This window comes from Mirounga angustirostris, unplaced genomic scaffold, assembly GCF_029215605.1.
Source record: "Mirounga angustirostris isolate CCGP_5_RB_7025 unplaced genomic scaffold, mMirAng1.0.hap1 SCAF_15, whole genome shotgun sequence".
NCBI classification, from domain to species: domain Eukaryota; kingdom Metazoa; phylum Chordata; class Mammalia; order Carnivora; family Phocidae; genus Mirounga; species Mirounga angustirostris.
In genome coordinates, this window is record NW_026991723.1 from 55,606,200 (window position 1) to 55,678,288 (window position 72,089).

The 72,089-nt window shown below is 37.5% G+C and overlaps 1 pseudogene; it reads left to right on the forward strand.

The window, feature by feature from the left end:
* The first annotated feature begins 49,292 nt into the window (after nt 1–49,292).
* On the forward strand, nt 49,293–49,980 carry LOC123850284 (GTP-binding nuclear protein Ran-like; annotated as a pseudogene).
* The last annotated feature ends 22,109 nt before the right edge of the window (nt 49,981–72,089 follow it).

The window sequence follows — 72,089 nt, forward strand, 5'->3', positions numbered from 1 at the left end:
AGCTACACCTAGGTCTTGGCAATTCCATAAGCACCACTTTGATGTGAAGAGGTGTTTCCTGGAAGAAAAGTGTATTTGTTTCTCTCAGGGAACAAAGACCTATTGACGATGTGTTATGTAGTCCTGCTTGTTCTTTCTTATGATAAAACACTTCAGCAAGCACATAAATCAGACATTCATAGATTGAATTTGTACCAAGAAAATGACTTTTTATTCCATTCAAAAAAATACAGCAACGAGTTAGAGTCCAAGAAACAATTTCCTGCAGTGATGGACTACCTTCCATCCAACTTTTTATACTACTGGCCCCCATGATCCTAAGGTCTACCCAACTGCTTGCATATGATTGAGCAAATTAATGAGAACGCTTGTGTTTTTACTGAAGTGAAAACACAAGCATTATTACCTTAGGATTCTCAACTGAAATTTCTTTCAGTTTTTTGTTTTCTATCTAAAACCCAGATTCAGGTCCATGTAAAGAATGTCAACAACCGCTTTAAATAAAGAGAGGGGAAATGAAGTTTCTTTCGTAAGATGACACTTAAATTAACACCTTTAAATTGTCTTTTGGTATTCACTGGTGCCCCTAATTTTTTATTTAATTATGTTCATGACCCCTTATTAAGAAGTCATTAATGATTCCTGGTTAATGAAAACTTAATAAGTTATCAAGAATGTGGATATGGGAGGGAAAATTGTATGTAATTGCAATAAATGAAAATATTGTTTCCCCTTTTCTCTCTGCATTTCTCTATCATATATGGTCTGCAGTAACTAAAAGTACAGATTCCTTAGATATTGGCTGGTTTTCCAGAGACTCTTGGGCACTGATACTTTTTCTTCTGATTAATTTGAGAAATAATATCTGATACTAAAACTACTCAGAATGTTTTGGTTTGGGGTTTGTTTTTGTTTTTGTTTTTTGTTTTTTAGAAAAGAAACATGGGGGGCACCTGGGTGGCTCAGCCGTTTAGCGTCTGCCTTCGGCTGAGGTCATGATCCCAGGGTCCTGGGATTGAGTCCCGCATCGGGTTCCTTGCTCGGCGGGGAAGCCTGCTTCTCCCTCTCCCACTCCCCCTGCTTGTGTTCCCTCTCTCGCTGTCTCTCTCTCTCTCTGTCAAAAAATAAATAAAAATCTTTAAAAAAATTAAAAAAAAATAGAAAAGAAACATGGGACAAGAAAAAGCGTGATATACCCACCATCCTGAATCCAAATCTGGTGAAGAAATATAGTGAAGAAGCATGACTCAGATACCAAATATGAGTATTCCTGGCAACGCAAATTTTCATGTGCTCATTTTCATGTGTTGTGTTCACTGAACTAGAATTTATTTAACTCTACAACTGTGACAGATATATTGGGAGACACAAAGATAAATCAGACATAGATTCCATCCTCATGAAGCTTACACTGAAATAGGAAATTTAAAAAGTGTTAATAAATACCCTAATAAATTGTGGTGAGTGAATTTGTACAAATAAAGTGTGATGAGACTTAACAATGGAGAAGTAGTTGCTTCTGCCTTAGGGAAACTGGTGAACAACATAAATAAAAAATTATATTAGAAGTGAAATTTGAACGAAATAAAAGATTTCAATCATGTGGTTGTTCTGGCACCATGGTTCTCAATTGTTTTGTTTGTTGTTCTCAGAAACCCTTCACACTCTTAAAAAATACTGAGGACCTCAAAGAGCAGTTTTTATGTAAGCTATATCTATTGGTGTTTTCTGTATTAGAAATTAAAACAGAATTTTTAGAAATATTTATTTACTCATTCATTTGAAAAATAGACCTACTACATGCTAACATAAATAATAAATTTTTATTAAAAATATATCTTCTGAAACAAAAAATTTCAAGTAGAATGACATTATTTCACATTTTTTGCAAGTCCCTTTAATGTCTGAATTGAGAGAAGATAGCTGAATTGTCATATCCGCTCTACATTAAATCTGTCATGATGTATTGTTTATGTTAAAATAGATGATAAAAAATCTAGCTTCAAAAAACACACAAAAAGGGAGGAATATTTTAACAGCCTTTTCAGATAATTTTGTACATTCTTAAAACTACATAAAACCTCAATAAGTGACTATGGATAAGTAAATCATATAAACATCACTTATCCCCCAAAGATAATATTAGAGATCTTTAAAATGAAAGAGAATTCAGAATGTTACTCAATGGTACTCTCCACAAGAAACCAAAAAGGAAGAGGAACACTGGCCATAAATGGCTAGAGATGATCACAGGGGAATCTGTCTGAGTTGAGTGTCCAGTCAACTTTAGCCCAGCGATATTTCAGTATCATCCTCCTTTTTGCCTATTACATTATGTAACATAAATAAATATGATCATGTATTATTTCTGCTGAAAACTCTCAAAGGGCTACCCATGGCTTCAATAGAGTTCACTTAAAATAAAAAGGACACATTTCCCAACATAACATGCAAGTCCAACTGTTACCTAAATTCTTCCTCCTTCTCCGTATGTGTCCCCTAATACCCCAGGCCTTGCAACATATGCAATAGCAAACTCCTTCTGGCTGCCTCTTCTCCCCATCCCAACACCATGTTATTTCTCACCTATGAATTTGCTCATACCATCTCTCCTTTATGTAGAGGTAATTCTTGATCAACCTTTAACATTAAAGGACACCATCTGCCATCGTTCTTCAAGTCTCTGTTAAGATTTACTCTCCTCCATCATATCTAAACAGTTATCTGCCATTAAACTTACTATTTACCCTACTGCCTTCCAATCACTCATTTATTTGGTTTTCTATGCCACTAAAACATGAATGTCTTGATGACAGGAAATGTGTGATATGAATATTTATACTTTAATGCCTAGAACCAAGTTTGGTACATACTAGGCACAAAAAAATGTTTGTGAAAATAATGCACATTTTTCCTATTTTAAAATTTGTTTTCAGCACTCACATTTGACTGAACTTGTACACTGCCCTTCTAATATGATAAGTGTTTTTCACAAACAGGAACTAAATGATTCCAGAAACAAATCACCTAATGTAGACAGCTGCAAATTTAAAGTACTTGTCAGTAAACACCATAGCACTGTCCTGGTTGTTTTTCTTTCAGAAATGACTTTCTGACATAAAATGATCAACACTTCAGCCTGCAGCTTCTTGCAGTCCAGAAGCAAATGATTCATACTTCTTGTTATTATATTAATGCATAGGGAGAGCAATAAAAATTCTGAGGAGCCATAATATAGTCACAACATCATAACTTTCTCTCATTACCCAGAAGTCAATGGATCATTACTCCTGATACGTATTGATTCAGGCTGACAGCATAGGGAGTTTACATTCACTGTCACTCATATTCTTTAGGTCAAATAACTGTCATAACCACCTTAATGCATTCACCAATGGAAGTACACTAGACTGAGGGCGGAAAGAAATAAGGTGCTTGTCTAGGGCCCCAGTTTTCCATATACTGTGCTAAGTACTTTATACTTAAACACTATGTCATTTAATCTTCACAAAAAAATGTGAAAGAGTTGGTATTATTATCCTTATTTTATAGATAAGAAAACTGAGGCTCTGCGTGGTTGATCCTGAACATCACTGATAGGCTGGGGACACAAATATCCCTAAGCACCTGCCTGGTTCTCAACCCTTATCTGCCCCTGCTGTTGCAGGCTGCTCCTGATCATCTCCACCTGCTAACATCTCTGCAGAACTCACCATACTTAATGCTGTACTGACAGAGATGCAGTACACAGGACTTACCTGATTCTCTGCTCTCATATGTGAGCTGTCCATCAAGAGCTCACCACAATGAAAATCACATGATCATTTCAACAGATGCAGAAAAAGCATTTGAAAAAGTACAACATCCATTCATGATAAAAACCCTCAACAAAATAGCCTAGACAGAACACACCTCAATATTATAAAGGCCTTATATGAAAAATGCACAGCAAACATCATACTCAATGGGGGAAAAACTAAGAGCTTTTCCCCTAAGGTCAGGAACAAGACAAGGATGTTCACTCTCACCACTTTTATTCAACATAGTACTGGAAGTCTTAGCCACACAAATCAGACAGCAAAAAGAAATAAAAGGCATCTAAATTGGTGAGGAAAAGTAAAATTTTCACTATTTGCAAATGACATGATACTATATGTAGAAAACCATAAAGATTCCACCAAAAAAAACTACTAGAACTGATAAGTAATTCAGTAAAGCAGAATACAAAATCAAATGTACAGAAATCCATTGCATATTCTATACACTAATAATGAAGCAGCAGAGAGAGAAATTAAGAAAACAATCCCATTTACAATGGCACCAAGAATAATAAAATACCTAGGAATAAACTTAACCAAAGAAGTGAAAGACTTGTACTCTGAAAACTATAAAACACTGATGAAAGAAATTGAAGACAACACAAAGAAATGGAAAGACATTCCATGCTTGTGGATTGGAAGAACAAATATTGTGAAAATGTCTATACTACCCAAAGCAATCTACACATTTGATGTAATCCCTATCAAAATACCAACAGTATTTTTCACAGAACTAGAACAAAAAAAAAATTCCCAAAATTTTTATGGGATCACAAAAGACTCCAAATAATCAAAGCAACCTTGAAAAAGAAAAAATAAAACTGGATGTATCACATTTCCAGATTTCAAGTTATATTATAAAGCTGTGGTAATCAAAACAGTATGGTACTGGCACAAAAACAGACATATAGATTAATAGAATAGAATAGAAAATCCACAATTATATGGTCAAGTAATCTTCAACAAAGGAGGAAAGAATATAAAATGGGAAAGAAACAGTCTCTTCAACAAATGGTATTGGGAAAACTGGACAGCTACAGGCAAAAGAATGAAACTGGACCACTTTCTTACACCATACATAAAAATAAACTCAAAATGGATTAAAGACCTAAATGTGAGACATGAAACCAAAAAATTTCTAGAAGAAAATATAGGCCATAATTTCTCTGACATCAGCTATAGAAACATTTTTCTAGATATGTCTCCCAAGGCAAGAGAATTAAAGTAAAAATAAACTACTGGTACTACATCAAAATAAAAACTTCTGCACAGCAAAGGAAACAACCAACAAAACGGGAGAAGATACTTGCAAATGACATGTCCAGTAAAGGGTTAGTATCCAAAATATATAAAGAACTGATAAAACTCAACACCAATTTATAATTTGTAATAGTTCAATTTAAAAATGAGAAGACATGAACAGACATTTCTCCAAAGAAGACATCCAGATGGCCAACAGACACATGAAAAGATGCTCAACATCACTCATCATCAGGGAAATGCAAATCAAAGCTACAATGAGATATCATTTCACACCTGTCTGTATGGCTAAAATCAAAAACACAAGAACCAAGAGGTGCTGGCGAGGATGTGGAGAAAAAGGAACCCTCTTGCACTGTTGGTGGGAATACAAACTGGTGCAACCACTGTGGAAAACAGTATGGAGGTTCCTCAAAAAGTTAAAAATAGAACTATTTTACAATCCAGTAATCACACCACTGAGTATTTACCCAAAAGATACAAAAACACTAATTCAAAGGGATACATGCACTCCTATATTTATAGCAGCATTATTTACAATAGCCAAATTATGGAAGCAACCCACGCATCCATCAATAGATGAATAGATAAAGAAGAGGTGGTACATACATACAATGGAATATTATTTAGTCATAAAAAAACAAAATCTTGCCATTGGCAATGACATGGGTGGATCTAAAGAGTATAATGCTAAGTGAAATAGAAAAAGACAAATACTGTATGCTTTCACTCATATGTGGAATTTAAAAAAAACAAAACAAAGGAAACAAACAAGCAAAGAAAATGAAAGAAAAACCAAGAAACAGACTCTTCAATCAGAGAAAGACAAGTATCATATGATCTCATTGATATGGAAAATTCTTAATCTCAGGAAACAAACTGAGGATTGCTGCAGTGGTGGGGGGTGGGAGGGATGGGGTGGCTGGGTGATGGATATTGGGGAGGTTTTGTGCTATGGTGAGCACTGTGAATTGTGTAAGACTGATGAATCACAGACCTGTACCTCTGAAACAAATAATACATTATATGTTTAAAAAAAAAAAAAAAAGAAGAAGATAGTAGGAAGGGAAAAATGAAGGGGGGGAAATCGGAGGGGGAGATGAACCATGGGAGACTATGGACTCTGAGAAACAAACTGAGGGTTTTAGAGGGGAGGGGGGTGGGGGGATGGGTTAGCCTGGTGATGGGTATTAAGGAGGGCATGTATTGAACGGAGCACTGGGTGTTATATGCAAACAATGAATCATGGAACACTACATCAAAAACTGATGTAATGTATGGTGACTAACATAACATAATAAAATTAAATTAAAAGACAAAAAAAAAAAAAAAGAAACAGACTCTTAACTACAGAGAACAAACTGATGTTTACCAGAGGGGATCAGGGTGGGAGGATGGGTGAGATAGGTGAAGGGGATCAAGAGTACCCTTATCATGATGAGCAATGAGTAATGTATAGAATTGTTGAATCACTATATTGTATACCTGAAACTAATATAACACTGTATGTGAACTACAACGAAATTAAAATTTAAATTAAAAATAAATAAATAAGCTCACCACAACCATCATCACTGCTTCTATACTGGTATTGTAGGTATGCTTGCTTCCCTTTACTCAATTCATTTATGGATACGTGCCAGACACTACAGGGCACAAAGCACCCGCAAAGCACCTGCCCCCATGGAGCTTTCATTCCAGTAGATGCAGCTCTGCCCTGGGTCTTCAGCTGATTGGCCTGGAGCTTCCAGAGCTAAATGGGCCCTAGAAGATAGAATGGACCCACCCTCTCCCTTGCTGGGCATGCAGAGCAGGCCCCTCATAGCATTGTCTTAGAGGAGTTTTCCAGAGGCCTGGCCCTAGGAGTCTTTGTCAATAATTCTCTATTGTGGTCTAGAGTTGGCCACAGGTACTTTGAGCACAGTGGGACTCAAGGCAGACAGTTTGCTTTGACTTCAATTAAGAACACGCACTGCTGTACCTCTAAGTCAGGGTTGATTCTAGAGCTCTCCAAATACCCTTTAGTTTGGTTGTCTCCAGGAGGTGAAGGGCCTGCATGCAAATGATACGCAAGAGTGTGCAGGATATCCAGCTATCTATAAGAGCCCTGGACTATATTATATATGCATGAATATAACAATACCTACTTAGTAATATGAAGTCCTTAATAGGACTTAAGATGTTCATGCTGAGAAAGAGGTCATAGGACATGAATTAACAACTTAGCCTTTCCTCCCTCTCTTCTTCCTAATGCTGATTCTCTTGTACTTGTGACCTTCATGTCAGCCACCTTACACCATCAGCCCTTGCTAACTTGCTGTAGCATCAACTTCTCTCTCACTGCTCTTCTTCATTTCCATGTAGCATACAAGACCCTGTCATCTATAAAACAAAACAGATCCCTCTCCCGACACTTAGAGACTCATATTCCTCATTTCCTTCCCAGTCATGCCTCTTTTAACATTTGTCTGCACCCAATGTCTCTACTTCAACCCTCGTTCAGCTTGCAAATCATGGAAGTCTGCTCCTGCCCAGCCCCCCTGCCCTGACTCTACTCTTCTTAACCCCAATCACCATGCGATTGCCAAATAAAAAGATTCTCCTAGGTCCTTATTTTTCTTGGATTTTATGCAGCCTTGACACTACTGAGCACTTTGTTACTGAGACACTTACCTCGCTTGGTTCCTTATCCCATTCTCATGCTGCTGCCAACATGCTCCTTTAGTCTTGCTATTTGCATCTGCTCTGCTGCTTACTGCTCTGAACACTACATATATTATATCCTGCCCCCTCCTCCAACCTCTTCTCCCATGTCTTTGCTAGGTTGACTCTCTTCCTACTTTTCATGCTCTTGATAATTCATTTCCCCTAGAACATTTACTTAGTTGGTCCTTCCCAGTCTCCCACTGCCATCTCTGAATGTTCTCAGCCTGTCATTTCCCTTCTTTTTTTGCACATTCACTAGCAATTTCTCTTCTCCAAAGAGTCTCTTTATAGTAACTGGAGAGAGATGGGTTCCTCACAATGCCTCCCAGATCTGCCATGTTTAAACCTTCTCTACTCAACATTCCCCAGTCTATATTCAGTCTTTGTTTTATACCACATTATTATGTTAAAATTATTTTATGGATGTGCCTCTATTATATGCTGTCTGGGTTGGACCATATATTTATTATGAACAACTGAGTGTGTTACTAAGTGACCAGAAGGCTGTTTATATATAATTCTCAGGTGAGTATGGACCTAATTTTTCAGTCACAGTCATGTTCAAAATAGAAGAGTCCTCTAAAGAGGAAAGGGATATTGATAAATTTTGACATGTTCTCTTCTCAATTCAGTACTAGGAGTCCCATGATGCAAATAGCAAAGTGGCCATAGTTGCTTGCCTTAAAACATTCATGAGCCTACCAACTAAAAACAAACCATGGAGAAAATTTATGTTTATTTCCTCTTAATATTTGATCTCTCTCTTCTGTTCCCTCCCCACCCCTTCCCTCTGGAGGAAGAGTTCTTTCTGAGTTTGTTTGTTTGGGTTCTTTACTTTATTCTCTCTTAAAATGTTAAGTGATACTACTTTCCCTTGTTTATTTATATAGCTCAGAATTTTTTTAAAAAATTCATAAGAGAATACAGTGAAAAGTCTTCCTCCTGCCCAGAGCCACTGTCACACAATCCACCACCACAGAAACAACAAATCCTAATAGTTTCTAGGTCTCTTCCTAGATATTTTAAGCACATGCAAATGATCAAACTCCCAAAGATCTTTCCAGAGACCAGAATCTCTTTGGAAGCCACTGATCATTTTTCCCTTCACACACTTGAGTATTCTGTGCTCTTCCTAGTCTCTCCCTCCCAGCCCCAACAGAGCACACATGAAGCTATTTAGGAACTCCCTCCAGGTTCTGCCTCTTAAAATTCTCTTCTGCACCTACATGCTTAGCCTTATTGATTTCAGTGTTGTTGTTGTTGTTTCCTCTGAGCATGGCCTCATTGGATAATGGTTTTTTTGGATTTGGGGTTGGCTCTTGGTTTTGGCTTTGTTCCCTGGCTGCTGCCTTTTCTATCTCTCTTGGCTCCAGGCTCTGTAGTTCACAGGCAGTTCTGACCCTCCTCTTACACTCCTGAAACCCTCCTCCAAATCTAGTATCCTCTACATTCACAAGCAATAGCGTTTGGACCTTATAGGCAAACTCCAGCTAACTGTGACAATACCACCACATGCCCCACCTTTTTTCCATTTCAGAAAACACAGAACTTTCTCCTCCTCCCACCCCATGCCTTTGTTCCATCTTGTTTCCTCTTATTTTCTTGCTTATTTATACCCAGCCATTATCAGAAATCTCCGACCATCTGGGCTAATTAATTCATGTTCCTTTTTCACGCAGAGAGCTAATAAAGCAGAGGCTACAGTCTTCATGTTATATAGCTCCTTCCCTCTGTGAAAAGAAAACTCTATCTCTTTATCCAGTAATTGGCTAGCACACCCCTATGACCTATAGCAGAAATCGAAGCTTCTCCAGCTACATAAACAGTCTGCCAAGTCAGGAGTACACAACTATATCTGGGATTCTTTTTCTGCCAGTGTTAGGAGAAAAGACACCCCAAAGACCATGTTACTCAAAGTACCTGATGAAATGTGCAATGCCACACTGGCAGAAATCTGCTTCCATGAAGAGTAAACTCTGGTTGTATCCTTTCAGATTGAACTCTTGTATGTGAACCAAAAATGTATGTGGGCATATCAGGGCTTTCATAAGATGATAGAGTCACAAGCTCATGTATTTGGGAACCTTTGAAATATAAAAAAATTGACAACTGTAAAGAGTATTCTCCAGGCAGATAATGAAATTCAACTAACTGGAAAGTAAAACTGATCGTGTCCTCCTTGTGAAGTGAATTAAACTGATGACTATTAAAATACCCTTGTACTGGGACGCCTGGGTGGCTCAGTCGGTTAAGCATCTGCCTTCGGCTCAGGTCATGATCCCAGGGTCCTAGGATTGAGTCCCTCATCGGGCCCCCTGCTCCGCGGGGAGCCTGCTTCTCCCTCTGCCTCTGTCTCTCTGTCTCTCATGAATAAATAAATAAAATCTTAAAAAAAAAATACCCTTGTACTATAGTCAGACACTATTGCCCATCTATTTCTCTCTGACAAAAATATAATTCACTTTCCTAAGTCAGCCATTAAAATACCTTTCTTTTGATTGGTTTTTTTGAGGGTTTTTTTTTTTTAAGATTTTGTTTATTTATTTGATTGAGAGTGAGCAAGATGGAAAGAGAATCTGAAGCAGACTCCACACTGAGCACAGAGCCCGATGCAGGGCTCAATCCCACAATCAAGGGATCATGACCTGAGCTAAAACCGAGAATCAGATGCTTAACTGACTGGGCCACCCAGGTACCCCTGTTTGGTAGGATGGATGCATGGGTGCTTTGAATTTTCCTGTTCTTTTTGCCATAGAGGGTGGAGATGCCTGAGAAGTACAACACCCAACCAGTAAACTATGTGATGTCAAAAAAAAAAAACAAACAACTATGTGATGTCCTTGGAAAATGGCTCCATTTTGATTTGCAGGACTATGGAATCAGTACCTTGTGTTTATGAGTTAAATATGAAGGCTTACTGTAAAGCTAAACATGGACCAATTAACTACTGTATGCACATACCTAGACTGAATGACTTTACAAGAAGCTTGCGTATTTTGCAGTATACATTCTACAGTACAAATTTTGTCTGTAAGTGACTTGAGTTGCCAAGATAATTGCAAATGATAACTCATCAAAATATATGGGTTGGTTCAAAGCAACATGTTTACTATACTGCACATACTTATCATTTCTGCTGAAGCCATCCTAGAGTCCTGTGACATTAATGCTTCCAAGTAAATAGAACTTGGCATATAAAATTAATCTCTTATAAGCTGCTATGTGTAAATATGTGACTAGAGCTACATCTAGGTGGATTGGGACTGGTGACTGAAATACCTAATCCTGTCTGTCATGATTCGGTCACTATCTTAAGGATAAAAGTGTTTGGCCATGAGTCAAACAAGGTAATATCAAATAAAACAGGAGGTCAGCTAGGCTGGGTACTTTACTTGCATTCTACTTCCTTCCTACCCACTCTTGTGTTTGTCTTATCTCATATTCAACCAATCTTCCAGATCAAATAAAAACCTGCAGATGGAAGCAATATAAAATGTAAACTCAGGTGCTCATATTGATAGAACAAGTCCTTGTGAATGGGACCACTAGAATAATAATGGTACTTGGAGCATGCCAGAAGAAGCATGCCAAACTTAGAAAAGACTTCTAAGTCTTTTCCTTAGAGTAATTCATTTATGCTTTGCAACAGCCCTATAACATAGATATTTATTAATATATATACTACATATACATATGTTACATAAGTATATATATTATATTATTATTTTGTGACCATTTTAAAAATGAGGACACTGAAGCAAAGAGAAGATAAGTGGCCCATCCAAGGTCATACATTGGGCAAATGACAGATGTAGTCCAGTCTTCAAGTTCAAGGAAGTTTGGCCTTCAAAATCTGAGCACATAAACATTATACTACATGCCTCTTACATAAGAAGCAGTTTCTGTCCACAAATAATTCCCCTTTAGTTTAGATAATCTAATAGGAGAGAGGAGAAGAACTCAAAGAAGAGCCAAATTAAGAGTTTAAATAACCAATATTTTAAAAGCCATTTTATCTTCTTCAAAGGGCTTTCAAATATATAACCTTACTTACTTTTTTTAAACATCTGTTCTACACGTTCCTAAAGGACTTAAGATTTATTCCCTGCCACAAAATAGTTTACTTCTGCAACACTAAATAACATAATCAGCATCTTCATCTTAACATCATGTTGCCTGGGAAGATGAGAACAACGCTGAAAATGACACAAAAGAATTTTACAATAGCTTGCATTTCAGTTCTCAGAACTCTGAGCACTCCATCTACATATTGCCATCTACTTCACTTTGTGACCCATAGTCTGGAAGTGCAGATGACTAGCAAATGTGTGGAGGGTGAGGTATGGTAAGCTTAAGAAGAGTCAAGTAAATAGAATCACTGAGAGGAGAACCAAAGTAGAAAGAAAGTATTCCCAGGAGGTTAAAAAGTGGGAGATTTCACAATGTACAAGCTAAGCTTTCATGGCACATGGCTTAGCAGAGAGAAAAAGAGCTGAACAGAGTCCATGGAGAACTAGACAAACATCTGGAAGGTCACGACACTGTGGAAAGAGAATTCTTCAGACTTCTACTTGTTCAAATACCAGTCCAGATGTGGCTGTAAAGGTATTCGTTTTTAACGATTTTATTTATTTATTTATTTGAGAGAGAGAGAGAGAGAGAGAAACAGCATGAGAGGGGAGAGGGACAGAGGGAGAAGCAGGCTCCCCGCTGAGCCGGGAGCCCGATGCGGGACTCAATCCCAGGACTCCTGGATCATGACCTGAGCCGAAGGCAGTCGCTTAACCAACTGAGCCTCCCAGGCGCCCCTGTAAAGGTATTTTTTAGACGTGAATAAAATTTAGACCAGTAGATTTTGAGTAAAGCAAATTACCCTCTATGGTGTGGGGTGGGCCTCATTTGATCAGTTGAAGACCTCAAGAGCAAAGATGGGAGATTTACAGAAGGAATTCGCCTTAAGACTGCCACACAGAAACCCTCCCTGAGTTTCCAGCCTCCTACCTTGTAGAATTCAGATTCAAGACTTCAACATCACCTCTTATCCTGAATTTCCAGCCTGTCAGCTTGCCTACAGATTTCACACTCTCCCCCATAATCACATGAGCCGATTCCTTAAATCAGTCTCTTTCTTTCTCTGTTTCAATAGATAAATAAATAGGGAGAGAGATCCTATTGGTTCTGTTTCTCTAGAGAACACTGACTAATACACTGACTAAATTTCATGATCTCACAGACGTTATTTAACTTTTCTGAGCCTCAGTTTCCTTATTTTATAAGATAGACATAATTATACATGGTTTACATAGGGTTGTGAAGCGTACCTATGGTAGTGCCTGGCACAAGTAACAATAAATGATAGCTGTTACTGTTTTGATGTAACTAAATCAGTGCTTTGGTGATTTATTCAGGTGAGTTTTTTATCCATGCAGTATAGGCCAGAAGGATATTTTCAATATTTTAAAACTCTACCTATTTTTCCATATGAAATCGATTATTTTAGTTCACTTTAATTCAGCAAGCAATTCAACTGGTCATCTCTTACATGTCTGCCTTATGGTACCAGATGGTACAAATGTGCATAAAATAACTGAGTAGCAGATAGGACAGATGTGGATATAAACTAATACCTCTCTATCCTGCCATTCTATGAGAAGGAACAGAGGGACAGTTCAATTCTGTGAGAGCTCAGAGTTCAGAGGGTGGTTGAGGGGAAGAAGTGTTAGGAAAAGCTACAAAAAAGCGTTTGAACTGGATTCTAAAAGAAGAGTGAAAGGCTGCGCATGCAGGGCAGGGTGTGGTTACGGTGGTGGTAAGCAAGGGCAGTAGGGTTTTCTTGGGATGAAAAAACTATTCTCCACTCACTGTTAACAGAAAGCAGACCTCAACAGGCCCTAGGACGTGGCAGCTCCATTCCCTCCAACTTGCTAATTAAAAGCCCATCTTGTGCTCATACTGCAGATACATGGACAGGATGGAAACAGGCAGGCAAAGGCTTAAACCCCCAGGGAATTCATCAGTAGAGAGGAACTAAGATTTTACCTTTTATTTGGTTTAAGTTGTCAGGCTAAGGTACCTGGAATGTTAGACTTGTGGGGATATTTAAACAAACAAGAGCCTGGGGCTTCAGCAATCACTGAAATGCCCTTTGGTGGGCTTACGGAGTGACAGCAGGTTTCCCGGTTGAAAAGGACCCACAGCAAAGCTGGAGGTGTTATTAAGCTTCCCCAGAAGGCAGTTTGAAACAGTCCACTGCATTTCAAAGCCTCTAAAACAGAATAGAAATAAAGAGCGCTGCAATTTAAATGTTAATATCTCATCAAGTTTTATCTGCGGAGAAAAGGGGGAGTAGCAGTTCTGTAGTCTTTTTCGGAAGCAGATAATGTAGCAATAAACAGCTGGCTGCCCTCAACTCAGGCCTTTTGTTCCACCTTTGTGATCCGTCTTCCCTGCCACGTGGTGACATGAAATCAGAAGAGGCAGGCTTGGGGGCGCTTTCGTCTGAGGCCAGACCGCAACGTGTAAGGAAACATGGCTCTTTCAAAGAAGAGCAGTGCTTCTCCGGCGCCCGGGGCAGCTGGTCTGGTGAGGCTGGATGAGGACATCCAGGCATTTCCCGGCAACAGGTGACGTAATGCAGCTGTTACCACGGTCAGCAGGTGTTCGTGAAATCCTCAGGGGCCCACTAAAGCAACTTCAGAGGCACATGCTTCTCAAAGAGCATGTTAGGGAGGCTCAATGAGGGTGGAGCAATTGGGATGCTGCTGTGTGGGTGAAAAGCACTAAAGCTTCATCAGAGTTTGACCGCGTCGTCTCAAACCACTTCCAGGATGTCAGGCAGGGAGACAGAGAAGGTGCAAGGAGTGGGGATTCCTGCCGCTATTAGGGCTACATGTGTACAGCAATGTTGTATTAGCATTACTGGTGCTACCACTGGGACTACTATGATTTAGTTCTTTGTAAGGGTTTATAGTAGGCCAGGTTCTAAGCATTTCATATGGATTACCTCATTGAAGGTAATCATATGACTGAAATACAAACGGTAATGCAGTACTACTATTTACATTTTCCAGATGAGGAAACTAAGACCTAAAGATGTTAAGAATGCCCAAGTTCATATAGCTAATGAACAATGGAATCAGAATTTGAACCGAGGCCATATGGCCTCGGAGACCGAGCTGTTGTTATTACTACTAATCCCTGCCTCCTCGCTCCCAGGCAGGAGCGCAAGAGGTCCGTGTGCATTAGGATAGAAATGTCTATCCTTAGACCCCCTCTAAATACTTCCAAAAATGTATCTCCTATCTAATTTCTGACGTTAATGCTGCTTTGCTAAGGGACAAAATCTTTCATTTCCTAGGTACAGCTAAACCTCAGGGGGCATTTATATAGTGACCAAATTTAAACTAACATGTCAACAACCAGTGGAGAATTGGATGTCTGAGAAGCTTCCTCTGGGTGCTAAATGGCTGGTATTGACAAAGTAACAAATAACAGGACTGGAGTTAGCAAAGACATACTTATTGCTTAATTTACAATATCATCAGTGTTTACCAGAGCACCCTCTTAAAATGTTCTGCTCTATTTTTTTTTTTTTTTTGCATTATCTGTGTTATGCTACAAGCCTTCAGGTATGTATTCACAGCAATGCCTTATGGGCATAAAGTGCTGTACCTTTCCCCAACTGCGGATTATGAGGGTAGGCAATATGGATCTTTTTTACTCTTACAGAGAAATGTCAAATGGTGCGGTCCAAATCACCTTTAGATCTATATCAATCTCCTCTGAGTTCCTATTTTATGTATGCTCTATAGGAATCATATTGGTGTCTAGACATTTATTGTTTTGAACCATAATGTCATTTTTTTTGTTTGATGTCCCTGTCTTCCCATCTGGGAGGCCTGAGTGTTCATTTCATTTTTTTTTTTATACTCTCTTCCCTGTTTAGCAAAATTCTGCATCAAATCTATCACTCAACAAATATTTGCTAAGATACTATAAAATTTCTTATTTTATCGATTGAGATATCCCACAGTATCAGATTTCTTTGTGTTGGACTCTCCTGGCATTCTCAGAATCATATTTTTTGCAAAGCTTAAGAGAAATTACCAGTAAATCTACATGTTTTAGGTATTTTGGGGCAAGGGCATTAGACTTTATAGAATATTTTTATTTTTCTTCCAAATGATAAATCTACCGAGATTTTCTACTTATTTTTTTTAAAGATTTTATTTATTTATTTGAGAGAGAGAATGAGATAGAGAGAGAGAGCATGAGAAGGGGGAGGGTCAGAGGGAGAAGCAGACGAGCCCGATGTGGGACTCGATCCCGGGACTCCAGGATCATGACCTGAGCCGAAGGCAGTGGCTTAACCAACTGAGCCACCCAGGCGCCCCTACTTCTTGAATCAATGTGATAGTTTATATTTTTTGTGTTATTTAGACTTTCAAATTTATGAAACTAAACCTGAAATTGGGAAAGATATACTGCCTTTTTAACTGACTTTTCATATATTAATTTTTTATTCTTAATATATTTGTGCTTTTCCCTCCATGTATTTAACGATTTTTTTAGTTGCTCTTTGCTTCACGTACATTCATGATAACTTAATGCTCAGGAATACACCAGGCTGTTTGGCACTAGCTAAATGCACCCAATGCACAGACAGACATCTATTAAGGATCTCTGGAATGGTTAGTAGTAAATATGGGTAACCTCTCAGAATGGCAAAAGCAAGCTTCCCACATCTGGTGGAATCCTCATTTGTGCAGGTCATGGAGCAGCCACCATGAGGGGGTGGAGAACAATTATGGGCCCTGAGAATCCTGGAAGTACATTGTCTCCTACTTTATGGAACTCTTTCTCAGTTTCCACGTCCTATGTTTTTATAGAAACTTTACACTTCTTAACCATATCTACTGGCATCTTTCTGTCAATCAAATCACAGTTCTACACGCCTGCCTACTCAGTGTCCCATGCACTTATTCTTGCTCTCTCTACCTCTCCCCCTCTCTCCCTACACACACCCACCCACCCACCCACCCACCCACACACACACACACACACACACAGTGTATTAGCTCAGGCTAATGTAACAACACAGACTGGGTGACTTAAACAACAGAAATTAGTCTTCTCAAAGTTTCTCATAGTTTTCTGAAGTCTAGAATTCCAAGATCAAGGTGCCAACAACATTGGTTTTTGCTGAGACCTCTATTTCAGCTTATAGATGGTGCCTTCTTACTGTCCTCACATGGCCTTTTCTCTATGTGCACCTGGGTCTCTTCCTCTTCTTTTAAGTCCTATCGGATTAGGGTCTCCCCTTTATGATCTAATTAAACTTAGTTACCTCCTTAAAAATCTCTATGCGTGCAGTAACAATGGGGAGGAGGGCATGGTTAGGGCTTGAACATATGAATGTTGAGGGACAAAATTCAGTCCATAACACACACTCACGTATACACATAAATTGCCTTGCTGTGCTATGGTGTAAAATCACCACTGTGACCAGCCATAGCAGAGAAGTCAATAAAGGCCCAGTGTTCAACAAGTACATTTCAACTTCATCTCTTGTGTTAATTACCAAAGATTCCTTTTTGGAACTAGAAAGAGATATACCTTAAAATGCCTAGATAACACAATTTTGATGAACCATCTACTTACTTTTAAAGAGGATCTCTGTATGTTGCATTGACTTATGATTATAAGGAAGTATTCTTAAGATGATTTGTGGGTTTACAGGTATAATTTGTTAAACCACAAATAGCCAGTGGTGATCTTAACTTACATCACCTAATCCTTAAGGACTACTTTCATAACAGTAACTATAATATCTACATATAACCAATTCAAAAATAAATTGTTTTGACTTTCTTTCAGGGGTTTTGGGTCAAGAACAATGTAATTTTATCATGCTATTGACTAATTAAAAAGAGAGGATCAGACGGTTAATGTTTCTCAAGAATTTAACTTAATAATTTTCTAATGTGGAACCATGAGAATATGTGCCCAGACATAGCATGAGATAAAGAATTTAAGAAAGAAGGAAATAAGTTTTATCAGTCTAATATTGCAAGCTTTCTGGATGAAAATGCCCTTTTGACATAACATCTCCCCAGATGAAAATTTCTTTACAGACAGAAAAATGAATGGAATTTCATTAAAAGTGGCATGTCTGACTCTGAGATTTATGTTAACTGCAATGGAAATGAGATAGACACATATTTTTAAGATACATTAATTATGACAAATACAAAGCAGTTGTTTATGGCTTTTAACCAGCTAAAAGGAAAGAAAGGAAAGCTGTTTGTGGAATATTTGCAAATAACTTCAAAAGTACTTGTGAAATAAGTCATTTTAATATCTGGCTTATCAGCGAAAGTCCTGAAGCTGATGGCATTTGGCTCACTAAATGTGGTAAGCAAAGACATTTTAGCATGTTGCTGGAAGTATATTTTTTCTCTGACTCAGTTAATCATTTTGAGTTAATTCGACTTATTATAAAGATGTAAATATCTCTACAGGTAAATCATTTTATAAACTATGTATGCATAAACACAATTCCACAGCCCCACTGCCAATGATCCGTCTATCCATTTATTTACCCCTTATACAACTTTGAGTATTTGGATGCCCAGATAAATAATTTTCACCCATCATCAGATCATTATACTTACAGCATAGATGCACTGGATGATTGGCAAGGAGGAAAAATGAAAAGGTAAGCAAAAGTAAGATTAGTAATATATTCCAAGCTGGTTACACTTTATCCTGATGGCAGTGGGAGGCCATTAAAAAAATACTGAGCAAGGGGCACCTGAGTGGCTCAGTCTTGGGTAAGCATCTGATTTGATTTGGGCTCAGGTCATGATCTCAGGATCCTGGGATGGAGCCCCACGTTGGGCTCCCTGCTCAGTAGGGAGTCTGCTTCTCCCTCTCCCCTGCTCATGCACTCTCATGCTCCCTCTCTCTCAAATAAATAAAATCTTAAAAAAAAAAAAAAAAGGAATAAGTTATGTGGGAAGAAAGGCACTTCCTCCATCGGTGCAGGAATAAATAGGAAAAATCACCATGGAGGCAGCTATTTTGTTTTTTTGTTTTGTTTTTAAGTAGGCTCCACACCCAGTGTGGGGCCCAACAGGGGGCTTGAACTCATGACTGAGATCAAGCATCAGCTGCTTAGCCAAATGAGCCACCCAGGTAGAGGCAGTTATTTTGAAGTTTTGTACAAGAACATGAGGGGTTTCTTGGTTACAGTCATGTTTGGGTGATGGAGGTGAGGTCTTCCCTGAGGGGAGATAGGAGAAAGAGGGGCCAGAGGCTTGGAATTCATGTAAACACATATATACATGAATCATATATTTTTTTAGAGTGTTTGCACAATCAGAATCAAAGAGATTCTAATCACAGAAAACCAAAAAGACTAGCCCCAAGGACCTAACTGAGGTTAAAGACAAGACTAAAAGACTCAATCAAAATAAAATAGTTTGTAGAGGTAAAAAGGAAGTAGAGCAAAGATATGCAATGTGATTGCAAAGAACAAAGAAGCAAGGAAGAGTGTATTAATATCAGATGAAGCAGAATTACATTAAAAATTCAAACATAAGAGAGGAGGCTCTTTTAAATTTTCAAATAAAAGTTAGCATTCATAATCTAAAAATATAAAACGCTTTGATATGTTTCCCCAACATGCTGCTAGGTGTAGGCTTTCATGTTTTCATTCCAGGCAGCAAAATCACTAGCATTCATTAATCTTATAAATTTCATTCTTGCTAATTTATACATGTTGGCTGTAAGAGATAGGTCATATTTACATGAATCATGTATTTTTTAGACTGCTTGTACAATGAGAGCATAAAGATTTTAAAAAGTATAAATTGCCAAACCATATATGAGAACTCTGAGACACCATAGAAAAAAAATGTTAAAACGTTGGAGTTCACAGCAATTAGCAAGAGAGACTATAATACTGGAATGAAACTCTACCATAATGAATATCAACTGAGAACACTGAAGAGAAAAATTTGGAAAAAAAAAAAAATAGATCATACTACCTGTCCATATGATATGGGAAAGCCTTGTAAGAGTTTACATGTTTAACCCACTGAATCTTTAGAAAGTTTGTATAGGAGTTACTTCTGTCAATCACTACTGACCAGCTAAGTTTAACGAAGCTCAAACCAGTTACATAACTCACCGAGGAAACAGCTAAGATAGCTGAGCTGAAATTTGGACCCAGGCAATGTGTCTTCAGAGACAAGGCCCTAAACTTCTATAAGGTACTGGATTCACTCACAGTGAGTGTCAGAGACCCAATTAAATATCAATGCAGATATTTGCATTGAATCAAATGAGAGTATTATTGGCCTCAAAAATGAGTGGGAAGTATTCCTTTCTCTTCTGTTTCTCTTGTTATCTCTTCCTTTTTTTTTTTTTTTGAACAAAACAAATCTACACCTTTATTTATTTATTTTTCAGTAAGTTTAAATCCTTGACAGTTGTAGCATCACACAGATTCTGTGGTCAGTGGCTTTAGCAGGAAGGTTGCTTTGGAATTAGCATGAACCATGCCACTGTTTCCAAGAGCACGTGTTACTTTTCCCCAGATTCCTCTGGTTTTGTTTGGTTTGCCACCAGAAGTCGCTGTGTTGTTCTTTGTTTTGTACACCAGAAGCACATCTCTTGCCTAGATAGAATTCAATTTCATCTCATCACAGCGTAAGAAGAGCTGTGTGTTCCCTTCCTGACATATTTGTGGTTTGGGGAGTCCTATCCCAGCAGGCCTCCACAGGCTCCAAGATGGCGGAAAGAGGGCTCCATTGTTAACTCTTCTTTAAAAATTTGTTAAGATTCTCCAGTGAAGGGCGCCTGGGTGGCTCAGTTGTTAAGCGTCTGCCTTCGGCTCAGGTCATGATCCCAGGGTCCTGGGATCAAGCCCCGTATCGGGCTCCCTGCTCAGCAGAAGTCTGCTTCTCCCTCTCCCACTCCCCCTGCTTGTGTTCTCTCTCTCGCTGTGTCTCTCTCTATCAAATAAATAAATAAAATTTAAAAAAAAAAGATTCTCCAGTGAAATCATGTGGGCATGAAGATTTTTTTTCAGGAGTTTTTAAATTACAAATTCAGTTTCATTAATGGTTAGAGGATTATTCCAGTTATTGATTTCATCTTTTTGACTTGCAGTAGTTTGTAGATTTTAAGGAACTGGTGATTTAATTTAAGTCGTTGAATTTATGAATATAAATTTTTTTGGTACTTTTTCCTCATTATCCCTTTAATGGCTACAAGATTTGTACTAACATCTTTTGTTTCACTCCTAATATTGGCTATCATCTTCTAGCTCTGTCACTTTTTTTTAGAAGGGGTAGGGGCAGAAGGAGAAAGAAAATCTTAAGCAGGCTCCAGGCCCAACACGGAGCCTGACTCAGGTCTCAATCTCACAACCCTGAGATCATGACATGAGCCAAAACCAAGAGTCGGATGCTTAACTGACTGAGCCACCCATGCGCCCCTAGCTCTGTCACTCTTGCTAGACATATATCAAATTTATCAGATTTTTTTTTAAAGAATCAGTTTTTAGTTTGTTATTTTCTCTGTTGTCTTATTTCAATTTTATTGATTTCTACTATTATTTTTATTTTTCTTCCTACTACTTGCTTTAGGTTTTTTTTTTTTTTTCTAGTTTCTTAAAGTAGAAATTTAATTATTGATTTGAGGCTTTTCTCTTTTCTAATGCAAATGTTTAGTGCTATAATTTTACCTCTCAGCACAGCTTCAGCTGCATCCCATAAATTTTGATAGGTTTTATTTTATTTTCATTTATTTCTATGTATTTCTTAATTCCTTTGATTCATGGATTGTTTAAAGTGTGTTAATCTATGTTTGTGTTTGTAGATATTCCTGTTGTCTTTCTGTTATTGATTTCTAGTTTTATTCCATTTTGATCAGAAAACATATTCTACATGGTAAAAGCTTCACCTGTCATCACTTAGGATAAAGATAATGCATTCAGTGAATTTGCAGCTCCAGAAAAAAAAGGACAGGAAAACAGAATAATAGTAGGATATGTTGGTTAATATTGGCTGCATTTCACAAAGACATTTAAAAGAGAGATAAGCCTTAGAAAAGAATTTGTGGTTTTACAAGCAAAAATGAAGAGACGGGAAAGGTCAGAAGCTTTCCCATCTGGAAGAGCTAAAAAAGATAAAACTGAGTAGGCATATGGGTAACAAAGACAGATTACTATTCAGCCCAAGAATCAAATGAACAATATGGGCAGCATATCTGTTGTTAAAATCTCTAAATGGATTAAGCTGTCAAAGAGGGAGGAAGCAACTAAGGTTTTGGCTCAGTAAATACTTTCAAATGGACAAAACAGCCACAGAGCCTTGACAGATATATCAATCTGTCAAATAAGCCATAATATACCTTACCCCATAAACACAGATACAGTTGAATTTTTTTTTTTTTTTTTTTAAGCATAGCACCAAAGGCAGCCACTATCTATTGAAGGCACTTAGCCCTGCCATCTAAAGTACACCTGTTTGCCATTCTGGGTAGTTTGTTTATGTAGTCTGTACAGGTGACTTGGCAACTCTTTAATTTTTTCTCTGCTTCTTATATTTTTTTAATGGATGCCAAATCTTTCAGTCTCCTAGCTTCTCTCCACATTCAGTGCCCTAGAGGGAGCTCCAGGGAAACCAAAAGAACATAAAATAAAGAACAGTGAGTGGAAAAGTGAGGAGCAAAGTATAAATGCAAGAGTTGCTGTTTCAGATACAGGGAGGAGACAGCACATGACCCTACCTGGAAATAGCTTTTATCTCCCCAAGAGAGGAGAAAACCAACTGATGAGAAAGCAGATCTCTGCGTAAAGAAACTTTAAACTTTTCCAGAGATGTTTTGGCTGAGCCTGGGAGAAGATGGGCCGGGAGAAGAGAAGGAAAGTTATAGAGCGACCAATGGAAGTGGAAAGGTGATGAAGGAGGCAGACGAGAAGCAAGGGAAGGGACCCAGGATGATGCTGTCCTCACAGATGAGTTTTCTCCACTCCACAGCCCATCACCTGTGGACAGCCCAGCATTCAATATTCCTGCACATTTTAAATCCTTGAGCAGAGTCCATACCTCATAGTAGAGCACTATGTGTAACTAAAACATAGAGAATTAATGTTATCTGACAGAAACTGGCGGGAGGAAGGATGGAGGAAACACAGAAGGAAGAATAGATGGGTTAATATTTCTCTTCTCACATAATGGGGAGTCAAGAGATGTTGTCTCAAGTTAGTGAAACAAAGAGTAGTATTGAAAGTAACAAAAATATCCAATTAAATAGAAATAACAATATACAACCAAAACTGAGGAAGATGAAGGGGAGAAAGAAATTGTAGGATGTGTCTATTAAGTTAAATTCTTGCTTTTAGAGCAGGAATTGAATAGAAAATACCAAAGAAAGAAATAGTATAGTTGCATTATTTCATAAATGGAGACAAATGTAAATGTAAAAACTAAACTCATTAAAAGATATTTCTAAGGAGACCAGGAGTAGAGAAGATGTATGTGTAGGAGTTCCTTTTTATTATAACCTTACATATTCCTTTTTCTTATAACCCTTTTAAAATGTTTTTATTGTGTATTTATTTTACTTTGCTAAAAATAAGAACAAAAATATAAACTTATAAACATCTGAGGACTTATAGCTCAGTTTCCAAACTTTGTTTCCTAGGAACTAGGAGAAAGTCATCAATTTTGCTCAAGAAGATTAAGATCACTTATTAACATACTGAGAAAACAGAAAATTATGAACATAATATGAATTCTAGCATTAGTAACCTCTCAGGATCTCATGTTTTGAAAAGCCTCTAAGACACTTTTCTGTTTTCTTCTCAGACTTATGGACTTAACTTACAGCAGAGTTAAAACAAGAAGATAAATGGGTGTCGGTATTGAGAAGCATCAATGCTTAGAGACTGCCAAGAAAAAACCCAATTGCTAATGTAGAGGCAAAAGAAATATTAAGAAGAGAAAAATTTGCTGTACAAATGACTATGAAAAATGACACTAAAAATGATTGCTATTAGGAAAAAACATTGTAGTGTTTTCACTACTCTTTCCTTCTTCTTACAGATATATGGTGGGGTTTTTTGTTGTTTGGATCTGTTGTGTTTTTTTTTTCTTTTGCAAATATATGGTTTAATAACAAGATTCAAATCCACTTATGGTCATTGATAGCCCCATATTTACATGTATCAGTTTCCTGGGGAGCAGTAACAAATGACTATAAACTAGGCAGCTTAAAACAACAAAAATTGCTTAAAACAACAAAAATGTATTCTCTCCCAGTTCCGTAGGCTTAAGATCTGAAATCAAGGTGTCAGCAGGGTCATGCTCTGTCCAGAGGTCCCAGGGGAAAATCTGTTGGTACTTGCCTCTTCCAGCTTCTGGTGGTCCGAGTGTTCATTCCTTGGTTTGTGTTTGCGTCCCTCCAACCTCTGTCTCTGTGATCACATTGCCTCCTCTTCTGGGCCTGTGCCAAATCTCTCCCTGCCTCCCTCTTGTGAAAATTTATGCACCAGGCATCCAGGACCCACATGGACAATACAGGACGACATCCCCCTCTCAAGATCCTTAATTTAGTCACATTCTCAAGAAAAACTTTTTCCAAATAAGGTTTACAGGTTCCAGAATTAGGACTTGACATCTTTGGGACCACCATTCGGCCCACTACAAATAGTAATTAAATGAATTGATTTAGGATGATACATTTGCTGGGACATATTACAAATACATAATAAAAATCCAACTTCACCCCAATGACAAGGATCTATGAGTAGCTGTTTCTTCAGAATTTCATTTTCTAGTGCACACATTAAAAAATTGAGCTTTATTTATTTTGTTAGCAGAAATAAAGGAGGTATTTGCTGTAACAACTCAAAGTCAGATTTTATATTATGCTACCATTTCCTTCACATCAAATATCGACTAAGAGACTTGTGCCTTGATTTTAATTTCCATATCACTTGTTGCTCTGGCTACTTTCTAAACTGCTAAACAACTTCAAGAAATGCAGAAAAGGCCCATCTTATCTGGGGATACGTATGAAGCTACTCCTGTTGCACAAGAAGCTCCTTATATTTTAGGAAGTTGTGAGCATCTTGAATCACAAAATATTTCACCAAAATGTTGATCCTGCTCAATACATAGGAGTTTATAAATGAGGTGGAATTTACATAAAAATAAGTTTGGGAGAGAATTAAAAAGTGTTCTCCTGGGGGTGACTGGATGGCTCAGTAGGTTGGGTGTTGGACTCTTGGTTTCAGCTCAGGTCATGATCTCAAGGTCATGGGATCGAGCCCCACATACTCCTCTGAGTTCAGCTTGGAGTCTGCTTCAGATTCCCTCTCCCTCTCCCTCACACTCAGTCTCTCTCTCTAATAAATAAATAAAATCTTAAAAAAAAAAAAAGTGTTCTCCTGATGCAAAGAAATCAGGAATTATATACACAATCTAGAACCAAGGCTCAAAGAAAACATTTGCAAGCACTAAACTTTGAGAAAGCAGAGGTGTGGTATTAGAGATACTGTTCTGATATAGATTTTCCTAAATATTTTTAATAATTTTTCATGTCAATAAAATCAACACATAGTATTGTAAAAAATCTGGAAAATACAGGAAATAATAAGGAGGAGAATATATCATCTAATTGCCTGATATATCACCACTTAGCAAACCATGCTTTATATATTTTACCATTTCTACGCATGTATATAATATTTAAATAGCATTGGGATCCTGTTATACATACATTTTTCTCTAACTAGTTTATGTCATGAACAATCCATAGTGAGAATTTCTCCATAACACTGAATTATAAATTGTGGTTCATAGTGTGGATATGCAAAAAAATTTTAAGTCTCTCCCAGTTAGTATACATTTTTAAAGTTTTGTTTGTTTTTGCTATTCAAAAATGCACTTCAATAATCATCTCTGTAGGTCAATCTCTGTGCTTGCTTATTATTTCCTAGATTAAAAAGTCAAATTACTAGGCACAAAGCTAAGGATGCTTTTGTATTAACTGCCAAATAACACTCTAGAAAGGTTGTACCCATTAATGTTCTCATATGCAGTCTGTGCAATACACATTTTACAGGGATAAAAAGAGATAAGATAAAACTTGATATTATTTTTATTTCAAATCTTTACTAATTTTAGAGGTGAAATAATAGCTCATCTTAATTTATATTTAATTACTAGTGAGGTTAAGAATTTGTTCATATATTGTTTCTTGGCCATTGATACTTCATTTTTTTATTAATTTTATTTGTATAATTTGACATAATTCTCTTTTAAGTTGTTCAACTATTTCTTATATGGTTTATATGAACTGGATAGGAGATAATGAGTATCTTCAACTTTACTCAATAAAACCAACTTTTTGTTTTCCAAAAAGTTTCATATCCTCATCCAAATATTGTATTGTCAGACTTTTAAATTTGGTGGGTGTTGTGGTGTCTCATTATAATTTTGATTTGCATTTTTGTAATTGTTAACGAAGTTGACTTTGTGATATATTTATCATCTAGCTGGATTTTGTGAATCTCTTTCCATCAGATTGGCCTTTTCTCATTGTGTGTGTGTGCGTGTGTGTGTAAAAATACATATGTATATGTTTTATATGCTATTTATTCTATAGATAATTATGTCTTTTTAAAAGATACCTGCTTATTACTGGTATACAGAAATACAACTGATTTTTTATACTTAGTTTGTATCAATTTTGTCAAAGTTCCTTACTAAGTCAGATAAAGCATTTGATATTATTTTGTATTTTCTACATACACAGTGATAATTTAAATTCTTCTTTCCAATCTTTAAATCTGTAATGTATTTATCTATTCTTCTTTCCTTCCTTCCTTCCTTTCTTTTCAGTGTACAGCACTGGTTAGAATATCCAGTTCACTGAAGAGAAGTAACATTGTGGGCACTCTTGACTATTCTCACTCTCTACAGGAAAGTTTTAATTGTTTCATCATTAACAGTGATGTTTTCTCTAAGTTTCTTTGGGCTGCATCTTGAGTACATTTTTCATATTTAAATTTTAATTCACTAATTCCCTCTTCCACTTTGCTATGATTCTTAGCCCCTGCTTTGAGTTTCTAAACTCAGATATTATTTTTTTTTATTTTTAAAAGCCTCATGGACTTGTGTTCACCAAAATCTTCTTGGTTACTTTTAATGGTCTCTTGTTCCTTACATATATTCTTCTTTCCTTACATATATTCTTCTTTCTGTTTTTTATTTCTTTAAATGTGTTAGACATACTAATTTTATATCCTGCATGTGATAAACCTAGTAACTATAGACTCTGTGGATGAACTGGTTGTTGTTTCTAATGACTCTTATTCATAGTGTCTTATTTTCTCTCTCTCTCTCTCTCTCTTTTTTTATTTGAGATGTTTGATTGTGAGCTCATTTTCCTCTGGAAAACCTGTATCCATGGAAATTCTCTGAAGCTTACATTTAAGGCTTTCCTCTCCAGAGATCAGAAGTCTCCAGTATTAACAATTAGATTTTAATTTAAACTAAATTTTCAGACTTTCTTCAGGTCTTTGATCTAACATAATCATCTGAATTTTGTTCCCTCTTAGGTGACAGCTGGCTTGAGATTATGAAGAATAAAAAGAATTTTTTTCCCCTTCTTCCAGAAACAAAGTTGAGGAGGACACGTTGTTTTATGTTTCTTTGTGGGATTTCTTCCCCCTTGGGATTTCATCCGTTAGAGTCCTGACTCTATATGTATGTTATTTTATCATAATCACCACCATATGACTATTAGAGTTCTCATTAATCAAAATAGGGGGTTGCCCTGCTACTGGGTATTTACCCCAAAGATACAAATGTAGGGATCCGAAGGGGTATGTGCACCCCGATGTTTATAGCAGCAATGTCCACAATAGCCAAACTCTGGAAAGAGCCAAGATGTCCATCAACAGATGAATGGATAAAGAAGATGTGGTGTATATATATACAATGGACTATTATGCAGCCATCAAAAGGAATGAAATCTTGCCATTTGCAACGACGTGGATGGAACTGGAGGGTGTTATGCTGAATGAAATAAGTCAATCAGAGAAAAACATGATTCATATGACCTCACTGATATGAGAAAATCTTAATCTCAGGAAACAAACTGAGGGTTGCTGGAGTGGGGGGCGGGTGGGAGGGATGGGGTGGCTGGGTGATAGACATTGGGGAGGGTATGTGCTATGGTGAGTGCTGTGAAGTGTGCAAGACTGTTGAATCACAGATCTGTACCTGTGAAACAAATAATGCAATATATGTTAAGAAAAAAAAAGAAGAAGAAGAAGATAGCAGGAGGGGAAGAATGAAGTGGGGGAAATTGGAGGGGTAGACGAACCATGAGAGACGATGGACTCTGAAAAACAAACTGAGAGTTCTAGAGGGGAGAGGGGTGGGAGGATGGGTTAGCCTGGTGATGGGTATTAAAGAGGGCACGTTCTGGGCGCCCGGGTGGCTCAGTTGGTTAAGCGACTGCCTTCGGCTCAGGTCATGATCCTGGAGTCCCAGGATCGAGTCCCGCATCGGACTCCCTGCTCAGCAGGGAGTCTGCTTCTCCCTCTGACCCTCCCCCCTCTCGTGATCTCTCTCCCATTCTCTCTCTCAAATGAATAAATAAAATCTTTTAAATAAATAAATAAATAAATAAATAAAGAGGGCATGTTCTGCATGGAGCACTGGGTTTTATGCACAAACAATGAATCATGGAGCACTACATCTAAAACTAATGATGTAATGTATGGTGATTAACATAACAATAAAAAATTTTTAAAAAATAGGGGGTTGCCCTGAACAAATGAAATATAGGGAGTATTAAAAGAATATATATTGGGATCATATATATACATGATGTATATATCAATATACCTATATATCTCAAGATCCATTATGTTTCCCATTTCAGTTGAATGTTACTAGGTCTACTACTGGATGACAAGCATTAGAGCAATTTAACATAAGAGTTTCCCTATATTTCATTTTATCATAAAGTCAGTCAGAAACATCATCATCCTTGGATACAGATCCAATTATTTTGGTCCATCATGAAAACTGAAATACTGTCATTCTACAAATAGAAAAACACACAGATTTTTAAGGTTACAATATGTATTTAGAGTAATATTTCTCTTTAACTTATAATAAATGTTATTTAATAAAATGTGAGGTATCCCATAGCACATCTTTATTAACATAAATCACACTACACAATGCTTTCTAATCCTTAATAATCATACAAGCAAGATAATCCAAATAATGGGACATAATTCAAATATGAAAAAAAGTCATCCTCTCACATAATTAATATTACTAGACGGCTTTTTCTTCAGATCTTAGTAGATATGACAATGATATGATTCATACATTCAAGAGGTTAATTAAATGTGCACACGTTCAAATCAAATTTAGGACAAAACTGATTAAAAGTGTCAATTTCCAGCAAAAATGACTGATTGGCTTACTGTACTGAGTATGCTGAAATATTCAGAAAGGCAAGTTTAAGGGAAAAGGAAGGTGAATTTGTTTCCTATTGCTGCTATAAATCATTTTTACAAATTTAGTGGCTTAAAACAACATAAAATTATCATCATACTTTTTTGGAGTTCAGAAATCTGAAATGGGTCTTATGAGGCTACAATCAATAGTTTTATTTATCTCTGTTCGCATAGCACCTACCCCAGTTCCTAAGCCCTACAAGAAGCTGACTGAATGAATTAACAAAAGAACTGTAAACCTGGGGCGCTTGGGTGGCTCAGTTGGTTGGGCGACTGCCTTTGGCTCAGGTCATGATCCTGGAGTCCCGGGATCGAGTGCCGCATCGGGCTCCCTGCTCGGCAGGGAGTCTGCTTCTCCCTCTGCCCCTCCCCCCTCTCATGTGCTCTCTCTCATTCTCTCTCTCTCAAATAAATAAATAAAATCTTTAAAAAAAAAAAAAGAACTGTAAACCTGGAGGATACCATAAATCACTGGAAAACCAAGGATCAGAGTATTCTGATGCCATCCCTCTTGGCTAAAAAGCAAGCTGTTCTAGAAGGAAATAGAAACCAGAGAATGAACAGTTTGAAATCAGAACTGTGAGACATGTACTGAGCAATTTCATGCACATATTCTCAGCAGCATTCCTGAGACAGTCATAAGGTAGTTTCATCTGCAAGGATGCTAAAGATCATAAGGTTACTCATAAGATATCACTGAATATTTCTTTCATGCTAGTCAAGGTTGATGAGTGTTGGCCCTGCGTGAATCCAGCCTCTTTGCTTTGCACATCTTGCTCCTTCCTAGTATATCAGTATTGCCAAGGGTACACAGTACCCTCGGTGAACGGTGTAGTTTTTTCTTATATGTGCAAATACCTAAGCCTTTCTAGATATCTAGTGTTTTTGGCTAGGAAGTTTAACACCTCATTTTAAAGCATGGCTTTCTTACCATGATTATATTAAGGTATAAGGAAGCATTTGGAGGGATTACTAGACCAAACCACTGATGGATAATCAGTTAATATACATCAATGACCCAGGACCCTCTACAGAAGGGACACTATGGTGTCATGATTAAATCTGAATATGATTTCTGTCTGCAAATGTTTTATTGGAAATAAAGGAGTATGATTCACTGTAGCGAGGCTACAAAGAAATTTTTATGGGAAGTTGAATAGTCTTGCTACAGCCTGATAATGTTAGGTTTCCTCAAGAAGAAATCTACAATATTGGCACTTCAGAGGGGAGGGAAGTCTTATACCAACGCACTCAGCAGTTTAGCTGGTTTATTTTCCTAGCAGAAGTTTTTAAAATCACAGTTGACTCATGTGGTCCCAAGCAGCTTAGGAATCAATGTGAGCATTACTTCACTGAACTTTTTTCTCTTTAGGGCCAATAGGGTTAACAGACAGGGTACTAATGAAATCTCAGTGAACTCCCATTGCATGAGTCTTGGCAATAACAATAATCACCATTTTGTCTCTTCTTGGAAACATTTTCAAAGTTTTACAGTAATAGGACCCTAAAAAATAAGAGTATATCAGAACATATAAATAAATCATTTTACTAAAAAATGCTCCAAAATTTAGGATAAGCTTGGAATACACATGGATGACAGTGTGGTATAGTGGAAAGAGCATGGTCTTTTGAATCAAATGGACTTTGTCCAAACATCAGTATTATTACTAACCAGCCAGATATGCTTGAGGATGCATTCTAACACATCCAGTTTTTAATTTTAGTATTTGTAAAATGGGAATATTCACACCTACCTTGTGAAACTGTTTTGAGACTTAGAAGAGATAATGTATGTAAAGTGCTACACACAGTGACTAGTCATAGGAGGTCCATATAATCTTAGTTCCCTCTCACTTGAACAGGGACAAACACACCATTCTATGGCAGCATCTTCCCTCTGACTCCCCCCCTCCCCATTGTCCACTTGCTGCTCCTCATCATAAGACCTTAATACGAAGATGAGTGTTTTCTACCATGAGGCAGTCATTCATTTTATCTATATCTTGTCTACTTCTCAATTAAAAATAATAATTAAAGGCTAGAACACACTGAACTGGGCAGCCCAAGAGGACAGGGGGAAGAAGTAGGAAGGAAAAGCACAGAGAGGGGTGTACCAGGTAGCCTGAAAGTTCAGAGATCTCAAGGCCAGAGCTACTCCTCAACAGAAGTCTTGCTATTCACCAGTGAGTAAATCCTGCTGTTTCCACTCATGGACAAATGGAGTCTCTTCTCAAAAATTTATCCCTGAAATCTATAGCTATGATATATGTTTTCTATGTGGCCAGTACACTGATTCAGTGTCCCCTTGCTTCTTCCCACCCACGAGCCCCCATCCTGAATTTCAGAAGATTGGCTGACCCATTTTTACACTAAATTGAGATAGCACTGTATTTTTTAGCAGAATCTTGACCAAATCACATTTTAATTAGTTGTTTTAGGTTCTTTTTCCCAAACCACTCCTGGAAACCTTCAAACTTAACCTCTTATCCAATTTCCTTGTTGGCTACTTCATTAAGAAGGTTGAAGGAACCTAAAGTGAGTCCTTCCTACACCCTCCATATTCCTCCTTATGTAGACTGATCATCCTCTGCTGAATTCTTTATACCTTAGGGGAAGGAGGTGACTTATTTACACTCCTTTTGAATCTCGGCCTCTCTTATTTACACTATGGGATAGCCTCAGGACTAATCTCTCAGCCTCTGCTACACCAATATTTAGGAGAGTCATTCTCTTTAGACAAATCAGAACATGTCACTCCTTTCTCCAAAACATTTCCATAGCTCTTTATGGCCTAAGGCCAAATGCCAGATCCTCATGATGGTATGTGGAAGTCACTATACCCATTTTCCATCTGCTTTCTCCAATATCAGTATCTGCTACATGTTCTTCCCTTTCCATGTTATCCAGCAATTTTCTGGATCTTAACCATTCTGTGGGCTTGCACACTTCCACACTTTTGCTCATGAGTTTTCCCTTTCACCTTTATAGATCCTCGCCACCTTTTCTCCACCAATGACCTTTCAAGGCTGAACTCAAAATTACCTCTTTCATATGTTTTCTCTGATTTCCCAAACTGGAATTAATTCTCTTTATATTTTTTGCTGCTTCTTTCTCAATTACAAGATTTATCACATTCTGCTTTATATTTACCTGTTTGCTTCTCCCTCTCCCCCCCTCTCTCTCTTTTTCCAGAAGAGAAAATAAGTGTTAGTGATCTGCTTTCCCAGAGTACAGAGGATAATGTTTTGATTATAGCAAGTGTCAGTAAAGGCTTGGTGAATGAGTAAACACAAAAGGAGGTGTTATTTATTTATATCCCCTTGCTATAACCGACTCTCATAGCAGAGATTAAGATGGTAAAATTGCTAAAACACAAAGTGGACATTTTCTTCTTTACAATCTTACAGATAAACTTGAGGGACTTTGAGGGATGGACAACCCCCTACCAGATGTCCTCAGCCTGACAAATTCCTAACTTGGGACTGAATTAAAGGAACTGCTCCCTATCTCCAAGATACCAGAATTATGTTAAGAGTCATAAACCCAGTAAGGAACCAACTGCTTTCTGCTCTGAGGAAAATCCCTAGAACTCTGCAGACTTTACAGTCACTTCCAAGACTGAATGCAGGCTTCGAACTCTTAAAAACACTAGGGCCTTCTACCAGGCAAAACCTAAAGCCAGCAGGAAACAGCAAGAAGAGTGAATGACCACGGATGACATTTAAATTTGTCTTATTTGACCTGAAGGGACAGAATTTATTGTGTGAAATCAGGGACATCCGAAGATACAGTTTATCCAGAGGACCAAGTGGCTATTAGGCCCTTTGGAATCTATATTTCCAGAATAGTACCTGGTTGATTAACACCATCACTACTACCATGTGTCACCTATGAACTTAGGCATTTCCTGAAGCGGAGGAAGGTCCCCACAGAAAGTGGGGGGTAGGGACTGCCTAGCTGAATCAGCACCTATTTGCCTAGCTGAATCAGACCTATAAATGAACAGGTCTGGACAAACAGAACCATTCTACCAATAGATCTGCCTTAGACTATATCAAAATGAAAAATGGGGAAACAAAAGCCTCCAAGGGCAGCTGTTCCAGCCATCATTCCACCTCCCACTCATGTCTACTCAAGGCCTACGTGTTCATTTTCAAGAATGATAAAGATATGTTTAGGGCTCCATTGCTTTCTGACTTTACCAAAAAGTTCTAACAAGAAATGACAAACTGTGCTCAAGTGATTTGAACTTTTTAGGCGAAAATGACTATGTAAATGTATTTTGTACCTAGTAAACCACTGGTAGCAGCAGTCACTCCTTTGGATGCAGACAATACTCCAACTGCCATTAATCAGTTTATCTTCCAACCTACACATCAGAAGAGGTGTGTTACTTCTCCAGGGACTCCTACAATTATAAGAACTGATAGATGGTTCTGTGCTTCTGTGGCTAAAATAATAGAATTGTGATTATCATTATTAAAAATGAAGCATTTTTATTTACCCAGTGTAGGATATGTCTCTCACCTCTATCTGAGTTATGGACTGCCAAAGAGAAGTTTCCCATCCAACATATGACGGCGCTGGGAATCCTTAAAACTAAAAACAGGCCGTGACTTTGTTATAAACTTGACTTATGAGTTTCTTCACACAAGGAGATATTTATACACAAATTTTTCCACTTACCATAATTTCAAATTGCAACTAAGTGATGCTGGGATAATGCCTAATATCTGTACTCAACTATCCTCTCACTTCTTTAAGGGAGTTCTCTGTAATCCACGCTAACCTGGTTTTCCTGTTCCCATGCATGGGTTCTCTCCAAATCTTAGTGCATTATATGTTTGAAATTTTCCATTAAAAAATTTAAAGATATAAAAAGTTGGGTAAAGTTGTATTATTTATGAAGTAGACTTGAGGATATAAAAGATGTCTTAGAGTTCCTATGAGAGAAAACCCTTAATGTTTCTTTTTTTTTTTAAGATTTTATTTATTTATTTGACAGAGAGACACAGCGAGAGAGATAACACAAGCAGGGGCAGGAGAGGGAGAAGAAGGCTTCCCACCGAGCAGAGAGCCCAATGTGGGACTCGATCCCGGGACCCGGGGATCATGACCTGAGCCGAAGGCAGATGCTTAATGACTGAGCCACCCAGGTGCCCCCAAAACCTTTAATGTTTCTATCATAAAATTGTATGTATGTGCCCTGCAAAAATGTTCTTTTTTGCCAAATTTTGTACTAGTTCAAACATATTATTTAAACAGAAAATACTTCAGATTTAAGTTTGTAAAAACAAATTCTTTTCACCAGACTATTTGTGTTATCATAATATATGATTATGAACGATGTTTATTTAGCCTCAATATTTCTATTTTCATAACCTTGAATTAAGTTGTGTGTCATAAAGCTTGAACCCTTTCTGTTTTTACACTGTATTTATCTCGTCATTATAAATCTTCAGGAATTTCATTTTTACACCTACAATAAAAAGCAATGCAAATTGTAAAATGTAATATCTATCTTGGTGAGCTGAGGGAAAATAGCTAGTAATTTGCTTGGTAAGTGAAGCAAAATATTAAATGATTTATTATCAGATTTTATATTGTACTGAGAATCTGTGAAATAAATCTTACTATATTTGAATAATAACGGTGGACAAATCACTTTCTATGACTTCTCCATCATAGTAAAGAAACCATGATTATCCTTCGCTGATTCAAGAATGGTATCTATTTGTCACTTTTGACATGACAGAGCTAAGTGATGTTAGGACATAATAAGCGTCCCCTAACCATTCTGAATGTCTGTATTAGGGAGGGGGAAAAGTGGAGAAAAAGATAGCAGTAAATAGTAAGGACAGTGAAGAGAAGTTTGAAGGACTTTTAAAAAAAAAATGCAATGGAGGAGAATATATTGTGTTAAGAGTGCAAGCCAAATGCATTTTTGCGTGGGTGACTGATAGTAATGTGAAATCCCACAGGTCTTAGACGAAGAAAACTACAAAAAGCACTCTCAAGTATGAATCAGACGTACATGCCTGGAGAAGAAAGACCTTGTTCTTAATGAACATATTAAATATTGTAAAGATGTCCATTTATCTCAAAATAATTTAAAAGTTTAATGTGAAACACTAAACTTGTAAATATTTTTTAAGTTAACAAAAATTATTTTTAAATACTAGAGGAAAACATTTTGGATTAGCTAAAATTTTGAAGAAAAATGAAAAAAAGTTTAATTTCTCTGTCAGGTAATGAATATACTATAAAGCTATAACTGTGATAGTTTAGTCTGTGCAGAGAGTAAAAGAACTACAATCTATCGGGCGCCTGGGTGGCTCGGTTGGTTAAGCGACTGCCTTCGGCTCAGGTCATGATCCTGGAGTCCCGGGATCGAGTCCCATATCGAGCTCCTTGCTCAGCAGGGGGTCTGCTTCTCCCTCTAACCCTCCCCCCTCTCATGTGCTTGCTCTCTCTCATTCTCTCTCTCTCAAATAAATAAATAAAATCTTTAAAAAAAAAAAAAGGTTAAGAACTACAATCTATCAGACAGAATCTATCTGTATCTATATCTTAAATGTATATAATCCCTTGTTATTAATTTTATATAGAATGGAGGCAGGAATATCATGCCAAATATTCAGAAAATAATATTATTCAATAAGTATAGTATTGGCAGTATTCGCTACCTCCATAAGAGGAAAAAAATGTTTAGATCTTCAACAAAGTTATTTGTGGGAAAATAAACCATAATAATAGTGGAAGACTCTACAGCTGGAAGAAAACTAAGTTCTAAGTTTAAGAACAATGGTAGAATTCTGAAAATGGTTAATATGAATACTACACATTCAGCATATCAAAAACACCCCACGAAAACTAATGAGAAAGTGGGAAAATACCTGTAGGGTAAAAAGGGTCATTCACCTAATGTAGAAAATGCTTCTTAAGAACATGGCTAAAATCCCAATAGATACATTGGCAAAGTCGTTGAAAAAAAATGAAGTACAAACACTGGAAATATTCACAGCTAAGAAACATGTTCAACTTGTAGTAATACTTTTAAAAATCTAGCTAAAATAACAATGCTGTATCACGTTTTAAAGAAGTTAACTTCTATTACACCGGTGAAAAAAGATAGAAAAATCTTTATTTTTAACAAGGGCATCAAGTGATTTCTTGAAACTGGTGACCGGAAGTCAAGGAGCACATCCGCATATTTTACCTCATTTAGACACGGCTCTATTTGGCTGTCACTCCCCACATACTCCGCATCATTCATTCACTTTATTCAGTAAATCTTACTGAGTGCTTATTATGCTCCAGGTACTATTTTACATACTGGAAGAGTAGCAAAAAAATACAGATGGGTCACTTCACAAAAACATACTGGAAGGGAAGGAACTAAGATATGGGTGAGGGGGCAGTGATGGGGCTGTTCATTGAGAAAATGACTTTTTTTTTTTTTAAGATTTTATTTATTTTTTGACAGAGAGACACACAGAGAGGGAACACAAGCAGGAGTGGGAGAGGGAGAAGCAGGCTTCCTGCGGAGCAGGGAGCTCGATGTGGGGCTCGATCCCAGGACCTTGGGATCATGACCTGAGCTGAAGGCAGACGCTTAACGACTGAGCCACCCAGGCACCCGAGAAAATGACTTTTGAGGAAGGATTTGAAGGAGGTGAGGCGCTAATCCCCGTGATGATAACTTGGGGAAGAGCCTGCCAGGTAAAGAGCACAGAAAGAACCAAAGTGAAGCCACCATTATTTTTTCATAGAGCTTCCCAAGTGATGCTAACGTGCAGCCGGGATTAAGAGGCACTGGTGTAACATTTTCAAGAGTGGCCTTAGTATCTAGCTTAAGCTGAAAATTCTTGGAAAGAGATGCAAAGAAATTTTGTCTAAATCTTTCACCAACCCAGGCAGAATCAGGGCTCATTTTATTTTTCAAGTGGGCAAGTTAAACAACCAGTGTTAAGCCCTTTGTCATTTCTGCCCATGTCCCATTAAAGACATTTTGAAAAGCGGGGGGGAAATGAAATCAGTTTTTATTTAGCCCAAGGTTTAAAAAACCTCAGCCGGAGCATTTACCAAGAGACAATCACAGTAACATGGTCTCAGTCCTAAAATAGGAATTATTCTAAAGTTTTTATTATCATATACAAATCTAATTCATATTCATATTTAGTACTTATATTTAGTACTGATATGCATACCTGTAAACAGAAAGTAAATGTGTAGACATAAAGAAAAGTGGGTCATTAATGACAATTGCCTCTTATGATACAATATAACGGGTTCTTAATGAACTAGTCTAAACAGGAAATAAGTTTTAGAAACCTCTTCAAAGACCTAAGCTAATAGCAAAACCTAGACATTCCCCTTTTGTTTATACTTTGAATTTGAACCACAGGTCAGGAGTAAAGCATGATAGATTTTAATAGAACCTTCAACTAAGGCCTTTCCTCTAGCTCTAGTCCCTGTCCTAAGCAAAGTTATGGCAACTCAGTGATTCTCTGTTAATAGCCTATTTCACTGCCTAACAATTAGCAAGGTCAAACATAAAAATACTCCTATCTCCACACTCTTTCAACTGCATGTGTATTACATTAATTCCATTTAATTTCTTTAAATCCATAATATATGTCAAAGATCATACAGCATTTTATGTCTATCTTACAGTTCAGCCATAAAATGAATTACTGAAAGGTCAGCCTGGTGCTAGGTTTCACTAATTTAATTATGAATTGCTTTTCCATTTACTACCGAGTGACTAGAATAATGCAACATTGGGTGATGTTTTATAATAATGGAATGCATTTAATACAGCCATAATTCAAATAAAATATGATTATTCTAACATCCTCATTCTGACCATTCACTTCATTTCACTGCAGAGTAATGAACATAAAAAAATAATACCTGGCATTACTTTCATGACCCCCCAAACATCAGCAGGTACACAAAGCACAAGGATGGGGGCAACATTTTATTACCTTGAAAATCCAGTCAGTTAAACTAACTTATTTAAATCTCACATCACAAGTTTTATTATTTTTCTGAATGATCTAACTATGATATCTACCTACCCAAAGCCCATATATAATGCAGGCTCCCCACTACAGCTGTTCTCCTTAGAAATAGGAGTAAACATGAGTGAGCAAATAATAAAAATACTTAGAGAATTTATAGCATTTTATTATAATCAACTATATTGTTTCTATTTTTTGTGACTTCTTCATGATTTTTTCATCTCTTTGTCATTCAAAATGTAAGACTGGATATTGATTCAGGTTTTCTCTCAGTCGTGCTTTTCTCCAGTTTAGAAAGACATTTTGGGGAAGATTCGCTCTTCCTCTTTACCATTATCTTGTTCTATCCAATTCCTCTTCTTCCATACTTTCTTGAGCGCTGTGCAATTAGTCCAATATCCCCATAATCCCCCAAAACGACTCTTCAAGGTCATTAGCAAGGTCTCCGTTCTCACCTCACCTGAAGCTCCACAGCATTTAGAAGAGTTTTCTCCTCTCCCCCGTGACGCATGTCCTTACGTGACTTGCGGGCCTCGTCAGTGCTCTGTGAAGAACTCTGATGCAGAGACAGTGCAGACTGGTCCGAACTACGGTGAGATGCCAGTGAAAGACCAAGGAAGACCTTACACAGACCCAGCATGCCTTGCAGGCTCCACTGCTAGATCTCGGGGTGTTTGCAAAATCTATAAACAAATGGAATGGATTTCCCTGATACTCCTAGTCATCCTTCTTAAGAGCAGCATCCCAGGGGCTCCTGGGTGGCACAGGTGGTTGAGTGTCTGACTCTTGGTTTTGGCCCAGGTTCAGGAATTACCACAGGTATTTAATTGTATATGGAAAGTCTTCCATGCACATTACAGAACATGGATAAGTGACTTTCACTGATAGCAAGAACTGATGTTTTTAACCTACCCAAACCCCAATTTTCTACATTGATGACCAAAGAAATACTCAAAGACAGGTGAAAAAAAAAATCTTCCATTGCTAAAAACTGGGAAGGTGTTATAAGTTCCATGATCTAGCCTTTGGGAAGAGAAAATATACCCATAAAAGAATCAAGAAGAATCCCCCCAAACTTAGAAACTCAAAGACATAGGAACAAAGAGCAGATCCCAAGCCTTTGGGTAATGAAGAGGCTACTGGCACCATGGCAGCTCATTACCCCCAGCTAACTCTTGGATCCATATGCTCAATAAAAAGGGAAGAGGGTAGTGACAACAAACTCTTAATAGTGAAGCGCCAGATGGAGAGGACTGCAGCTAACTCTGGACTTTCCTAAATATACAGAAATAGAAATTTTTCAGGTAGAGTAATGCTTTCCCATGTGGTATGACTCTTCCTTCAATACTTAATACAGGCCACTACATTTTCATGCTAACAGCCTAGAGTGTATTCCTCCATTTTTCTCCAAACTCACAGGCACAGAGGCAATATTTATTTTATGAATTTTAAGTCATCACGTTTAAAACCCAATGGATCCTGATTTTTCTCAATCAAGTAGAATTTAAGAATTTAAGCTAAGGCAGATACAATCAGAATCCCACTAATGCTTTCCTCTTTTCTGAATTCTCACCAAAAGGACATACTAATAACCCAGTTTGACATATCAAAGCTTTTTAAAAAATAAAAAGACTTATTTATTCATGTTAGAGAGAGAGAGAGCAAGCATGAGCAGGAGGGGAGAGGGAGAGAGAATCTCAAGCAGACTCCCTGCTGAGTGCAGAACCCGATGCAGGGTTCAATCTCATCACCCTGAGATCACGACCTGAGCTAAAACCAAGAGTCCTACTCTTAACTGACTGTACCACCCAGGTGCCCCTCAAAGCTTTTTTGAATAGCAAGACAATGTTAGCTCTTGTTGATTAAATCTCCGCATGGATGGGTGGGTGGGTGGGTGTGTGTGTGTGTGTGTGTGTGTGTGTATCCCAGCTCAACATTGTTTAAAGCCCTGCAATTAAAAGACCAGACTAATTGACAGTATCGTTCACCTGCCAACTCTAGGTATAGACTTGTCCTTATTCATAATGTTTTTGCATGTGCTCTAGATATGTTCAAGTTCAGTGAGGATTAGTAGTAATTTTCACAAATTCCTTATGTGTCTTTAGCTGGAATCCAAAGTTTCTAAAATGAATACTTATCAATTTAGATTATTTTAAAAACATATATAAGTATATAAATATGAGAAGGAAGCTAGCTACAGGCAAAACTATGTTTAACCATATTCTACTATCTTGAAATTGAGAATCAAATTTGGAAGATTTGTATTACCAGACTTAACCAAGGTCATGTGGCATTGGCATATGGATAGACAAATAAATAAATGGAGCAGGCAGAGTTCAAAAGCAAGCACAAAGTTATACGAATAACTGCTTTTCAACAAAGGCACCAAACAATTCAATGCGGAAAGAAAAGTCTTTACAGAAATGGGGAAGAGCAATTGAATATCCATGTAGAAAAAAATTAATCTTAACCATGACCTCATATCATACACAATAATTATTCCAAGAAAGATCACAGATTGGAATCCAAGAGCTTAAGCTATGAGGTTTTTAGAAGAAATCATAAAAGAATATCTTTGTGACTCTGGAAAGGAAAAGATTTCCTAGGACATAGAAAGCAAAAACTTAAAATTATAAATTTTCGTTATAATTATCCCATCAAAAAAATGTTTGTAAATGTGAAACATAAATCTGAAAAGGGCCTTCTATCCAGAAGGTATAAGTAACTACTACCAATAAATAAGGCCAACAACCCCATTTTAAAAATGGACAAAACACGGGCACCTGGGTGGCTCAGTTGGTTAAGCGACTGCCTTCGGCTCAGGTCATGGTCCTGGAGTCCCGGGATCGAGTCCTGCATCGGGCTCCCTGCTCAGCAGGGAGTCTGCTTCTCCCTCTGACCCTCCCCCCTCTTATGTGCTCTCTCTCTCTCATTCTCTCTCTCTCAAATAAATAAATAAAATCTTTAAAAAAAAAAAATGGACAAAACACTAAACTAGGGGCGCTTGGGTGGCTCAGTCGGTTGAGCGACTGCCTTTGGCTCAGGTCATGATCCCAGGGTCCTGGGATCGAGCCCCGCATCGGGCTCCCTGCTCGGCGGGAAGCCTGCTTCTCCCTCTCCCACTCCCCCTGCTTGTGTTCCCTCTCTCGCTGTGTCTCTCTGTCAAATAAATAAATAAAATCTTAAAAAAAAAAAAAAACACTAAACCAAGAGTTCACATGTGAACTTATCTGAATAGCCAATCAGCAAATGAAAAGTGCTCAACATCATTCGTCATGGAGAAAATGCAAATTAAAATAGTAACAAGCGGCTACCATACACCCACTAGAATGGCTAAAATTAAATATACTGACCACACTAATTATTGGTAAGAATAAGAGTAGCTAGCAGAACACTAATACACTTCTGGTGGGAATGTAAAATGGAGAAAGGCCTAGCAGTTTCTTATCATGGTAAACATACTCCTACTTTTGACTCAGCAATTCTACTCCTAGGCATACAAAACGAGAAATAAAAACATAAGCTCATGCAAAGATTTATACAAAAATGTTTATAACAGATTTATTCCTAATACCCGAAACTGGAAGTAACTCAAATGTCCATCAGCAGAAGAGTAAATAAGCAGATAGTGGTATATTCTTACCACGGAGCACTACTCGGTTGTGAAAAGGAACGAATCACTAATATATACAACAACATGGATGAATCTCATAAACATTATGCTGTGTGAAACAAGCCAGTGCAGATAAGTGGAAACTGTATGATTATATTCACCTGAAGTTCTAGAACAGGCAAAATTAATACCTGGCAGGGATGGGGGCCAATGACTGACAGGGAAGGGACATAAGGAAAGTTTCTCGATGACAGACATATTTTACATCTTGATAGGGTATGGGTTACATTTGTACATTTCAATGTAGTAAATTTTACCTAAAAAAAACTATTTAAAAAAACCAGTAAAAATGGGGGGAGAGACAAAATTAAAATGACCAAACTATTAGATAATTGTTTAAGCTGGGTGGTGGGTACACTATTCTGTTTGCTTTGTGTAAATTTTTCTAATATAAAATGTAAAAAAAAAAAAGTCTTGGCAGTTTTCTTACACAGAGAATTACATTTACAAAATGAATCCTCTGGCCTAATTATGTGCAATGCCTGGTAATAGCCACCCATTGCAAAAGAAAACTATGTTTCAAAAAATTTTAAATAATTCTCTTTTTGCCAAAACTTCACATGCCATGTTTTAACTGCAGGGGAAAAAAATCCATAAAATATTAACCCATAAAGAAACATTGTACATTAGACTTTACTCTGACACTGAATGTCACTTCCCACAGTGCAATGTGTACATTTCAGATACTGCTAAAAAAAAAAAAAAAACAACTCATTTTGTAGCCTAGATTATTATATTAAAGAAAAGAAAATCACAGGTTAACAATGTTTCAAGTATTAGAGATCAAAATGGGAAATCATAGTAGAATAGGATGGTAGCTGTATTTCTGAAAAGGATATATGATATTAACCAAATTCATTTTTCAAATTATATTGGTAATATTTTGGCATTCATGTCTTCCAGTTTCTAAAATAAACAATAAAAAGATACTTTAATAGTGTAAATATGTAAATCTAATTGAAAGGAATTTTTTTTCATTTAAATTCAAGTTAGTTAACATATAGTATGGTATTGGTTTCAGGAGTAGAATTTGGTGATTCATCACTTCCATAGAACACACAGTGCTCACCCCAACCAGTGTCCTCCTTAATGCCCATCACCCATTTAGCCCATTCTCCCACCTCCCTTCCATCAACCCTCAGTTTGTTCTCTATAGCTAAGAGTCTTTTATGGTTTGCCTCCCTCTCTGTTTTTAACTTATTTTATTTTTCTTTCTCTTCCCCTATGTTCATCTGTTTTGTTTCTTAAATTCCACATATGAGTGAAATCATATGGTACTTGTCTTTGACTGACTTATTTTGCTTAGCATAATACCCTCTAGTTCCATCCACATTCTTGCAAATGGCAAGATTTCATTCTTTTTGATGGCTGAGTAATATTCCATTGTGTGTATTATGTATATATATATATATATATATATATATTCTGTATTATAATTCCATTTTATGTATATATATATAAAATATCTTTTTTATCCATTCATCAGTCAATGGAAAATTGAAAGGAATATTTTTGTTCTTACCACATTTTTAGAGATCTTCTCTACCCCATCAGAATCAGCCAGATAGTTTTAAAGTTCCCTCAACCTAATTCTTTTTTTTCTTATCAATATTTCTCCTACACATGCTACCATACTGATTTCTAAACTCTCAGTTGCTATTTTATTATAATTTTTATTCTTCCATAATGTTTTATTTTTTAGCAAGTTTGGAACCTCTTATAATTGATTCTTTGACAGTGACTCCAAATTACATGATGCATTCCTTAATTCCAAACAGAATCTATGCATTCACTGAACAATTTGCTGTATCCACATTTAACCTGTTTTCAAACAGGTCTTAAGTTTCAATTGCATAGTCATAAAAAATTCATTTTCCCTTATTTTGTGTTAAATAAATTGTTAAAAGCAGATCATATTTACACATGAACCTCTTGACTACACTCTCTGAGTTGGTTGATAGAAATGATATACTTCACATATCCAGATGATATGTAACCAGTCACTTGGCTGTCATTCTGAACTGGCTATTGAATTCACAGTTTATGTTGACCCAATTCACTGTGGGGCAGAGGTGACTTCCAATCAAGCCCATCTTTTACAGCCAGACTAAGAACCACACTGTCTTTCAATACTAAAAAATGGGCAGAGAAGGATGACTAGGGTTACTTCTCCCCTTCAGGACTGAAGCTTTTTTAGAGGCATCAGTCACCATCCTACTTCCAAAGCAAAATCAAAACCATGATGTCAATTTGTGATAAATAAATCTTGGGCTGATGTTGTTTCACTACCAGTGTCTAATTCCCAAATATACCCCTTTCTATGGTAAAACAGTGGCTATTCACAGTTTTCTATGTTTAACTCCTTTGTTAAGTGGCCTGCTGAGTGGTGTATGTATATAGTCACTGACAATCTCTGAATTAGAAAAGATTTAGAAGCTCTTAAGGCCCATTAGGAAGACGCCTTTCCATTTATAACTTCCCCCATTTTTTGCAACATTTACTATTGTGAGAACAAATCTACTTTGTTGTCAATGGGCGTATTTGAAGGAATTGTCAAGTAGGGCAGGGCTCATGCGTTTAAATATTGACTCTGGACCTAAATCACGTGGCACACATGCACGAAATTTAAACAAGATCTTTGGAAGTTTCAACCGGTTGATCTAACTATGCACAGCAAATTCGTTGTTTTTTGACAGCTTCGGGAGGGCCACTCTCACTGACTACGCACCCAGACTGTGCACTACTCACATAAGGTCACCGTGAACATATGGCTAGATGTCTACTTCTGATAATTCGGTTACTTCTCTTGCTGTCTAAATGTTCCTGATATGGAGGCTTTAATTATTGGGATACATTTTAGTTGCTAGGATACTCATTTTATAGGCAGCACTACAGCATTTCTACTTAAGCTAGATTTTAGCTTAAAAACTAAAGTGACAAAGAGCCTTAGGTACACTAATTAATTCTATACTTCTTATTCCAGAGATTTCAAAGCTACAGGCACCATAATATAAAAATTACCCATATGTTGACCGATGGTACAAATAAGGAAAATTGATTCTTCTCCTTCAGCTTTATCATTTTTCTCAGTTTAATCCCTAAACACAAAAGTCGGGTTCTGGGTCAAGCTGGACCCAAAAGAGGATCCTGAACTCACCTTCTCCTGCCAACACACCAGACCTACAGCTACACATGGAACAACTTCCCCTGCAAAAAAACCTAAAAACTGTGTGATTTCTACATGTCAGAAAAAATGAGAGAAGACCCACATCAAAAGGAACAGGAGAGGCTGGGACACAATCTCTCCATAAGCCCCTCTTCCAGCACAGCCACCCACACTTGAGAGGGAACTGAAAACCCAGAGTTTCTCCTGGAGGAGCTAAGGGTTTGAACCCCACATCAAGAATCCCCAACTTTTAAGATCTGCACCTGAGACATGAACCCCCAAAACATCTAGCTTTGAAAACCAACAGGGCCGCGGCTATCTGACAAGTACTCTTCAAGGGCTCCGGCGCTCACTCACCTCAGCAGGGCCCAGCAGGAAGTGGCTGGTCTAGGAGTGTTGACCTGAAGGGCAGTCATCTGATTAACACACTTCTGGGGGCCTGATGGGGTGTTCTCTGGGATGGAGGCTGGCAGGCACCTTCTCCACACTCTCCCTTTCTCCCTCTGCATGGCTCCAGCCAGCAGACGCCATCTTTTTTTCTTCTCAACCCTAAGTACAAAAGTCAGAGAGTGATAAAAAGCCTTCATTATGAGAATTAACCATCACTTGCCCCCCTCAGCTGTCTTTCTCCACTCCTAATTCTACACACCAGCGGCAATGACTTTTAAACTTGGCTACGTATAGTTCTAAAGATGCTTTTCTTCATGTTGCAAAATAAGGTGTATTTATAGCTTTCTTTATATTTCAAATTTAGATTTTCTCCATTTCTTTTCTGCCATTTATATGAAGATTTAGATGATTTATATAATCCTCTTACTCCTCCTATTTCTTCTTAGTATAATCAATTATTTTTGATTCCTCGACTGAGGAAGAGTGTATGAGAGACAAACTTTCTGAATCGCTTAATATATGAAGGTCTTTAATTTCATATTCACTCATGACTAATAATTTGGCTGGCATAAGTATTCTAGGTTTAAAGTTAATTTTACTTTGAACTTTAAAGAATTACGCTATCATCTACTAGTGGTACTGACTGATGACATGCCCTAACTAGTTGTGTTTTATTGTACGTATTACTTTCCCTTATGAAAAGCTTTTAGAATCCTCTATACTTGATTTTCTGAAATTTCTCACAGATGTCTAAGGTAAGGTCTTTTTTCACACAGAAGCCTTTCCTAATTCAAGACATGTGTTTCCCTTCAGTTCTGGAAAGTTAGTTTAAAATTTCATTTTGGGAGGAATACTTTTCACTCCACTTTGTCAGCACTCTCCTGGAAATTTGATCAGTTGAAACAGAACTTCTTGGACTGATCTTCCATCTTATATATTTTCAAGGGGATTTATCTTCAACTGCAAGGTTTCTAAAAAAAAAAGATGCTTGCATGCATATTTTTAATTTCTAAGAGTTCTTTTTGCTGCTATTCTTTTTTACTATATTTTCTTGATATATGGGTAAAATACAAATGTATTCTTGAATTTTTGTAGGCTATTAATTAAAAGCATGTGGGGAGAGGAGGCGAGGTTGTTTGTTTAATTTTCTTTCCTCCATATCAGTTTAACTTATTTTTTCAATACTTTGAAGACTTTCCTCAGATACCTAATGAATTTTTACAGTCTCTCCATATTTTAAATTAAAGAAAAAGAAAAGTTACTTAGAGTGTCTGTATCCACAGGCATTTGCTAACAGTAGACTCACTTGAGTGTGAGTGGCCAATAAATGGGCAGCTTGCTGGGGAACCCCTTCTAGGGTGAACATACATGGTAAGTAGAAGAATGGTTGCCCAAAGATGTCCACATTCTAATCTTCAGAACCTGTGAATATGTTTAGTTACTTGGCAAAGGGGAATTAAGGTTGTAGATTGGTGTTAAGGTTGCTAATTAGCTACCATTAAGACAAGGAGATCATCCTGGATTACTCTCGTGGACCCAGAGTAATCACAAGCATCGTTAAAAGTAGAAGAGGGAATTGAAAGAGAAATCCAGAGGATGACAGTATGAAAAGGACTCTGCCTAATATTGCTGGCTTTAAAGATGGGAGAAAAGTACCCACGAGCCAAGAAAAGTGGGCAGCCTCCATAAACTGGAAAAAATAAGGAAATGTGTTCTCCCCTAAAGCCTCCAGAAAGGAACACAGTTCTGCTGACATCCGGATTTTGGCCCCCTGAGATCCATGTTGGATGTCTAAGCTACAAAACTGTAAAATAATAAATTTGTATAATTTAAAAATCACCAAGTTTGTGGTAATTTGACACAACAGCAACAGAAAACTCATACAGGTTTTGGTTCTGAGAGTAGGGTGCTACTGTAGGGTGTTCCATAAATATATGGAAGTGGCTTTAGAATTTGGTAGTGGCAGAACCTTGAAGAATTTTGAGGAGCACGGTAGAAAAAGCCTAGAGTGACTTAAGCAGACCTTTAGTAGAAATATGGATAATAATGATTCTTATAGGAAGGATACAGAAGGAGGTGAGGAGCATGGTAGAGAAAACATGAATCACTTTGAAGAATCCCCAAATCATAAGCACACTGCTGGTAGAAAGAATATAGACATTAAAGGTGCTGCTGGTGAGAACTTAGAAGAAAATGAGCAACACACAACTGGCAACTTTCAGCTCCTTTTTTTTTTTTTTTTCTATGTAGAATTTCATCCTCTGGGTAGAATACAATGTGTTCCTAAGTTTTTGTAGGTCAGTAAGAGGGGAGAAGGGGAGAAGGAGAGGTTGTTCGATTAATTCTGCTTCCTCAAAGGCCAGTTTTTCTGTTTGTCTTGTTCTTTCCTTCCTCTGTAGACTTTCCTCAATTGTCTGGGAAAGAGAATCCTTGTAATGGAGTGGCAGACAGCTTAGCAGAACTGTGGCCTGCCGTTCTGTAGAAATCAAAACTTTTAAGTGAGAAATGTGGATACTTAGTGGAGGAGATTCCAAGTCAAGTGTTGAAGGTGTGAATAGTTCTGTTTTGTTTTTTCTTGCTGCTCATTAGAAAATGTGAGAGGAAAGGGAGAAATTCAGGGAAGAATTATTTAAAAGGAATCAGGACTTGACACTTCGGGAACCTCAGCCTATTCAGATTGCAAGAGATGCTGAAATTACAAGACCACTCCCAGGAAATCATGCTCTAGAGAAACAACTGAGGGTGTCACTGAATAATTTCACTACTAACTGAGAAAAACCAGTAGGTCTAAGTATTCAGACACACCAAAGATTAAGCATGCCACTCACAGATCTCCTCAGCCAGCTGAGCAGAAGCCACATTTGAGATAGGAATATCCAGGGAGGGCACCTGGGTGGCTCAGTTGGGGAAGCGTCTGCCTTCGGCTCAGGTCATGGTCCCAGGGTCCTGGGATCAAGCCCCGCATCAGGCTCCCTGCTTGGCGGGGAGCCTGCTTCTCCCTCTCCCGCTCCCCCTGCTTGTGTTCCCTCTCTCACTGTGTCTCTCTCTGTCAATAAATAAATAAAATCTTAAAAAAAAAAAAAAAGGAATATCCAGGGAGATGTGTGAAGGAGGGGTCCTCTTTCTAGTGAAGTGAATTCCTAGACGCACATGACTGAAAGGCAAGGTTCTCGACAATGTTCACCAGCAGAGCACTACTAGCTCAGACTGAAAGGGACAGAGAGAGGACAAAATAAAAGGGCTGTTTTTTTTTTAATTATCATTAATAACACAATGCAAATTTTCCAGAAGCCTAATTCATTCAGTAACCTGTATCTTCAGATCCAGGTCAGTACTTTTGGCAGGACTGCTTCATAGAAGATATGGTATATTTCCACCACAAGGTACATATTACCTAACTCTCTTTTTTGTAGGTGATGCCATTAGCAATTAAGGATTATTGCCTAGATCCATTCATTAGGAGTTGCAAAGCAACTCAGAATACTGATTGTATCATTTCTTCATTTACTAGTTTTATTACTTATGCTGCTGAATGTGTTTTTCAAAAAGGTAAAATCATGACTTTCATGCAAATTTAACATAAACACACATCTAGGATTTTACTCATAATTAAGCAGAAAAACAATCATATATAAAAAGTGGTTCAGCCTCAGTCAGATGGGCTGGAGGGACTTCTAGAAGCAAGAGCACAATGGCTGCCCACGGAGAACCCCAAGTCCAGTTCAAACTTGTATTGGTTGGCGATGGTACTGAAAAAACTACATTCGTGAAGCATCATCTGACTGGTGAATTTGTTTTTTGTTTTTTGTTTTTTTGTTTTTGACTGGTGAATTTGAAAAGAAGCATGTAGCCACCTTAGTGTTGAGGTCCAATCCTTTGTGTTCCATACCAACAGAGGACCTATGAAGTTCCTGGTATGAGATACAGCTGGTCAGGAGAAATTTGGTGGGCTGAGAGATGGCTAGGACATCCAAGCCCGGTATGCCATTATAGTGTTTGATGTAACATGAAGGATTACTTACAAGAATGTGCTTAGCTGGCATAGAGATCTGGTACAAGTACATGAAAACATCCCCACTGTGCTGTGGGGCAACAAAGTAGACATTAAGGACAGAAAAGGTAAGGCAAAATCTATTGTCTTCCACCAAAAGAAGAACCTTCAGCACTATGACATTTCTGCCAAAAGTCGCTACAACTTTGAAAAGCCCTTCCTGTGGCTTTCTAGAAAACTAACTGGAGACCCTAACTTGGAGTCTGTCATCATGCCTGCTCTTGCCCCACCAGAGGCGGCCGTGGACGCAACTTCGGTAGCACAGTGTGAGCATGATCTAGAGGTTTCTCAGACCACTGCTCTCGCAGCTGAGCATGATGACCCGTGAGAAAGTGCAGCTGGAGCCCAGTGTCAGAAGTCTAGGGTTATAGGCAACTGTCCTGTGATGTCAGTGGTGCAGAGTGTTCGCCATTTTATTCTACAGCTGAGCAGAACATGTGCTTCATCTTTGGGATGCTGAAGAAGATGGACAGGCTTCGGAGTGAATACGGCAATTTAAAAAGTACCTTCATTTTTTAAGACCTGCATATTTAGCGGTTTTGGAATGCAGTTGTTTGCTTCCTGAGCTTCAAATATAAGACTGCTATAGTCACATTTAAAAAAAAAAAAAAAAAAAAAAGAGGCTCAAAGAATGTTTTGAGGTGCTAGGAATTTATTATCAATTTAATAAAGGAATGATAGAGTCAGTTTGTTAGATTATATACCAAACTGGTTGGTGTTTTATCTTTCAGGTTATCTTTTCCACTGGGCAGGAACAATTTGCTTATCTACTAGACAAAAATCTACAGGATAATATGCACTTAATACGTAACTTCACTAAGCCTATAATCTGTGATCAATTGTCTTAATACTGCCTAGCTTCACTTATCTTTTTAAAGGTAAACTTCCCCCTCAGCAGTTCTTTGGTCTCTAAGAAGTACAGTTACAGGGTAAATCCTTGATTCTTTTCCTTTATCTGCCTGTATTCAAAACAATGAGCTTCTTAAAAAATAAATCATGATGACCTCATGGATTTTAACATATCTGAGGTGTTTCAACTCATTGTAATTGTGATCTGTATTATCCATGTACTTTTTAAAATAAATGGAAGCATGCTAAACATTTTTGATAGAGATTTTTAAAAAAGCTAGCAAAAGATTAATGTGAAAAGAACCAATGCAAACTGGTTGGTAAGAGGGATCTTCCAAATCTTCGGTGTGCTTGTGGAAACTATAATCCTATGGAGAAATGGATACCATGTAGAACATAATAAACAGAGATAATATTATAAAGAGGATAATCAGAAAGTCGCAGGTCTTCTCTCAAATTTTACAGTAAAATTAAATGCAATCAAAGTGTGGTCCTAGAAAATTGCATCCTTAACACCTGAAAGGAACAGAATCAAACCCTTCACATACGACTGTGAATACCAATTTTTTTATTAGTCACTTTTGCACTTGTGTGTAGATTATTAAAATTAGTATCATACAGTAAATATAAATTTCCTTTTATACATTACATGATCCCTGTTAGCTTTCTAACTCAAGTCCCTTAGGAAGAGACTTCACTAATCTAGCATTGAATTAGGTTTTGAAGCCAATCTTTTACACAGTAATAGCTCATTTGGCAAAATAATTTAATTACAGAAATGTGACACACATGAGCATGTTTGTAATGATTAATGAATCACTTCATAAAAAGTGAATTTCTAATGAGCTGAAAAATTTATCTATCAATTAAAACTCAAGAAAATAAGTTTATTGAGTATTTTTACTGAGCTAAATTAATCACTAGTTATTTTTAAATAAATATTTTTAATGACATGGAGAGCTAAGAATTTTAAAGCCATGAACAACAATCTATGGTTGCTATCCTTATCTGAAATTCTTCTCTAAATTAATTGCAATAGCTGCAAACATGTTTCCCAAACTCAGGTGGAGCTCCAAGCTGCCTTTCTTGTTCCTCACTTTTTAATTGTTTGGGATGAACTGACAGGCAGCACCCCGTCCCCCTTATACCATTAAATCCATGAGTTTTTCCTGTTGGAGTCACTGAGTCGACTTCCTTTAGCTGTTGTTTCCCTGTTGCAGAAACTTCTACTTCTGTGGGGGTAAGTTTTAACTTTTTTTCCTGACACTTGAATTCTTTGGGGGTAATAGTATAGATGACACTGGACAGGATGTTAAGCTGTGAAATGCATATATGTCTAAATACAAGCGGTCTTGTAAGAGGGTCACAGTGTCTCAGGTGACCGAGGACAGCTGAAATGCATCTAATTGAAATGCCATTATTATTTGTGGGACATACTTTTAATATGCCTCTTTGAGATATCTTTAATCCATGTATCAAAAACTTCTATGTATATATATACATGTAGGTCTATTTAAACTGTAGTAATTTACACTGAAAGCCAGCATTAGTTTATCAGAACCTTACAGAGCAGTTATCCATTCTTACTCTATAGATTCTTCATTTGTATTCAGGAATATCACAGTCTTTTGGAATGCTTTTCACCTCTTGCATAATTCCTTCTCACTTTCTTTTTCAGATTCCTCATTTACTCAGTCTCTAAGTATCGGGCTGCTCCAGGACTCAGCCTTTGAGTCTAGACAGAAAAGAGAACAGACTCAATTCTTTTCTGTCTGGACTCAATCCCTTAAGTAATCTCATCCTACATCAAAGTGCAAAACCCATCTCTACATAGATAACTTCCAATTTTGTATCTCTAGCTTAGCTCTCTCCCCTGAACTTCAAGAGAGTATCCTCAAAGGCAACTCCATTATTCTAGTTTCTCAGGCCACAAATGTAGGCATCCCCTAGATGTTTTTACACCTCACCCCACATTGGGCTCAGTAGTAAATTGAATCAGCTCTGATTTCAAAATGTCCATAATTCAAACACTTTTTACCACTTCCACTGCCATCAACCTGGACCACATCATCATCATATCTCCCTGGAATACAGATCGGCCTCGTATCTGGTACACCAGGCAATTCCAGGCAGAAAACAGATGACAAATATGAATAAGAAGGATTTAGTCAAGGAACTATCTACAAAGGCCAAGGAGTTGTTACAGGAAATCAGAGAAGCAGCTACATGGAGAGAGGCACTGGCAGGAACTGTGGCCCTGGTGGATGGACATGAACAACCAATGGGGACCTGAAACAGCAGGAGAAGAGGGTAATAAACAGAGAAAGCTTGCTCTTCACCCACTCTCTCCCATGAGAGTCTCTCATTAATTGAACCCAATGCAAGCCAGAGTCAAAGAAGCCAATTAGTGGTTAATATAGATCATACAGGTCAGCCCTGTGGGGCACAGGGCAGCAAGAAAAGGCTAGAGAGCGAAGTCCACCATTATTCTCCCTTCTACCTGCCCTTGCCTTTTTTTTTTTCCCAAGCATAGAGCCAAAACAGTTTTGTAAAAACAAGACAGACCTTGTCAGACACCTGCTCCAAGCTCCCAGTGATTTTCTGTAGCACCTTAAAAGTTTACAAGGCCTATATGGCACCCCATCCAAAGCTCTTCCATTTTGATGGCCTCAGCTCTTGTTCTTTTACGTAATTTTTTTGAGTGACACCACTCTCCTTACGGTTTCTTGAACCTTCAAGGCACACACCTGCTTCAGGGCCATTACAGTTTAGTGCTGTCGGCTTGAGCTCTCTTCCTCCAGTAATTCCCTGCGACTCACTTCAGGATGTACTCAGACGTCACCCTCTCTGCAACGTCGTTCCTGGCCATCTGGCTAACATTTCGCCAGCCCTCACATCAAGTCCTGACTCACTTTTCTCCACAGAAAAATTCTATTTTCTATCCTATTTCTACCTTCTATTATATTTTACATTAGATGTCACTTAAACATCTAATATATTTAGTTTAATGTGAGCTCCGTGAGGACAGGGGTTGTTGTTCTCAGTGTCTAGATCAGGGCTGATGCAAGTAGATGCTTAATAAATATTTGTTTATCAAATGAATAAAACCAAAAAAGGATCTCACCCCTCTTTTCCTCAGTATTTTCCTATCATATCTGAAATCCTGTGAGTGTGGCAAGGTGTTCGTTTTTAACTGGCTTTATACCTGCACTTAAACAAACAACCCTCTTCCTCGCATCCGTGATGACCTGGAAGGCAGACAGCACATGTAACACTGCAGCCTGTTTATCCATAAAAGTCAGATATTCAAACACACAGTAGCAGGAAAAGGAAAGCTTGCCCTCACCATACAATTTCAATGAGGAGTGGTGAGATTTGTAATATCCTCAGGAAGGAGAACAGGCCCTTAGCAATTTAAATTCTGAGCATACAGCCAACAGTAAACTGCAGGAAAGCATATCTGATGTGGGTGGTGATATAAAGGAAAATTAATGGGAAAAACTGTGTTCTCACACTTCAAACATTATCATATGCTGTGGGGACTTACACTCTATCAGCAGCAAAGTACAAAAGTTACGGTGACTGGCATGTTGGTCTGTCTCTATTTAGCAAACTGATTAGCCTCCCCTTTGGAAGATGATCATGGCATTTGTTTATCTTCAAAATGCTGTATTATAAATGCTGCTTAAATAAATTAAAGTTATTTCAATTTAAAAACATAAGAGAGATGATGACCTAAACATGGTATTTAGGCTAAAGCAAAATCCCTTCTGCTTTCTTTCCCCATCTGCACAATATTAAAAAACATAAAGAGAGATTAGATGTCCTCAAAGAATATCAGGATAGAAGAGTAAAATATTTCAGAGTATAATATCTCATGCTGAAAATGTATCTCAGTTTGAAAATTTAATTGCCTTCAAAAATAAAATGTACTTAAATTAGTTGAGAGTAAATCCATGTTTTAAGTATATCTGCTAATTACTACAACAAAAAAAATATCCAGGAGACTTCTGATTACAGAAAAAAGGTACACGATTTAGTGCTCCCTTATCAAGTAATCAAACACAGGTTCCTAAAAGTAGTTGGGTTTATATTTATTCGTGTTTCCAATAAACTCATATTAATTCTTGACTTCCTAATTCCTCTCCTCCTCTTTGTCAGTGTAATCCATCTTTTTGATCTCTAAGTAGAACTCCTTCAGCCCTGAAAGTGGAGAAACAGAACACCCTGTACATTTCTGAATTGCCAAAAGGAAATATAAAACCCTAAATAGATCTGCTATGTGAAAGAAAGAAAACATCCAGACCTAGTCAAGATCAGACTACCTATTTGAATATACACATTAATTAACTAAGAAACACCAAAGCTAAAAAACGTATCAGTCATTTCAGGGTCACACGCACACACACACACACACATACACATACACACACACGCACACACACGAATATATTAGAGAACATAAAACTTATGATCCTCACGAGAACCAAATAAATCACAATCTTACTATGAAGTGTATGCATGAAAATGTTTAGGAGATCAAAGCATCAAAGTTTTCCTAGCTAGAATACTTTTCAGATGTATTAACTTGAATCTGATAAGAAACAACTGAATAAAGAAAATCTATGTAGAGTTCACATGTTCATTGGCACTCAACCCAGTGCCACTGTCCTTGCTTGCTGGGCTAGCTGTTCAGTAGTCCAAACTACTTACGCCCTCTCCCACCTCACCTCACTAACTCCTGGCACAGAAAAATCAGTATCACCTCAAAAAACTTCCCAACTTTCTGCCCTTTTTGCTGCTACTTTATGTTCACCTTGCCCCTCTTTTAAGTACTTAAATGTAGCAATTTGGGGCTAAGAATGCCTGTTTTTTGTCTCAGTTCTACTGCTTATTAGCTGCATGTCCCTGTTTCCTCATCGGGCAGATGGGAACTCTTGTCCTGTATCAATGAGAGGACACATGTACTGAGTCTGACACACAGCCAGTGCTCAAGCAACTCCAAGATCTGAACTGTGAAAGAGGAATCACATGAATCTTAGGTCTTACCCAACAACAAGCTTCCCTGAATAGTAGTGAAGTAAACGCATGACAAACACATCCATGCATCTCTGGAGAACCTCAAGCTATCCGTTGCAACTTCCCAAAAGTCCCTTTTTCAACACTGGGACATGTTTCAGTTTCATAGTAACGGTTCAACACAACCTATGTATGTCCTCAAGTCAGCTCCGAGAAAGACATTTCATCTTGGAGTTCCTTAGGTTTTAGAGTCAGCTCGTCACTCAGGGGACTTCCAATCTCCTCCAATCAGCCATGAGGATATGCGACCGCCCAGTGTGTGCCTCTTCCTGGCCGCCTGGCCTGGTGCTCCCAGTTCCTCCTGCTGGCACCAGTCACTTGAGGCTCTCTGCCTTCCTTTTCCTAAGTCCCCACACCCAATAGCACATGCCTAATAGCAGATATCTCTGCTTATTGCCTCTTGAGCCGAAGGAGAGAGGCTTGGAGGAGGTTTTGATCCACCTGATGTTCTGACAGCAGCCAATTACCTTGTCAGTTGCCCAAGGGCACCTGGGCCACGCTTCTGCCATTTCCACATCTGGAGCACATTGCAATGTGTTCCCACATTTTGAACCGGGCTTCCTCCCGTTACATCTCGACAGCTGTTTCCTTCTTCAAATGACTTCACATGTGTTTCATGTTCCAAAAATTCCTCGTAGCTTTATAACAATCAAAGGTAATCTTATTTTTTTCAGTTTGGTTATTGATTCATAAACACAGTTACATCTATAGATATAGGTAGGAAAGGGAACCTACTGGACATGTATCTCTATCTATATAATTGCATTTTCTAAGGATTTTGTTAGCTGACAGGGAGATGACACCACAAAACTATTTGAATCTACTGAGCTTAACAAGATGCCGCACCTATAGAAAGACCTATATTTCTATGGAAATGAAAAGTCATAAATTGAATAAAGCACTTAAATGTAACCCCATTAACAAAACAGAAGATTTTTAAAGGTGGTTCAAAACATGGATTTTATTTCAATTTCTGAAGAATGCTAAAAATAAGCAAAGCTCCTGTATCTCTAGACTACAACCATAGCTCTTTCTCCAAGCAGAATAGACTCTAAAGTACCATGATAATGCAAATAATTTTTTAAATGTATTGTGATAGAGAAATATCAGAGAAAGCAAGACTATCATTGGAAGCCCTCTGACAGAGACAGACATTTCTAGGCATTTACATTAACCCATTCTTTACATTCAATCATAAACTTAGGCTACATACTAATATTGGCAGCAGAGTTTGGGACAATTTTCTCCAAAATGTTTGATCATATCAATTACTATAGGCTTTCTAGATGGACAACTGATCAACACAAATCTGAAAGTATTCTTTATTCTAAGAAGACCACCCTAAACAAACAAACAAAAAACAAAGACTCTACTGGTTTACCTGAAAGTCTCAATCAATGTTTCATGGAGGGGCACCTGGATGGTGCAGTCAGTTAAACATCTGACTTGGTTTCGGCTCAGGTTGTGATTTCAGGATTGTGAGATCGAACACAACATCGTCAGTGCAGAGTCTAATTAAGACTCTCTCTGCACCTCCCCTTTCTGCTCACTCTCTCTCTCTCTCAAATAAATAAATCTTTAAAAAAATGTTTCATGGAACCCATACAACTCCATAGCAAAAAACAAATATCCTTATTAAAAATGGGCAAAGGACTTCTTTTCCAAAGAAGACATAAAAATGGCCAACAAGTACTTGAAAAGGTGTTCAACATCACTAATCATCAGGGAAATGCAAATCAAAACCACAATGGGATACAACCTCATCCCTGTTAGGATGACTTGTCAAAAAGACACAGGATAACAAATGCTGGCAAGGATGTGGAGAAAAGGAACCCTAGTGCACTGCTGGTGGGATTGTAAACTGATACAGTCAGTTTATGGAAAACATTATGTTAGTTCCTTAACAGTTAAGAATAAAACTACTATATGATCCAGCAATCCCATTTTATATATCCAAAGGAAATGAAACCAGTATCTCAAAAAGATATCGATTCTCCCAGTTCATAGCAGCATTATTTACAATAGCCAAAGGATGGAAACAACCTGAGTGTCCACTGATGGATGAATGGAACAGAAAAAAAAAATTATATATATATATATATTTTTTTGTGGATTACATTATTATATATTGTATATATAATATATTCTATACATTATATTTTGTATATTATTCAATATTTAAAGAAGAGGAAATCTGTCATTGTCAACAACATTGATGAACCTAGAGGGCATTACACTAAGTAAAATAAACCAGATAGAGAAAGATAGATAAGCATGGTATCACTTGTATGTAGAATCTTAAAAAAAAAAGTAGGACCCATGGAAACAGAATAGAAAAGTGGTTGCCAGGGGCTGGGAGTTGGCAGGTGTGGGGATAGAGAGAAACAGAGAGATTGGTACAAGGGTTCCAATTTTTAATTATAAGATGAACAAGGACTGAAGATCTAAAATATAGTTGTATATAGCTTTAATTACTATTAATTTTTAATATAAATAATTATCTGTAAGTTAACCAAGTATAGGTTTCTAATTTCTGTCCCACTCTCAAACAAAACATAAGATTTAGCATTCTTTATTCATTGAGCATTTTCATGCCAATATCATTTATTCTGGTCTGGATTTTTAGTTCTACCATTTTTAGGCTCCCAAGGTTATTGTAATTAATAGCTACTATAAGTAACTGACATTTTTTTAAATTAATTTTTGAGTTCACACATTTCCCATACTTTTCCTGTGTCCAGTATTTCTGCTAGTGAAAAATCTTTTCTTTAAACTCTTAATCTTCAGATAGCTAGAAATGTCTCTATTTTAACTTGTTTTTTAAAAAATATTTTATTTATCTATTAGAGAGAGAGCATGCACAAGTGGAGGGGGGGCAGAGGAATAGGGAGAAGCAGATTCCCCACTGAGGAGGGAACCCGATGGAGGACTTCATCCAGGACCCCGGGATCATGACCTGAGCTGAAGGCAGACACTTAACTGACTGAGCCACCCAGGCGCCCTATTTTAACTTATTCTTGAATTCAAGTTTATTTAAGTATAAAATGAGAGATTAACAATTTTTAATCATGTATATTATGGTTCCCCATTTTCTTTTCACATTTATTTTATTAAGATGTCTGTTCTAATTGTCATTTCTTTGTAGATAACTGCCTTATCTGTGTGATAACTTTAAAGTTTTCTTTTCCTTCATTCTTGATATTATTAAAGTGTCTACTTTTATGTTCCAAGCATTGTTCATATTTTTTATCTTAATCCATATAAGAAACTTCTGTACTTTTAGAAATATTCTACAACTCCATTAAAATCTGTCTTGTTGAACATTTATATTTATTTATTCTGCCTGTAACTTAAAATGTGCTTTTTTCCCCTAAGAACTTGGGTCTTTCATGAATTCTTGAAAAGTCTCTTACTCTCTCCCCTTATTGTTTTTATTTTTATCAAATTTATGCAGTGACTTAGTTTATAAGAGTCTTATGATTATACAAAGTTTCCTGTGAAAAGTAGCAGTTGCCATCCCTGCCCTAGCATACGCTTCTTTTCAAAGAAAACAATCTTCCCCCTCTTCTAGCAGATTATTTTAAGATTTTTACCTCTATATCTCTTAATATTGCTGATTTCTCCATTTTTTTAAAATAGGTTCTGCACTCAACGTGGGGTTTGAACTCATGACCCTGAGATCAAGAGTCACAATCTCTACTGACTCAGCCAGCCAGAAGCCCCTTGATTTCTCCAATTTTAAGCATTACCAACACTGACTTGTCACTACAAAGGGTGAGAATTTAGCCTTCCTTCCTTCCTTTGCCTTCATCACACACATACACATACCCTTTCATGCTGACCCCCTAGAAGTCATAACCTTATATAATCTCTCCCCCCAGTGCAGGCAGAACCTGTGACTTGCTTCTAACCTATAGAAGAAGCAAAGGTGAAGCATTTTTACTGATGCAATTAAGGCCCCAAATCAGTTGAATTTGAGGTTATCAAAGGGAAGAATATCCTAGGTAGGCTTGACTTAATTGGATAAAATTCCTTAAAAGAGGGGCGCAGGCACTTCTGCAGGTCAGAGATGCTCTCTTACTAACTCTGAAGGAAGCAAATGAGCTCTTCTAACCACCTGAGGGAACTTGGAAGCGGGTCTTTCCTCACATGACCATGCAGCCTAGCCAGCACCTTGAGGGAACCTTGTGAGACCCCAACCAAAGGATCCAGCCAGGCTCTGCTTGCATTCCTGAACCACTGAAAATGCGAGGTAATAAATGGGGATTGTTTGAGGCCACTAAATTTGTGCTACTTTATTATAGCAATAGAGAATTAGTCCTTCTTCCCTTGTTAACTTCCCAAATAGAGTTTCAGTCTCATCAGTTTTGAGTGTTTATATGATTATGACATGCAAGTGCTTTTTATAACTTAGTGAACTATGGCTACTTTTCCTTCCTGCAGAAAAATTAATCTTTGCTCTGCGACTCACCCCCCTTTTCTTTGTTATGGTATTTTTTAGTTGTCTAATTTTCCTTTCAAAAGACTGAAATTCATCAACTATTCTCTTTTTTTTTTTTTTTAAATAAAGACTTCATTTATTTCTTTGTCAGAGAGAGAGAGAGCATAAGCAGGAAGAGTGGCAGGGAGAAGAAGCAAGCTCCCCACTGAGCAAGGAGCCCAATGTGGGACTTGATCCCAGCACCCTGGGATCATGACCTGAGCCGAAGGTAGACACCGAACCAACTGAGCCACCCAGGCATCCCGAGATTCATCAAGTATTCTATTAGTTTCATTGGCCTGGGTCTATTCCAGAAGTTTTTTCACTCGATTCAATTATAATCAGTTCCCTCTAATCTGAACACAAGGCTGTCGTGCTGTTCCCGCCCTTTCTGATCATCCTGGGGAGTCCCTGACTTCTTTTCCATGTGGCAGATGTTGTTTCCTAAACCATATGTATTCCTCTTACCCTTGTTTGGTGAATCATGACTTCTAGAGGCCTCATGTCTTCACATCACCTTTTAATTTTATTGACATTTTGGCTGGGTATATAATTGTAGTGAGAAATTTCCCTCAGAACTTTGAAACCTACATTACCTAGATACCTTCTTGTCTATGGCCATACCACCCTGAACGCACCCGATCTTATCTAAATACCTTCTGGTGTTGTTGTTGGGAAGGACAAAGCTATTCTGATTCATATTCCTCTGTATGTAGTCTACTTTCTTTCCTCCCTGGAAGTTGAGAAGCTTAGTCCAAAGTGCTTAAAATTTCAAATTGCTGCACCTTGGACAGTTTATACCAAGATGATTTGCTTTTGCAAATTACTCCATTTACAGTTGTTTCTCTTTTGTATTTTATCTATCATTGTTACATATTTGTAGCAAAGAAAGATACATCAAAGCATGAATGTACAGCACCATCCTAACTGAAATAAACTATTTTAGAATGTCAAAAACATAAGTAAAACATTAAGTTAACAGTTTTACACTTAAGGTGTTGAATTATATTCTTATTAAGAAAATTATACTGGGACAAATGAGATGTAAAAGCATTAAATACTAATAATCTGAATTTGCCCAAAATATTTTCTTACTACAAGAAAAAATACCACTCTGCTTATCTCCTATTGAAATTCATCCTTATTCAGATTTTCAATTTTTGGAAGTCTGAGTGAAGAAATTAGACTGTGTATTTGTTAAACTTATCACCAGATGAGTTTAAAAGTATATAATAGAATTTTGAGCTTTAAGAGTTTCAATTAAAAAAAAAAAAAGAGTTTCAATTAAAATTAAAATGTCTCTTGGATTCAGGGATAGAGAAAGAAAGTCTTAATCTCTATGAAAGTGCTAAGAATAAAACAATTTAGGAAAAAGCACAGAAATTTACATCAGGGTCTATATTTGTCAAAGAGAACAAACCACACAACTTTCCTAGAGGATTTTCTGAAAATAGCTCAGAATATTATGGCCTATTCTTTCATTTTGTTTCTGGGATCCTAAATACACGTTAGTGAGAGGGTAAATGCCCATTTAGTTAACATCTTAAAAACGTCTAAAAAGATTTAAAAAAAAAAGGTTAAAATATTAATGTTTACTATTCATCACCCTCTAAAACAAATAATTGAATAAGATGAAGTGGAAAGTTAAAGGGGAACCCTCCTACACTGTTGGTGGGAATGCAAGCTGGTGCAGCCACTCTGGAAAACAGTATGGAGGTTCCTCAAAAAGTTGAAAATAGAGCTACCATTTGATCCAGCAATTGCACTACTGGGTATTTACCCCAAAGATACAAATGTAGGGATCCGAAGGGGTACGTGCACCCCGATGTTTATAGCAGCAATGTCCACAATAGCCAAACTGTGGAAAGAGCCAAGATGTCCATCGACAGATGAATGGATAAAGAAGAAGTGGTATATATATACAATGGAATATTATGCAGCCATCAAAAGGAATGAAATCTTGCCATTTGCCACGACGTGGATGGACTGGGGGTATTATGTTAAGCGAAATAAGTCAGTCAGAGAAAGACATGTATCATATGATCTTACTGATATGAGGAATTCTTAATGTCAGGAAACAAACTGAGGTTTGCTGGAGTGGTGGGGGGGTGGGAGGGATGGGGTGGCTGGGTGACAGACATTGGGGAGGGTATGTGCTATGGTGAGCGCTGTGAATTGTGTAAGACTGTTGAATCACAGACCGGTACCTCTGAAACAAATAATACATTATATGTTAAAAAAAAAAGAAGAAGAAGAAGAAGAAGAAGAAGAAGAAGATAGCAGGAAGGGAAGAATGAAGGGGGGGAAATCGGAGGGGTAGACGAACCATGAGAGACGATGGACTCTGAAAAACAATCTGAGGGTTCTAGAGGGGAGGGGGTGGGGGGATGTGTTAGCCTGGCGATGGGTATTAAAGAGGGCACGTACTGCATGGAGCACTAGGTGTTATACGCAAACAATGAATCATGGAAGACTACATCAAAAACTAATGATGTAATGTATGGTGATTAACATAACATAATAAAATAAATAAAAAAATAGAAGGTTGAAGAAGGTTATGTTAATAAAATGCACAAAGGCTGAGAACATATAATTCATATAAGAAAAAAATTTAAAACTAAGAAAAAATGTTTAGAATTTTTGATAAGCAAATCAATTCAATTTTGGAATATTTTTACATACATAAGTAGGCAAAGATGGAAAAAAATACCTACTGGTAGGGTGGGAAAGAAAAAACAATGTCATATGCTGGTTTTAGGAGAATGAAATCGTGTATCTCTATGTACAAATTTGGAAATATTTTAAATACTTACATTCAAAAAGGAGGTTAAAAAAATGGGTTAAAAATTAGTGATATGATTAAAAAAAAGGCCTTTTTTAAACGATAATGAGAAAAATTAAGACAAATACTTCAGAAAAAAATCTATAATAGAAAGGAATGGCCCAGATATAAAACAAACCAAATCAAACTATAAGACTACAGTTCACTATAATTCAAGATTCTTCTCTGAGCTGGACAGGTTTTGTAGCTTATAATTATTTTTGTCTCTGAGTCCAATCATAATATGAAGCTCTAATTGTGACTGATATTTATATAATTATATTGCTGTTCATTATTTATCAAATTTTAGATTAACTCTGAAGGCAAATCCTAGGAGAATTCATTATCATAATAGAATAGCATGTAAAAGTTATAAACTCTGATAGCAAAATAATGATACAGCAGAGAGAAACTGACAGAGAAAAATGTAGGAGATTGATACAGGAATGCTTTTCCCCTCATTCTGCATAATGGGGAGTCAAGAGTTATGGCTCAAAGTTGTATGTATCAGTTGGTAATGTGTTCAACTGTAAGTTACAGGAAAACAAAGATTAAGAGTAATGAGAATATGGGGTGCCTGCCTGGCCCAGTCAGAAGAGCATGTGACTCTTGATCTTGGGGTCATGAGTTCGAGCCCCACAAAGAGGTCCCATAGGATCTAAATCCACCAGACAAAAAAAATTTTTTAAAGAGTAATAAGAATACATATGAGCGTGTGTGCCTCCGTTCTGGGCTGGTACATCTTGTCAATAATTTCATGAAGAGCTAGAATCTTCCTTCCTTCCCTTCCTTCTTTCCTTCCTTCCTCCCTCCCTCCCTTCCTTCCTTCCCTCTCTCCCTCCTCCTTCCTTCCCTTTCTTTCCTTTCTTCCCTTTCTTTCTTTCTCTTTCTTTCTCTCTCTTGTATTCCAGGGCCAGAGAATGACTGTTGTGCCTCCCCACTTTATGTTCATGTTCTAGACAAGATGAAGGGGGCAGAATCAAAGCTAATGGGAAAGTGGGTATTGAGTCACTTAATAACATCCACCACGATGAAGAAAATAATTTTAGCACTTAATCTGAAGTATTCAAAGTCATACTACTAACAACACTCAGGAGGCGGAAGCACAGCGAATTTGAGCTAAAATATCTCATTATTTAGAGCAGGGAGTCAAAATAATTTCCTTCACTGACATATCAAGAAATACAAATAATACCCAGAAAAATTAAAAACAAAATCAAAGGCAGTTTTTTTCCCTTAGGAACAGAGATGAGACGTTGGTGAATGGGAAGGTCTTACAAGAGAGTTCTGCTTTTTTTCCATTCACATGTTCCACAAAAATGATTGGTTGACTCTTACATCCAAGGAGTTCTTCTCATCACTGGGGATGTCCCTGAGGATAAGACAACAGGGTCCTTCCCTTCATTTATATTTTAGGAGCAAATAAAACAAAAAGAGAGACACACAATCTCAGAAAGCAATAGGTTCTAAAAAGCTAGAAAGAGATGTGATTAGGGAGATTTGCGACAGGATCAGGAAAGCTCTCTCTGAAGAGGTGACTTCCAAATGAAAATGGGAATGAGGTACCACAGTCAGCCTTGTGTAAAGAATTCGACTACAGAGAAGACTTTAGGTCTGTTTTATCTCAGAGCATGGGATCATATATTCACTACTTTGAAAATCCAGAGAGCTGATTCCCCAACTGCTCTACCAGGCACTAATGAGGTTCTAGTTTTAACTGTTACTGATCAAGCCTGTCAGAACAACACCAATCAACTTCACTCAAGGCCATGAAACAATCTGCGATAGGACTAACCTTGAATCCACTGTGTTAGTATGCAACTTACGAGGCCCTAAAACCGTGTCCCTTCCAATGAGATATATTTCAGACTGGAACTGCTAGCAGAATTCAACATTTACCCAGGCATCAAGAACCTCTAGGGAAAAATGAGCAGAATAACAGACTGGAGAGAATAACTCTGGATTTTAATCCAATCTAAGAATCTTGGACTTTGGGCTTTTACTCATGCAGTCAAGACAATTTTATTTCACAGTTGGTATCTTCAGAATTATAATCTTTGACCTGAATTTGTAAGGCAGTTCTATATTTGAACTTCAATTTCTCCTAGGGAATTTAATAAATGCAGAGGACAAATCTGGGGTGACTATATTACTGGCATTTTGTTGATGGAAGGTTTTTTTTTTTTTTTAAGATTTATTTACTTATTTGAGAGAGGACGTAGGGGCCAAAGGCGAGGGAGAGAGAATCCCAAGCAGACTCTGCAGAGAGCCTGGAGCTGATGCGGGGCTCCATCTCATGACCCTGACATCATGACCTGAGCAGAAACCAACAGTCGGACACTCAACTGACTGGGACACCCAGGTGGAAGGTGTTTCATTCCAGCACTTGTCCTCAAGGCAGAATTTCTTACATGATACATTAGATAATGTGGCTGCATATATTTTGGCTGAGATATAGAATAGGGTATAAGATTTCAGCCTTTAAACCACGGAGATGGTTTGATTACATACTCTTCTGAACCACTGCAGACAGTGTCCAATGCCCACAGTGCTCCCAGGAGGAATGATCCAAGGGAGCAGAGGTTAGCACTGAGGAAGTGAACTCATAAAGTTGAGAAGAGGGCTGTCAGGGATTGAAGACTCCCTGCCTCTGAGATGGACACAGACTTGTGGTGACACTCCTGGTCTCTCCTGTCCCTTTCCTCTCGCTGCCATGACTGGGAAGTAAGGAAAGAATAAACTAGGTATACTTGCCTCTGCATTTCTCTTTTCCTTCCTAAGACTTTCTTGCCAACAGAGAGGGTTTCTGTTCTACAGTGCTGCCTATGGCTATGCCTCATTCTGGAGGTATGAATATTAAGATTGGAGGCCCCATAGGATCTAAATCCACCAGACAACTTCTACCTTGTCAGTTCTCTTGGAACCTGTCTCTCTGACCTTCCACACACATCCCTGGTGATTTTGTGTTATGATTTTTGTCTTAATCTGCAGCATCCAGTATTTAACAACTACATTTATTATAATGCCAGGCAGTATACATACACCACATATTGTTTAGAGCTCAAAGATTTACGCAACTTTCCCAAACTCACAAAGTGGTAGAGCATGGATTTAAATCTAGGTCTGTCACATCCAGCACTAACACATAAAGACCTGGTTCTCCTGCACAGTCTGGTGGCCACTCCTTCCCACACAAGAGATGTTTTATCCAGAATTCTCTTCTGCAATAATCTACCACTGTCAGAAGAAAGCCTAATCTCTGATTTTAAATAGGGAGTAGAATTCTCCTTAAGTGACTACTGAATAAAATAACAGACCTATAGGAAAACTAGGGCACGTTTGTGTGGATAACTTACTTCCTTGGGGATTCACAAGGCACTTCATAGGGTACCTAGGGTCACATTCTGTGGTCATATCCTATAATATCACATTGTTCAGGAGAACCTTTTTCTAGATGAACTGATGGGAGACATGCTTGAATATCTTCCCTGAAATTTTGGGTTCCACACGCAAATGGATTCCTCTGTACCCTCTGAGGAGGATAGATATATTCAGCTCCACTGTAACCCTTAGTCACTTTCATCAGGACATTCTGAGTCCTCTACTGTTATTTCCAAAATCCATACTTCAAACATATTGTAATCTTAATTCCAAAAAAAAAAAATCCATAAAATGGTGCTATTTTCCATAGTGCTTAAGAATTAAGCATAAACTTCTGTGGAAATTTAATTTTAGTTAAATCTTATGACTCTATTTCATATACCTCCTATGCAAAAATCAGAAAGGTGCTTCAGAAAATATATAAGGAAATAAATGAGATGAGATACATCTTTGACTCCTCAAGGAGTTCACTGTCTACAAGGAGTTAAGGCAAGTCAAAATGTAATATAAGTGGCATAATAATAATAATTTCCAAAGTATCATGTAAAAGATCAAATCAAACGCTATAAAAAATCAAAGGAACAGAATTCATATACTATGTAGGAATTAGGAAAGAATTTGTCATTAGTTTTATTCGATAAATAAGATTTCAATAAGCAACGGCAGAAGGAAGAAACTAGGTAGGAAAAACCACAAAGAAAAAAGTACAAGAAAGGAAAAGCAAGAGATGTGTTCATAAACATTTTTGAATTTAATATGGTTGAAATGCGTGTGTGTGTGTGTGCGTGTAAGAGTAATGCAAAATAAATTTGGAACAATATGTTTGGGCTTATTATGAAGAATTTAAACACCAAACTGAAGGATTGCTAATTAATTCATTAATGGGAAGCCTGTGAAAAAAAATTATACGGGAAAACAAATGATTATTCTGGCTGTAGTTTAGGGAGAGATCACCACACACTGAAAAGATTATATTTTCCAGCTTCTTTTGCAGCCTGGCTATGTACCTAAGTCTGGACAAGGAAATTTAAGTGGAAGTGTTGTGAATATTTCCCAGATATCCCCCTACAAGGAGAAAGAAATCCTGCTTCTTCCCCCCTCCTCCTTCCTGTTGCTGGGAATCCTGATACAGTGACACTCAAGCAGTAATAGAGGACTTTGAGAACAAAAGTCATATGAATTGGGTAATAAAATAGAAAGATCCTAGTTTTCTGATACTGTGGATCTTGTACAACCTGATCTTGACTTCCTACTTTTGGAATATTCTTTTCTTTCTTCTTTCTTTCTTACTTTCTTCCTTTCTTTTGAGAGAGAGAGCTCAAGCAGGGGGAGGAGCAGACAGAGAGGGAAAGAGAGAATCTCAAGCAGACTCCCCACTAAGTGCTAAGCCCAAAAGGGGGCTCCATCTCACCACCCTGAGATCATGACCTGAGCTGAAATCATGAGTCGGAGGCTTAACCAAATGAGCTACCCAGGCACCCCTACTTGTGGAATATTCTTCTAGAGAAATCTATTTCTACTTTGTTTACACCATTGTTTGGGGTCCTTGTTATTGGCATCTCAACCAAATCCAAGCTAACCAGGTGGGTACTCAGGAAGGTCGAGGGGGGAGAATATAGACCTTTTACCTTCCATCCCCAGTGTAGAAAACGTAGCAGAAGAGAATTCTGCTTTAGAAATGTCAGAGGCAAGCAGAAGGAAAACTACTTAAACTATCAATCAAAAAGAGCATGACTAGGGACCAGAAATATTGAAAAAAAATCATGGAATTTATTCTTTTAGGTCAAAATCTATTAAATTTATTTCCACTGTTGAATTTGATTAAATCTGTCCATGGCTAATTTCACCCCCATCTATTTTGTTAACTTTGTGCCACTGTTTATGGTGAAATATGAAAACTACGAAAAATGGCTATCCTAAAGGGTGAAATTTTATTAACAGAAAGAGTATTTCAACAGCACCTCAGCTGTGCTCACTGTTTTCATCTGCAAATGTTATAGTTGTTAGTTTATTAGCCTGAGAAAAACACATAGAAAGGAATGGAAAGAGAAGACTATGCAAGGGAATGAAATCTGTGTCCCAAATCCACATTCACTTTCATGTCCAAGATGCACAAAACACTGGCCCTCTCTCTTGTCCTGCGAAAGCTTTGGGAATTTATTCCAAGTCCTTCATTCCACCATGCAGAGTACATTCCTGGGATGGAGGCTTAGAGGCACAACATTGATGCAAGAGCAGAGGCAAAAAAAATCACAGCCTCCACACAAACAGCCACTGTTCTTCCTGTGAGTGGACTATGAACTCTAACACTTTAAGGTAACATATTTTGCTATCTGTGACTTAAACAGTTAGTGTGTCATTCACAATGAAAGGTAGGTGAACTACATGTATCATTTGTAAAAATGCTCACCTCCTCTAAGTTCATATATAAATATTTCCTTAGCACTTCCTCACCTTGCTCTCTTTCATGCATTTGCCAGCTTTATCTTGTGTTCCATCCCTTGGTTCTTTCTTACCTTCTATGGGATGATATTTCTCTGCTTTTCTGTTTCTCTTTCTGATGGTGCAACTACTGCTGTTTCCTGGAGTTGTCTTCCTCCTCCCATCTTCTAATTGGAGAGTGTTATTTTATTCCCCTCCTGCTTCAGGGTTATACCCTGGACACACCCATCCTCCCTACCTAAACTCACTGTTCTAGAAAAACTTGTTGAATTTCATGGTTTTAGCACTAACAGCCATGTTAGTGGCAATGACTCTAATACCTACAACCACGACGCTTGCCCTTCCATCTGCCTATGTAGAGCCTCACGGAACTCGCCAGAACTGACTCCTCAACATCAACACAGCTTCTCAAATGTGTACAACCCTTGTGCCCATTATTTCAGGTAATGGCAATAAACTCTCTTCATCATTCAGGCTCAAGATACTGCTGTCCAACAATCTTCAATAGTTTCCCATTGAAAACAAATAAAAAAGGCTTTTGACATTATTTAAGGCCTTCAAATCTGTCCTAAACATCGCCATATCATTTATGCCATTAAAGATTCCATGCATTACATATCACCCTTTGTTTGGATTTCACTATTCTTCTACCTCGAGGACTCTTTTCTTCATCTCCACTTGCCAAAATATTAATTAGTACTCAGGTGTTACATCAAATGCCCCCTTCACTGAAGTTACATGAACAGAAATAGAACTCTACCCGTTCTTCTTTTGTGGCATCTAATCATTTTTATCTTAATTATATCTTGAGTATATGTCTTCTCTTTTTACTACATGACTGGTCATTAAACTTTATAAGCCCTGATTTATGTCTTATTCATGTTTGATTCCTCTTTTTTGTAGCTCCTATTAAGGAGCCATATATCTACCAATCAATCAATCTGTACTAAAGGAATAAGAAGAGTGAATTAAACAACTTAGAAGAAAATCAGCATGAAATACTCCAACAAGAGTAGGTTTTTTTGTTTTGTTTTTTCCAACGAGAGTGTTTGAAAATGTTCTGTCTCATCCAAAATGTGCCAGACAAAACATAACTGGAAATCACGGGACTTGGGCATTATAATGTAGATGGGTATTTACTACATTATGAATCATATTGAAAAATTATTCCTGAAATATTTCTTAGAAACTAAATATTTCTCACTAATGCTGTTTTTCTATACGTTTATGTCTAAATAGTTACAAGAAAATCTAAATGTTTTTAAGATTCAGACCATCATAAAAGCAAAAGATAGATAGCATCCAGTTAGGATCACAGCATGAAGTAAGACCATCTCATAATGTAATTAGTTACTATATCAGCCCATGATGTCATAAAAATTGGCTGTCTTGTACACCATTGGCAGTCCTGGTACCCAGTACAATCTCTCACACATAGTAAGTAATAAATACACATACCTCACTTAATATTATTTTAACTAAAAAGTAAAATGACCTCTCTGATTCTCTACCCCTGTTGTCTATTATATGTTAACCACCATTATAACAATTTTATGCAAATAATTTATTATATATTTTATGTTTATGTACCTCAAATCTTTTTGCTTACTCTCTCTTTCCCTCTTTCTCTTTCATCACATAGGTATGTTTTAGGTATATGAATTCATTCATGTAGGAAATAAATGTTTGTTGATTGGATGAATGGAGTTAAATAAATTTGAGTCTAACTTTCCTTTTTAATTTGATAGATCTGAGATGGATTTTAACATTCTGATGTTTGCTTTTTTCTGAAAGACTTTGATTTCAAGTATTTAAATTAAGTTTCCTTTGGGAAAACATACACAATTCATTACATAAGCATGTAAAATGTAACAGACTTTCAAAGTATCTGTTCTCCAGTTGTAGATATAAGCTGTGTGTCTATGAGCATCATTCGAGAATGAATATGACAAAGCTTTTAATACTTCATTTCTTCTCATCTTCCTTCCACCCCCCCCACTCTAAACAATTTTATTTATACAAGCTATGTGGACTTCTCCAAGAAGAAATACAGATTTTGAAATGTCAACTGCTCTAGCAGAAACATGGTTGTTTTCTCATTTCTTCTTTGACACGGCCGGTTCCCCACCGTACCTTTTCAAAGGGTTTGACGGTGCTATTCCTTCTAGCTGATATGTAGTGCTGCAGTTCATATTCCTTTTGCTTCAAAATAGCCAAGAATCCAGGGACAGACAATGGTTCATATATAGTAACTCCCTCCAGCAAACCAATTTAATGGTTTTGAAATATCTTATAAATCTACTTCCACTTACGATTTCCAACTGGGATAATAATTTGAAATAACAGAATAAACTAAGAAAGTTGGTCATCCATTAGCTTTTATATGACCTTCCTGTAGCAGGTATAAAATGGGGAAATGATAAATCCTTGTGATGATCAATTTTATATGTCAACTTCGCTGGGCCATAGGGTGCCCGGATATTTATTCAAACATCATTCTGGGTGTGTCTGTTAGGGTGTTTTATGAGATTAGCACTTGAATCAGTAGACTGAATAAAGCAGATTGTCTTCCTAATGTGGGTGGCCTTCATCCAATCAGTTGAAGGCTTGAATAGAAGAAAAAAGCTGACTCTCCTGCAAGTAAGAGGGAACTCCTCTTGTCTGACTGTCCATCTGGGGCACTGGTCTTTTCTTGCCTTTAGACTTGAACTGAAACATTGGCTCTTGTATCTCAAGCTTGCTGACTTTTGGACTGAAACTTGCACCATCAGCTTTCCTAGTTCTCAGCCTTTGGACTTGGACTGAAACTACACAACTAGTTCTCCTGGACCTCCATCTTGCCAATTGGAGATCTGGGGACTTCTCAGCCCCCATAACTGCATGAGCCAATTACTTATAATAAGTCTCTCTTTTGTTCCTCTCCCTTTCTCTCTCTGTCCATGTCTCCCTCCTTCCCTCTGGCTCTCATATATGCTGTTATTTCTGTTTCTCTGAAGAACTCTGACTAATAGAGTCCTAAAGACAGGACATTTTTATCACTAAGGGCAATTTCTAGTCTCATTTGCTGAAGGTGAAGGTGAGAATAAAAATGGGTCACATTTGGTAGAAGAAAGGAGCTTTTGAGCAATACTGGAAGGTACGCCAGGTGTCAATTATCCCAAAATATATTCTCATTTTATACTCCAGGGAGATCAATGATATTCCTCCTAGAGACACCTTTTCTTTTTGTCTAAGAGCATTCAGTGAGTATTTCCATACACTTCAGAAGGACGTCAAGCGTTGACACCTCTAGTAGTTCTGGCAAGGAATAAGTTTTGAGCAACCACCATTAGGAGCAAAACTCCAGGAATAATACAATTTATATGGTAAGTCAATGAAGTATGTC